The sequence below is a fragment of the Adelges cooleyi genome, unplaced genomic scaffold (assembly GCF_023614345.1).
Source record: "Adelges cooleyi isolate 19-005CV unplaced genomic scaffold, UGA_ACOO_1.1 ACOO_flye_CR_arks_rails_tigmint_CR_PRNA_192, whole genome shotgun sequence".
NCBI classification, from domain to species: domain Eukaryota; kingdom Metazoa; phylum Arthropoda; class Insecta; order Hemiptera; family Adelgidae; genus Adelges; species Adelges cooleyi.
The window spans coordinates 18,728-90,816 of NW_026095852.1; the positions used below are offsets into that span (position 1 = coordinate 18,728).

At 31.4% G+C, this 72,089-nt stretch overlaps 4 protein-coding genes and 2 long non-coding RNA genes across 6 annotated transcripts; 4 read left to right on the top strand and 2 right to left on the bottom strand.

Moving 5' to 3' along the window:
• Positions 1-3,482: 3,482 nt before the first annotated feature.
• Positions 3,483-10,257, top strand: LOC126833164 (uncharacterized). Its single transcript, XM_050564309.1, has 6 exons — positions 3,483-3,684; positions 7,839-8,122; positions 8,691-8,899; positions 9,370-9,562; positions 9,670-9,787; positions 10,111-10,257. Exons 1-5 carry the CDS (start codon positions 3,483-3,485, stop codon positions 9,745-9,747), a joined length of 966 nt encoding a protein of 321 aa, XP_050420266.1. The 3' UTR covers positions 9,748-9,787; positions 10,111-10,257.
• Positions 10,258-26,876: 16,619 nt separating this feature from the next.
• On the top strand, positions 26,877-33,309 carry LOC126833169 (uncharacterized). The gene is made up of 4 exons (XR_007684902.1): positions 26,877-26,924; positions 27,568-27,693; positions 28,330-28,538; positions 33,180-33,309. It is a non-coding gene; the product is annotated as an uncharacterized LOC126833169 (long non-coding RNA).
• Positions 33,310-35,247: 1,938 nt separating this feature from the next.
• LOC126833170 (uncharacterized) lies at positions 35,248-35,744 on the top strand. The gene is made up of 3 exons (XR_007684903.1): positions 35,248-35,380; positions 35,436-35,575; positions 35,632-35,744. It is a non-coding gene; the product is annotated as an uncharacterized LOC126833170 (long non-coding RNA).
• A 3,858-nt stretch (positions 35,745-39,602) lies between these two features.
• Positions 39,603-41,973, top strand: LOC126833168 (uncharacterized). The gene is made up of 4 exons (XM_050564313.1): positions 39,603-40,352; positions 40,914-41,122; positions 41,587-41,779; positions 41,884-41,973. Exons 1-4 carry the CDS (start codon positions 40,035-40,037, stop codon positions 41,959-41,961), a joined length of 798 nt encoding a protein of 265 aa, XP_050420270.1. The 5' UTR covers positions 39,603-40,034; the 3' UTR covers positions 41,962-41,973.
• A 1,685-nt stretch (positions 41,974-43,658) lies between these two features.
• Positions 43,659-44,900, bottom strand: LOC126833166 (uncharacterized). Its single transcript, XM_050564310.1, has one exon. The coding sequence runs from the start codon at positions 44,898-44,900 to the stop codon at positions 43,659-43,661; it is 1,242 nt and encodes a 413-aa protein (XP_050420267.1).
• A 6,822-nt stretch (positions 44,901-51,722) lies between these two features.
• LOC126833167 (MDS1 and EVI1 complex locus protein EVI1-B-like) lies at positions 51,723-54,050 on the bottom strand. The gene is made up of 6 exons (XM_050564311.1): positions 53,888-54,050; positions 53,727-53,789; positions 53,539-53,658; positions 52,613-52,831; positions 51,831-52,191; positions 51,723-51,759 (listed from the first exon to the last, which is right to left on the bottom strand). Exons 1-6 carry the CDS (start codon positions 54,042-54,044, stop codon positions 51,732-51,734), a joined length of 948 nt encoding a protein of 315 aa, XP_050420268.1. The 5' UTR covers positions 54,045-54,050; the 3' UTR covers positions 51,723-51,731.
• Positions 54,051-72,089: the final 18,039 nt, after the last annotated feature.

Consider the following 72,089-nt stretch of genomic DNA (forward strand, 5'->3'; position numbering starts at 1 on the left):
ATATACGTTACCATTTAAGTTTTATAAGTTGAAAGATCACTAAAAATGATAAAAATTTGAATATTGTCTAATAGTGTACTATAACATAAATAAAAATGATTCCAAAAAGTGACACTAGAAAATTGCAATTATTTTAAAAGTAACCTAGTGTAGGGAGTTAAAAGAATCACCCGGTTTATAACTACATAACTTAAGTATGGATTTAAACGGGCTACATTTCACTAGCACTAATAGTACTAAAAGTAAATGATTTTAAGTACAAGTCTCACGAGCAGTACTTATTTTGAATGTACGATAAATATTTAACATTCTGTCTCATAAAACTCCATAACTTTGTTGAGGTTTAGGCACTGTGTAACATTGGCTGAAACTAAAAAACCAATACACTTTATGTTAAACGTTTTTATTTGCCGTCAATTTAATAATATAACAAAATATAATATAATAATCGGTTTTCTCTAGCACACGCCCCAAATACATATACGGGTAACTTGAGTGGAACTAGTAATGAAGTAGTTCCGGTCTTTAGTGTAATATTTGATTAAACTTATTCATGTGGTACTTATGAGCCCGTATTATACTCCGATGTAATTGAATGCTTACTGGGCGATTTGTTATTTATATTTATATTTGTTATCTGAAACCGTCATAATAAATTTCCGTTTATATTCACATTATTACCAGCACCGCAGGTGTCATAAAGCGAGAAGAGGTCGCTTTCCCATAGCTTTTATAAATTTAAATTTAAGTGCTAAAAACAATAGGGTTACAACTTAAAAATATTTAAACAAGGTTTACTGGATACCATTTTTTTAATTCATAGAGAATCGTAAGAAATGTTTGTTTTAGGTTTTCGTTACTTGCAATAGAATAATATTAACTTAACTTCATGTTTGTTTATGTCAGAACTTTCCGTATGATCCCTAAAAACAATGTTATTAACTTGGACTATTAACTTAAAATACCGAAACGAAAATCTCTGATGATTCTTATAGGTCTTCAATACGGGCGTTTTTTCATAAAAGGAAATCACATGAACACATAGTTAATAATTAAGCATATCTATAATAATAGTAGCATAATATTCATAGTAGGTATCCAAAACTTGGTTATTAAAACCAACATTCGTGATTTCAAAAAATGACATAGATCACTGTTTTTACAAAAACTTATTAATCAAATTTGATATTTAGGTGGTATGTACTTTTTAATTATTTTTAAACTATTTTATTTTTTTACCTAAATTTAAAAAAAATTAGTTGCTTTATTTCCCAACAAAATAACATAATTCGAATATGTTTTATATTGCTTTAGACAAAGGTAAAACTATGATTTATGAATGACAGATCATAAAAAATAAATTTAATTTTAATTGTTAGATTTATGGAAAAATTAAGTCATTTGTGTTTAGTTTATATTATTATATTAACCACTTTGTTATCGCCCTTGAATAATTGTGTTTAGAGTAGATAACCAATTATATTTTATATTTTTTTCTGGTGACGGGTAGTAGTGATGAGAATAATATAATGTCACGTTCTCTCTCCTTTCTTTGATTTTTTTTTATGTTAAACAATTGTGTGGAAAATACATACACATATAATAGAGTTTTTAAAATGTTTACCGTATTAATAAAATTATCACGCAATAGATTTTATTAAAATAAAAGATAACACGCTCTAATTTTGTACTTAAAAATTATAAATAAACATGAGAAAAACAAATATTTGGGGAAAAAGGACCTCTTGTCACAAAAATCAAATTTTAAGTTATTATATAGTTGTTTTTAATTCTAATTTTAAAAATGTTGAGACCAAAATCATTCTCCTATCTTGTTAATTGGCCAAAATATATATAAACTTTTTTTCGGAAAAAATGGTTGTTTTAAGAAAAAAACTCTTTAAGTTTTGTAATGTTGCCAACTTTTAATTTCCATACTAAAGGAATGAAACTTAATCAAAAATTAAAATAAAGTGCCCTTAAGCAGATAATTTAATTTTTTTTCATAAAAATGTTTCCAACCCGGATAGATGTTTTAGCCTCTCCTGCTATTCTCGCTGGAACATGTCACTTTTCCCTTTCCGCCTCACAAATGCTTGTGTATTTTTTTATGTATATAAGTTATTAGACATACAGAAAGGTAGTTATAACGTAGCATGGTGTAATCAATCATTATATTTTCAGGCGTACTGTGGTCGTTGAAATTAACAATGAACAATAAAATAGACATGGAACCCAATTTGGACGATACACAAAAGTATGTTTACCGTTGTAATCAGTGGAATAAGTGCAGATAACTCAAGTTGTGAACTAATTTTATTATTTTTTTTTCATAGAGAGAATAAAAATAATACTGCTTGTGTCAGCGATTCAAACTTCGAAGTAGTTGAAAATGTCGAAGGAGATATTCAGCCATCTCATTCCAACGCCGACGGGCCTTCTGTGACAACCGGTGTAAACGGTGAATCGACATCAGCGACTGTATCCGTCGGGCCGATAAAAAAGCAGTCGTCCAAAGAGAGAAGAAAAATAAAGAAAACAAATCTTAACAAATTGAAAAGGAAAAGTAGAAGACTACGCCAAAGGTTGAGGGATTTATTTAACCTTAGGGCGGTGGCAAGAAACAATATACAAACATCCAAGTCTCGTGCTGCATGCCGTCGACCTGTGCCAAAACAACATCGACAAAAATGGGAAAAAAAAACCGAAATCGGTAAAAACAAAGGGCGAAGGACTGTTGTCGCGACAGCACCCGACCAGGAGCCGAACAGGCTTTGTACGATAGAAGACTGTGAAGTAATAATCATATCGGAAAACGAAGACGACGAATACCAACAGCCGACCTGTTCTACAGCAGCAGGACCAGAGATGAGCCCCGAAACGATTCCAACCTCGGCCATCATTGATTTGACTACTTCTGACGACGAGGACGCGGGCTACGTTTTAGCCGACTGTTCGCCGGTCGCCGACCAGCATGGAAACGATGACGATGACGATGAACTGATGATTGAAATCGATGTAGGCCGTCCTTCGGAACACGCGGAACCTTGGTTAGTCAGTCATGCCGACGTGGAACTTCCTCTGCCGCCGGACATCGTGGAGCTCAGAGAGTTCTTTGGCATAGGCATGACGGTCAGAAGTTCGCGGCCCAGGGTGCCGTCGACTGTACAGCCGCAGGCTACACGACCACCGCGGCCAGCGCCGACCGGTGTTATCGCACAGTCGCCGAACGCGACTTCACTGGAAAGCCAAGTGGTTAAGTTGAAGAATAAAATCCGGGGGACCGTGGTCGAATACGCGTACTTGTACGAACCGAACTGCATCGTAGACATGCTGGTGGCGCGATTGCGGAACGGCGATTTTGGAGAACGTGGATGACCACCGAACACTTTCTGTACGGGTGTTGCTACGTCGACCACGTGCTGTACAGCAGAGCGGCCCAATACCGATCTATGGAACGTCGGATCAAATGGAACAAGGTAATGGCGTTCAAGTGGTATTTCCGGATAGCGTCGTACCACGTCCCGTTGCCGTCACCGTCCACCGAAAATCAAGCCAGCATCCACAGGATAACATTTAGAAGCCTCACACCTCCATTGACTGAGCAGCCAGGAAAAATAAATATGGTTGACCAAGCCGTCCAAGTGAACATAGGATCTGAACCAAACCTAGCTTCTATATTAGGTAAACATTTACTTTACGAGTATACTTAGGGAAAAGTCTTAAACGATGACCAATAGACGTAGAAAAAAACATTTTTTTTTTTTTATACAAACTTAAGCTAATATAAGCTAAAAACAAACTATTCTGTAAATAGTATTCTTTGCCTTGCTAATATTAGTTTAAATTCAATTCCCAAATTTCCCCAACATAGTTTATCTTTTATATTTTAGTTTTATTAATTTTACATATTTTATAAATATTTTCGTACTTCATTCTATTTATATATTAAATAATACCTATGTCTATGTGTCTGTTTAACTCTATAAATCGCAAATTTCATCTAGTTGGTACTTTAGGGGGGTAAAAGTTGAAAAAGTTTAATTCTTCACAGACGAAAGTTGAAAAAACAAAAAAAAAAAACCGTACGAGTTTTTAAGTTAGAACTTTTACTGGCTATAATTTCGAGAAAAATAGTCGGATCGAGTTGAAATGTATAAGAAATAATTATTTGGTATGTCCGCACAACGTCAGTTGTGTCAAACTTAAACTATACCCATTTCCCACCCCCCTAGGGGTGGTACAATTTTTTTTGTTTTTTCGGGGTTTTTAGCGGTAATTTTGAAACTTTTTGGGTTGAAATTTGCCAAAAGTTGGAACTCATATGTACCCATAACATATTAAACGGGAAAAAAATTCGGCACTACAGTTTTTTTTTAATTGTATGGGGAACTGTGTTTTCGCAGATTTCGTATATTTTAACAAAACACCTAAAATCTTTAAAAAAATTGATCAAATCATTAAAACAATTTATTTATATTATGCAGAATGATACTATTAGTTTTGTGCTCAAAATACCACTTTGACTTAAAGTTTACACAAATTCAATTTTTTTTTTTTTTTTACTTAAGTTCTTTCCGGATGATTAAAATTGAGAACTGATAACATTTCGTAATCACCGACCCCAAAAACATATAATTTAACCACTTTTGATGTCTTTTACACAAAAATCCAGAAAAATTTTTTAGCTTCGATGCAAAGCGAGAAGGTATTGGTTTTACTCTGATGTGTGTTTTTTTTTTATCAGTATACACTGTAACTTTTTTAATACTGGACCAATTCCTTCGAATAGCAACTCTATAAATCGCAAATTTCATCTAGTTGGTACTTTGGGGGGGTAAAAGTTGAAAAAGTTTAATTCTTCACAGACGAAAGTTGAAAAAACAAAAAAAAAACCGTACGAGTTTTTAAGTTAGAACTTTTACTGGCTATAATTTCGAGAAAAAGAGTCGGATCGAGTTGAAATGTATAAGAAATATTATTTGGTATGCCCGCGCACGTCAGTTATGTCAAATTTGAACTATACCCATTTCCCACCCCCCTAGGGGGGTACAATTTTTTTTGTTTTTCGGGTTTTTAGCGGTAATTTTAAAATTTTGGTTGAAAATTTGGCAGTAGTTGGAACTCATATGTACCCATAACATATTAACGGGAAAAAAATTCGGCACTACAGTTTTTTTTTAATTGCCGGGAAACTGTGTTTTCGCAGATTTCGTATATTTTAACAAAAACACCTAAAATCTTTAAAAAAATTGATCAAATCATTAAAACAATTTTATTTATATCTATGCAGAATGATACTATTAGGTTTTGTGCTCAAGTACCACTCTTGACTTAAAGTTTACACAAAGTTCATTTTTTTTTTTTTACTAAAAACCCGGTGTACCAGATGTGAGAAACGAACAGACACTAAAATCTATCAGTTGGTAACGTCTATCCGTGTTAGATTAGTTTAGGGCCCAATGATCGGTATCATAATATTGTGTTTATTACATGATATCACAGGCGACTAAATCGTGTAACTGACTATAGTAGAAACTCGATTTATTGGGAAAAAAACCTATCCGTGTACTTATTAAGACACTTAATGATTCTGATACGACAAAACCACTGTCGTTATCTCGTTATTTATAGCCTGCGTTATATAACCTTACCGAAGTGTAACTATGAGTATATTATGTCCAACTACCTGCAAATAATGAAGAGGACTGTTGTTTTTTGGATTCAGATTAAGTGTTGTTTTTTATGCAGTATACCGCCTCAAAATGTTTTTTTTATTATACAATTTTTTTAAAGGAAAACTAATGTTTTGTATATTGTTATACTGTTATTCATTTAAAGTAGATAAATTCACGCTTGATTGTTTAAATTGTCTAATATTAGATAATCTGCTTCGTGCTAATTTTAATTTTTTAGTTTATCAACTTGTAGCTCTAATTTTGTATAAAATATTTCATTATTTTATTACTATGTACTATTACTATTAAGATAAATTTTAATAATAATTAAGTCATAAATGATAATACTTTATTTTATGACTAGATCAAATCTCGTGAACATTTAACATCATGATTCTGCTCCTATGCTATTATTAAAAAAACACAATTTTTAAAATCTCCATAAAAGGTTATTGTTAAATAACAGGCAACAGCCGATTGCTAGTGGCTATACACGTTAGTAATATTTAACTAATAAGTAATATATGTAGGTAAAATTTGTTGTTTTCCTCCATCACAGTACCAGTATACGATTTATTTTAATTTAAATGTAAGAAAATCGATTTTTCTTTAGAAAATAACAAGAAATTAATATACAGGATGAGGCAGTAAAACGGCGATTTTCTAATGTATTTAAATGGTAAAACCCGTTTCACTATCCCACCCTTTACATTTTAAGGATCTATGAAAAGGTTTTTTTAGTTGCATTTTATTTTGTACATTGTCAATCTAGTAAAATAGAAGTATAATATAGCTTTGAAATAATATAATCTGTGAAGTATAAATAGTTTGTGTGAGATTGCTTTAATGGAAGTATATAATACATAAATATTAATTTTATTGAGAATAAGCGATTATAATTTAAACTATGGAGTACAAACGATTGAAACATGAATCGTCGACCATTCCAACAAAATATAACAAGACATTGTGTATGTGTTATTTGGTCCACTAAGTTTTTGCAAAAAAAAAAAAAAACCAGTACAGTGGGGTCGGTGCATAGTGGGGACGGAGCATAGTTGGGTCGGGGCATAGTGGTGACGGGGAGGTCACAGGTTTACAGGAATTTTTAAATCTGAAAGTGATAAAATCACTTTCGAAAAAAACGCTTCGATGCAAATCGGTAGTTAGTATTTTCAAGCCAGTACAGTCCAAACCAAGCACAGTATAAACCAGCAAAGTTAGAAAGTTTTAAATGAAGATTCTGTATTTACAAATGAGCATCAAAGCGTTTATTTGAAAGCGATTTTATTCAATTTTATCACTTTTATTTATAATAATTCTTGTAGACCTGTGACCACTCCGTTTCCTCATTGCTTTGATTACTTATGCCCAAAACTAAACTGTGACTAGACCACTCGAATAAAAATCGCTTTCAAATTAACGCTTTGATGCTCATTTGTAAATACAGAACCTTCATTTAAAACTTTCTAACTTTGCTGGTTTATACTGTGCTGGGTTTGGACTGTACTGGCTTGAAAATACTAACTAACCGATTTGCATCGAAGCGTTTTTTTCGAAAGTGATTTTATCACTTTCAGATTTAAAAATTCCTGTAAACCTGTGACCTCCCCGTCACCACTATGCCCCGACCCAACTATGCTCCGTCCCCACTATGCACCGACCCCACTTTACTGGTTTTTTTTTTTTTCAAAACGCCGAAAATTTTTAATAATGCTAATTATGCCTGTACTCGAATTGCATCCAAATTTAGTTGTTTGAGAGGGTACCCTCAAGACACACATATCACTTACAGTTTTTTAGAAATTATATTCACTATTAGACTACATGCACAAGTATTCTACTCATTCTAAAAATCAATTGTGTTATTATATTTATCAACGGAACCCGTTGATAAATTGGAGGGTCGATGAATACTAGCGTTTATCGCAGGATGGATTAATAAACGGCAATAAGTGTCAGGACGACTTTACCTGCCAAACAGTTATTACTAGAGGGGTCGGCTGAGGTTTGTGTCACACACCAGCTCTGGCAATCGTCATTCGATCACAAAGACTTTACTCGTTCGGTCGCGAATTTCTTTTGCCCATTTTTAGTGAATTTCCTACCAAAAAAAACAATTCATCATGTTCAAAATCTATATTGTCATATCGGTTGCAGTGCTATCGCTTTGGTTGGACATTGGTACCGCCACGGGTGGATCTCGGCTTCAACACGAATATACTCACGACGACTATGTTTATGCCGTGCTATCAGCAAACGTTGTCAACTTTACCATCGTCGATAAAAACCAATACGTCGAAATTACATTGTTAGTAGAAGGCGTAGGTCTCACGAAAGATGTAATGGTGCGTACGACTTCAGCTTTTAAGGGGCGTGGATCATTATGCTTCACAGATCAACAATATAAGTATGCCGACTCCGAGAGAAACTCGTTTGAAATAGTAAGTCCGACATTTATGTTTTTAATACTTCGAATATGAATAATATCGGCTTGTACATTTTTTAAATACCATCGTACCCGTGGAGCATTACTTTTAACAAAACAATTCCAGTTAGTTTAATACTGATATATTCTGTTCGTTCATATAGTATAAGATATAAAAATGTGTCAAAATTGTTTTTAGTCAGTAGTTTCGTTAGGTCTAGTTTAGATGACAATTGTATTGATAAAATACGTTGGTATAAGCTTTAAACACTTGGTCGTACTGTTAAACGTAAAAATGCTATGCTTGTGCGTTACGTTTTTTTTATTATTTTGAAAAAAAAAAACCAAAAATTAATTCTAAAAAGTCGCTAAAGGTTAAAAACATTTTTTATAATTCATATTCTATTGAATATGAATCATTATAGTTGACGTCTTATTGTAACAAAAGAAAATATAACATTTGTATAAGATATTAGGCCCTCATATCTCGTCAGTTGCCTTCGCCCTATCCTTTATAAATAAATAAATATATAAAAATATATATATATATGAATATTAATTGTAATACCCTTAATGATTTTTAGTTGCAAGCAAATGGTACACGAATGTATTTAACCAACAAGTTGAAGATCGATGAAAATGTCGTGGAAGGAAAGTTGTTCCTGTGCCTTAACAGACCACGGTTATCGACCAGAAATTCGTCACATGGTCGTTGGGTACATCAGGGTGATTTTGGTTGGATCGTCTGGCCTGTACCACCGATGTATCTGTTTCGTAGATATGCATACGAAGTGTGAGTATGTTATAGATAAACTTTACATATCGTTAGTAGTATTTCACTAATGAGTGAAATAGTAACGCATTAAGTTACTTAAGGAATATTAAATAATTACCAAGTTCAAATAATATCTTCCTGTTTTGGTGATAATTATTTGTTGATCAAGAAAAATTTAACTTCCCGTAAAGATAATTGCGCAAAATCCGTGACTTCGATTCTACAATGCTGGCTATTTTATTATTTCAATTTATATTGAAAATAGACGATTATTATTTAAGACAATTTTTTATTTTAATTTTCATTTCCATACCTGTTATTCAGCTTAATCCCCTAGGACTGAACCTGGGCAATTTTTATTTAAATAACAAGTTGTTTGAAATTATTACTTGAACATTGTATTTGTTAATATAATGCTCAGGTTCGATTGCAATATTCGTGCACCGATGGTAATCATTAATCTTGATTAAATAATTGTCGGTTTACAGCACCGAACCTGCAAGTGAATCTAACTCATTTGAGACAACAACAAGCGACTATGGAAAAAAATACAAACATCGCGGTAACAAGTTACATTTTTTAAATGACACGGCTTGGTCCTATACAAAAACGAACCGGACGAACACTTTAGTCACCGGTAATGGCCTCAGGTGCAAATTCCTCGTCAAAGCCGTTAAAAAGGTAGACTTTTTTTACGCTCGAGTCTCGTTCTGTCAAACATCAGAAAACTATCAGATTCTATACATTATATAAACTCATATATGTTTTTTACAATCACCTTTTTTCAGCCAAACTTATTGGACGACTACAGCAAGACGGAACCCTCAAACCTTCAGCGTGAAACAGTTTATTTATGTGAGCACTAGTCGGCCGTAGCGGATAAATACAGAAAAAGCGATAATAGATGTAAGTAAAGGTTTTAGGTTTTCTTTTCGTTTTAGCTGTAACTGTCCATTTTATTTGACGTTTTACAATTATTTCCCTAGCCTTAAGTGTTCTTCAGGCGGTTAACTACTTCAAAATCATTTGTGAATTTAAAAAAAAAATTAACGAATTTTAGTAATTATTTAAAAGTGTAAACAATTTAAAAATCAAAATAGAAGAAGAAAAGGGGGTTTAAAAATACCGTTTATGCACCTTTATTTTATACAGCTGATTAATAATATAGCTTCGTGATGACACTTCATCTTTCGACTATTCACTGAACAATTTTTGTTTTTTTTTTTCAGAACGCCGAAAAAATTGAGTAATGCTAATTATGCCTGTACTCGAATTGCACCCAAATTCAGTTGTTTGAGAGGGTACCTGAAGTCGCACATATCACCTAAATTTTTTTTAGAAATTATATTCACTATTAAACTATATGCACGACTATTTTGCACTCATTCTAAAAATCGATTTTATTATAATTTTATCGAATTATAAATATAAAGTTATTATACTCATTCGGTGTGTTATGTCAAAAATATATATTGAGTAAAAATAATATGTCTTATACTTGTATTTAATTAACTAATCTAATTAAAATAGAAAATTATAAAACAGATTCACATTAAATATTTTTAAAGATTGCAACATTCACAAGGATACTATAACAATTGAGACAAATTGTTTGTAAAGACGATCCAGGTGATTAAACCAAATATTTACTTCTTTTACATGTTTATTAAAGAATAGATAACATTAAGTAGGTGTTATTGTTTTTAAATTAATCAGGTAAGGATAACCAGAACATGTTTCGAAACAATCGTCATTAAATATTTCAAACAGGTTCTGTATTTTAAATAAAAGTATTCGGTATTCGGTTTCTAAAATAATATTCACAAACGATATTGAAATTTACTCAATCAATGTTAGCTTTACAAGTAGATCAATGTACAATACAATGTTTTGCATACAATCAAATTGTAAACATCAATTTAGTATTTACGAAAAAAAAAATTGTTAAAAGATGAAGTGGCATACTTACAATTTTTTTTTTCAGAACGCCGAAAAATTTGAGTAATACTAATTATGTCTGGACTCAAATTGCATCCAACTTTAGTTGTTTGAGAAGGTACCTCAAGTCATACATATCACTTACAGCTTTGTAAATAAATTAGCCCTAAATTTTACTTATGGTATATATAAATACAGATTGTAAATATTTAAAAAAAAAAAATGTATAAAGCAAATTATTTAAAAAATGCAAAAAATACAATAGGTCAAACCAAATTATTTTTTAACCATTTTTTTTAAAATTACTTTTTTGATTTTTTTTCTTGTACTAGTTTTCTAGCATTCTTTAATTGATAATAGCTAAAATTAAAGATATAAAATTGCAATGATTTAACTTATTAAAAAACTGTTTGTCCACTGGACACCGGCCTGTCACCGTTGTGCCTACATCCCCACAATAAATTTCAAGTGGTTTATTTGTAGAATTCAGTAATAATTATAGTCTGTAATAACCGTTAAAACTAAAATACTCATTAACTGGAACCTTGCATAGTTTATGTCATACATATTGGCAGCTTGCAACAGTTTTTAAAAAATAATGAGTAATTAAGTATGAATAATAATAAATGTTACTGAATGTGTTGTATCTACAATTGATACTAGTTACCTTGAACCCAACTTTTGCAAGTTAAAACACCGATAATATAAGTATACATATATCATTAAGGAACCCTAAATTGTGAACTCAATGAAGAGTAGAGACTGTGTACACATTATGACTTCCAGTTTTTTAGAAATTATATTCACTTACAGACTTCATGCACAAATTAAACTCATTCTAAAAATCAATTGTGTTATAATTTTATATAATTCTAAATATAATGTTATTTTACCGATTAGTTGCAGAATAGCAGTCCAAATACTGTTTAGGCTAAAAATACTGTCCTAACAGTCTGGAACCAATTTTTAAATTAAATGTTAAAAACTTCTAAAAGCTGAACTTTGACATTGCTTAATCAAGGAATAATTTTTTAATTGTTAACTCCTAACATCATTCTGAGCTAGTTACTCCATCCATTAATTACAATTACTTAGTCGATCTTCTTGAACACACAAATCTTGTAACCCTATGCTATAGGTTACAATAAAATTGGTCCTGGTTCATTGTTAACTTAAGCTTGTTTGTTTAATAACAAACAGTGAGTAAAAATGTACATTTTTAGTATAATAATAGTCAATACCTATATTATAATATTTTAGCAATATGCAGTGTGTCGAAGAGGTTTGCCATTATATTTTATATTAAAGCAATTACTTTTTTTAACGACAAACATAACTGTCATAGGGTACCAAAATTTTGGAAATACCTTCAAGCTATTCCAAAAAGATCCTAAGCGTGACACCAAAGGCATATATATTTAGCTAACGATAAGCAGTGTGTCAAAGCGTGTTAACATCGCAACCGTCTTGGTTGCATTAGTACATACGAATCAAGAAAAAAGTGTAACATTTCATACGTTGTTTATTCAAGTCTGTAGTAAAGACAATGGGTAAACTAAATTTCAATTTACTGTTCAGCATATCACAACTGATTAACACAAGAAAAGTTAAATCAAATATGTGTAATCCAGTATAATTATCGTTTACAACAGCGAATGGTGAAATATACGGTTTACTAAATTACAAAGCCCACAATAGTTTTTAAATCTTGGCTACCGACAACCTTTATGAATGCTCGTTTTTTTACAATTAAGGTTTATTATACACATCGTATTTGACCAAAAAACGTATATCGTATTTGTTATACATTATAAAACGTGACATTTGGTGATGTCATATTTCTTATTACCTTTAACACGGACAAGACTATACGAGTACACCATTTCATGTCCGGTATGTTAAAAATGTACAAGTCATAATATAAGGTTTTTTATTATATTCGTACGAATAGTATACCGTATTTACACCACAAACGCATCGGTTTAACGAAAAAGATGTAATAGCATAAAAGCTTTCTTTTCGACAAAGACCAGTGTTTTTTTGTTTTTATTAAGTAAACGAATCGTGTCAACAACAAAGTCACCGGTCTATCGGGACTCAAAAAACGTACAATACGAAATACTAGCCGGCGTCTGCACTCGCAACCAATCGATACGTACGATTGAATTGAAGGAAAAATATTGAGTACAAATTTGTAATACCTAGTTTTTTAATTATACAAAATTATTAACTACGAGGCACGAGCAGCAAAATATCCGAAATGCGAAATGAAAGAAAATAGTGATAAACGACTGGGATAGGGACGCCGATTGTTATCTAGCATGGTTAGGTCGAACTCGGTTATAAATGATAACGCGGTAACTGATAAGCCGTACACACTTCGTATGGCGGTAAACACATAGTTTATTCAAATATTATAGGATTTTCTTGTGAACAAAATATTAGAGCTCATTACAAAAAACAAATTAATAAACACATTCAATCGAATAGTATGTAGTTTACTCATTTCCTTCGATAAAATACATTTTTAAATAGTTAGAGTATTACAAAATGCGATGCTGTAAATATTTTATACAGCAATTAAATAAAAGTTAGCTATAAAATTACTTTTAACGAAACAATATAACATAGTTTATTAATAGTATCTGACGATTTTTTACGAAAACATAACTACGATAGTTAAAAAAAAACGAAAATTCACAACTCAATCTTAACGTGTGACACTAATAGTGTAGGTATCTATTTTTATATTAGCATACAACTAAAACAGTGTTACTGTAAAGTCCTTAAATTCATATATAAGATTAAATTAATAATAAATCATAACCAATTTTTTATATTGACCATATATTCTTTAATGTTCTTCTACTTCACAGAATTCTCTCTTAAAGTTCTATATTCTCTAAATATTTTGTTTAATATTCAATCTATACTCTCTTCCAAAAAAACTGTTAATAGTATTGTCCGCAAATGATATTAGGTATCAAATTTACATTATTTTATTAAGCTTGATTTGTCATGCAATATCATGTTCTCAGCAGTAGCGTATCTAGAATTTTTCAACGGTTAGGGAGGGGGAATACAGATTATAACATCCATACCTATTCAATATAAACATATATTCATATTATTATATATATGTTGCATGTAAACAAAAGTTTGGATTCTTAATTACAAAACAAAGTCTAATTTTCTCGAGGACAGTGAAAGAATATTGAGTACTTCATTAGGTGTGACTGTTATATTTTTGTGTACTGTTAGGGCCCTAGGGGGGATACAACCCACGTATACCCCCCTCCCGTAAGTCTGCCACTGGTTCTCAGTTATATGACCATTAAGACAATTACAATTTTAGTCTAAATAAAAATCAAATTAAAAAAAACATACTCCAGTGTACCCTTTAAATGAATAATTTCCAATCGGTCACGCAATGTTTGCGGAATAAATGTCACTTTTAAATAAATATATATAGTTTTATTAATCGTTTGATGTCCAGTCTTCTTATAAAATATTTACTGTTGATAATTTTTAAAAATAATCTACACTTTATTCCACCTAAGTAAAACAACTATACTGTCTCTCTAAACTAATAATAATCAATTAATTTTTCTTACAGCGATAGTGTAGTATTCTTTGTTTCAAATTGCACATGCCATAATTGGTAATCCTGCAGAATCTCTATAAAATTGTATTTATTTAAATTACTAATATACAAAACCAATAATTAATTAAAATACTTATAAATTTTTCTTGTTTTTGTCAAGTCAAGTGTCTCATCAATAAATTTTCCCCATGGAAATTCAAATTAAAACTTCATGTGATTTCTGTACCGTTTCAGATGGGCACGCATTAAGGTCAGTACCGCTAGGCCGAAACCCGGGAAGAGCGGGAACGGCGGCCAAATGGAAGAAGCCCTTGGGCTTATTCAGGGTCCCCAAGGTCTACCAAGAGGTGACTACGGCCTGTATCGGTATGGTCGTATGTCAGGACCAAACGGACATTCCGGATATAGACGCTATCCGGGAGCTGGAGGAGTTACCGGGACCAGAGTGGCCGGTGGACTGGGAAGCGGTACATGCCTCACGCCACCAGATGCGGAACGTCCAGCGAATGGTATAAATCACCACCCGATGGGCTGACCGACCGTCATTTCCGCAACGTGTGTCATAGTGTTCTATGTTCTATACTGTCTCATTGAATACAGCCGTTGGTGACTTTAAGAGTTGTGTTTATCTTTATTTAATTTAAGAAGTTCCTCCGCTCGGTCGAGCACTGTATCAGCCTTTTTAAAAAGGAGATAATTCAATAATTGTATATACAATACATTTGTATAATTAGTTATCCGGAATTAAATAGCATGCAGTTAGACAAGACCGACAGAGAAAAATATCAATCTAATAATAAAGGTGTCAGTGTAGTTTTTTATTTTTAGATTTTGAGCTAAGCGAGAAACACATTAACAGTATAATGCAACCAATAATATTTTTATGGTTTAATGTTTATTTGTTTACAATAATATTGACTATATTTTTTATGCTATCAGGTGTAAAAATTATTTTTTTAAATTTAACTAGGTTATTTATATTTTATTCATCAAATCAATCGCTATGCCAATATTTAAGGAAACTACAACAGAACCTACTGTTTTAAATAATAAATATCGACCACTGACGCTGACTAAAATTACATTAGTTATAAGAGTTATAAATAGTCGTTTTGTTTAAAACGTAATGGATATCGTTCAATTGACTATTTATTTTAGTTCAATTTTCGGGAAAATATTTCAGAAATGTACTTATCATATGTAAAAAATTATTAATCTAAAAATTTGTTCTCTATTATTTTTGTCGTAAATTCAACCATTTTAGCGTAATAATAAAAAAATTATAATGTGCCTATTGCTCTATAGGTAATATTATGGCCAGTGACCACTAGCGCTATTAGTTCTAGTCAACACCGCTCATTACCGCGAAATTCTATTAGACACATTGCGCGAGCCCCAACCTGAGTAGACAACCGTGGCCGCTAGTATCTCACGTTATGTTGTTGTGTTCACAACATACACACACACATACATAACATAATACGAATAGCGCATGTGCAATTCTCTGCGAGAGGCGACACAAAAAAATATTGCCTTTGTGGGCAATTGACCGATGATCGTTCTTGTCTTGGGGCAGAAAGGGGGCATAGATATTCAGCATGTTCATCAGCACCGACACTGCCAACAACAAAACGCCATTTCCCATTCTCACTAAATCATTTATCAGCATTCCTAATTTGATATCACTATATTTTTTACTTGATTCTGATACCGGCATCCTATTTGGCGTTTTATTTAGTTTTCATAAGTTATTAGTTAATATATTTTTATACATATTAGTTTCATTATTTTTGTTCAAAATTTATCTGTATATGAGAGTATAGTAGTTATTAAGCAACATCCATACAGGCGTTGGAGTAATAATGACAAAAACGATTTGATTAAGCAAGGTAAACCAACTCCTCCTCTGACATGTTTGTCTGCAGACAAAAAAGGTTCTAAAGTGTTTTGTAGCTCTTTTAATTCAAATTTGTATAATAAACATGCGTGGTTGTGTGGAAGTTTTTAATTACAAAAATTATTCTGTTGGCCATGCATTTTATTGAGCCAAACAAATTCTATTTGGACCTCATCAGGTTACTGTGACTTTAAAAATATCTCAAGAAGTATTCAAAGACACGAAGCTTCTAAAGATCATGTTCATAACTATTTAAATCTAAAAAATTTAGAAAAAAACACCGTTAGTGTTGTAGATGTTATTAGTGAACACGATAAAGTATTTAATTTAATCAATTCCCTTTTAAAAGAGTTCAGTATTGAAAACAAATTGGTTGGTCAGTGCTATGATGGTGCTAGTGTGATGGCTGGAAATTTATACGGCTTACAAGCCCGGATAAAAGAAATTGCCCCTAATGCTTTATTTACCCATTGTTTAGCACATAGATTAAATTTAGTACTACAACATGGATGTAGTAATAACCAAAAATGTCGCATATTTTTCGCTAATATGACAAGTATATCTACATTCTTTCATAATTCAACATCTCGCACTAATGTAGTTGACAGTATTATAGGGAAACGCATTCCCCAGTTTGTTCAAACTAGATGGGCATCGCGTTCAAAGATTTTACATTTAGTATTTAAAGAGTGGAACAACTTAAAAACAGTTTTTGAAACCATTATAAACAATCCTAAATCACCATCTAAAACTATTAGTGGATCAGTTGGTCATTTAAAACAATTGAATACTTTTGAATTTGCATTTTTATCACATATTTTTAGTGACATATTTTTAATTACAGATAACCTATTTAACACTCTTCAAAATAAATATTTTGATATAGAATATTGTTTGAGAAAAATAAACTCTACATGTGATCTTATAAAACAAAAAAGAAACGAGACAGAATTTTTGAGTTTATATAACAAAGCAGTGGCCTTAACTAGACTTCCCAAAGCTTCAAGAACTAATTCAAATAGTGAATTAAGTTTTAAAATTGTATTTTATGAAATTATTGATAATATTTTAATGCAGTTAAGTATTAGATTTAATGATACTGATAAATTAATTTATTTACAGTTAGCTGATGTTACAAAATTTAAAGATTATCTTGTAATTTTCCCACTAGTGCTTTAGAAAATCTTAAAAAAACATATTCTAATATTTTTCAAGATATGGACAACTTAAAAGTAGAACTAGAAGTCTTATACAATGATGTCAAATATCATAATCTATCACACATTTATGACATGGTTAAGATTTTTGAAAATGATTATTTAAAAGAAGTTATGCCTGAAGTTTATAAGCTATTTTCTCTAATATTAACAATTCCTTCTACTAGTGTTTCTGTCGAAAGAAGTTTCTCTTGCCTGGAACGAATTAAAACATATTTAAGGAATAGTACATCCCAACAACGTTTAAGTTCTCTGTCTACAATAAGTATAGAAAAATTATTAATCCAACAGCTGAAAGAAAATGAACCATTTTATGAAGATATCATTAATATATATGCTGATAAAAAAGATAGAAATATTGAGATAAAATATAAAACATAGTTTATACATTTATAATTTAACATATATGTTTAAAATTTTATCTTTTTTAAATTTGTTCTTTTATTTTTTTGTTACAAGAAAGATACTAGTTCATACACCCAAATTTGAATTCAACATATTTTATTATTTAACTTCTACCCTACTAAAATTTGTACTTTTCATTTTTTGTTAGGTACTAGAAAGATACTAGTCCAAAAAAAATGTTATTATTACAATTTGTTTTATTTAAAATTATAAATTGATTTCTTTATTAAATTTGTTTTAAATATTTTAATATTTTGTTAAACTTTAATAAGAATTATTTTTTACTAGAAAGATACTAGTCACTTCAAAACCCAAAAACTTTTACGATTACAATTTCATCTTTTGTAAATTGTATTTACGTATGTTTTTACGACTTTACATTTATCTTAAGTTAGTACATTTTAATGATAATTATTTTAATAGATGACGGGTAATGCGATTATAACTAATAACTAGGAAAATAAGCAAAAGCCTTCTGTTACAGTTAAAAAAAAGGAAGTACGCTAAAAAAACTAGTATGAAGAAATTTTAGGTCTGGGGGTTTTGCGCTTTTTTTTATCAATAAGGGTACAAAGTTTTGCCTCCTCAACAATTTAATGCCAGAACCGCCACTGATTTCAACAACTCTGTTATTTCTTTGTACCCAGCAGTTTCTTGTTGAAGTTTATCTTTGTCAATAGTAACTCGCTTTAAGTAAGCCTTAAGAGATTCTGTTCTCTACAGAAAAAATATACATAAAGATATAAAAAAAAAATTAGAAAGGTTTAGATATTATAAATGGAATTAAATATTTACACTTAAAGCATATCTTGTACGTTTATGTGTTCCAAAAATATCTTCATGAAATAAAACTATATGTTATTATACTATACCTGATGTGTGTGTGTGTGTAATTATTATTAGTATAAGCGAACATTAAATATATTTCCCGTGATCGTTACCTCCTTTTTTCGGCCGGTGAAGCCTTTTAGAGTTTCTTAGTTGGGCATAAATACCGTTCGATTAGCGTACATTTATCAGTTGCAAATGTTCTGCTCGACTAAAGTAATATTTTTACGTCATTGACCGGACATTTCACTTTTGTAAAATGCAACCTAAACAACAATTTATTAACAAGTGTTCAACCGCGATTGAAAATGAGGATCTGGAGGTAACGTTGTCGTCTCGTGGAGAGTTTGTCGAAGCGTTCGGTTTGCCCGACGGTGGCTTTGGTCCAGACGGCATACTGCACGATCCGTTTACTTACCTGGACTATGGAACTGAGTATGCCGAGGATGAAACCGATGAAGAAACCAGCGAGGAGTAGGAGGAAGAGGAGTACGACACCGATGAGTCTGAAGGTATTTATTTAAATTATATTTTACACCGTATACCTAAAAATCGAATTTTATCACCAAACTGATGGCTACTCGTTTCCTGTATTTCTTACTAAACTACAAAATCAAATTTATAATTTGTATTTATTATTTTTAGCGCTCATTACCGATGGAGATATGGAAAGGAGAATTCGTTCGTCTGAAATATCGTTAGAAGACTTTCCGTGGCCGGGTAGCTCTTACAACCCTAAGGACACTCTACTCAGATACCTGGCCATTGGACGCAAGTCGCTCACTAGCGTGCGGTGACCCCGTCTTTTATTACCGCCGAATACGCGCTACAGGACGCTTAGGTACATTTTCTATGATCCAATGGGTTCGGTTGGGTTTAACACGGGGGACCTAGTGCGGGCTAATTTTTTTTTGTTGAGGAGATTCTGTTTTTCCTCAATCGTTGGCAAACAAATTTTGTATGAGATAATTACCGGGTGGCGACCATGCGCATAATCTACCTTCGGGGAGGGTAACGCGTCGTTTTCAGTTTGTATGTAATACGGAGAGATATCGACGTACCTCAATCCTGAGGCTACCTTTGTGCGTGTGGTTTCAGCTACCCGGGAAATACCCAATCAAGTAAGATTATCTCAATTTAAGACGTGTGAGGGACGCGGCACTAGACTTACACCTCTGGCTAAGCCAGTCAGATGTTTTTGCCGTGGAAGAGCATTTTAACGATGTCCCCTCACACACTAATATTATATTCAACCAATTTAATAGACTTATTAATTAGTCAATTAGTTTATGTTGATTTCCTGTGTATGTATTTTTTTTATTAATCTATTAATTTTTTCTATGTACATATTAAAACCCAATTTTATACTAAAATTTGTATGTTTTTTGTTTTATTTTTATTTATATATATTTTTTTTTTCTCCTGTTAGTGTTAATATTAAAACTCAATTTTTATAATGAAATAATGCAAACTATTTTTTTTTTTATTATAATGATAATGACATAATTATTAACGAAATTACTGGTTTTCTTTACATTTATTTTAGTTTTACTTTTTTTTTACTACTTCATCTACTAATACTAAAAATAACAATAATGACTTAGAGTATGGTTAACTACAATATCGTATAATTAATAACCATTAAACATAATAGCAATAATATTTTTGTTTAGTGAGAACGGTTATAATACATTATTATTTTTTGGAACATTAATGATTTGTATATTTACAAGACATTTTACATGTTGATAGGTAATAAACACCAAAAATAATTACAATAATAATACAAGTATTAGTATTATGAAAGGTACGTCATTGTTTATTTAAATGGTATTATTCCGTTCGTTAAATTGTTAATGAAAACGGAGTAGGTAGACGATCACTTCGTCTCATTCATTTCTTCATCATCGCTACCGGGTTGTTGCTGTTGTAATACTATACATAAATATAGTATCAGAGTGCGAGTAGTAGTAGATGATAATCAAGTATTCAACACAAATAATGTTATTACAATAATAGATATATTATACATAGAATATATACAACACAGTGAAACAATAATACACTAGTAATATGTATAAACTGAATAGAAATACTGAGCCCGAGCCCTTAGATCAAATGCTATTTATATTAACCCACAAGGTTGCACGCGTCTACACATACACGTGTGCTTACAAAAACAACTTTGTTTTTCTATAACATTTCCTGGTTAACAACTACGTATTTTTATTATACAGATAAACAACATATTTATATATTGTGAAATACTTCTTGATATATAGAATATTAATTATTATTCCAACACACCCCTTAATTAATATTTTCTTAACACTATATTAATCTTCTGTGATCCTCTTCACGCCTATGATTGACCGTAACTTTTCAAGTCTGTCCTTGGCTAATGGCTTCGTGAAGATATCAGCTAGTTGGTTTTCTGTTTCTTTGTACTGCAGTTCAAATACACCTTCTTCAAACTTCTCCCGAATGAAATGATAACGAACATCAATATGTTTTGACCTCTTGTGAAAAACTGCATTCCTAATCAAACGAATAGTACTTTGATTATCTATATACAAAATAGGTTTATACAATCCCTTTTCATTAGTTAATTCAGTTAACAATCTTTTAAACCAAATTAAACTTCTTATTGATTCGCAGCTGGCGACGAACTCAGCTTCAGTTTAACTCAGAGTAACTGATGCTTGACGTTGTGAATTCCACCCTATTGTACAAGGTCCCGCAACAAATAAATGTCCCGAAGTAGATCTTCGTGTTTGAATGTCGCCGGCATAATCCGAATCGCTGTAGACACTCAACAATAAATTATCATCTGATTTATAACGCAAACCATAATCTAATGTATGTTTAACATAACGCATTATACGCTTGACCATTTGCCAGTGTGCATTTGTAGGTTTTGCAAGAAAACGACTTGCATAATTAACTGCAAACGCTAAATCCGGTCTTGTTACTTGTGACAGAAATAACAGTGACCCTACTGCTTGTCTATAAAAGTTATTACCTGGCTGTAATACCTGCGTATCTGTGTTATCGAATGACGTGTCTGTTCGAGATATGGGGACAGAAACTTCTTTAGCATTATTCATATTAAATCTTTCAATAATATTATTTGCATACTTGGCCTGATGAATGAATAATGAGCCATCATTTTGTTTCTCTATTGACATACCTAGGAAATTATCTAAATCTCCTTGTGTGATTTGAAACTCTTGTTGTAAACTTGAAATGAGTTCTTGTGATTTTGCAATACTGTTTGAAGCAATTAAACCATCATCGACGAATATAGCTAAAATAACTATTTTCATTATTATCATTATTTATATACACACATGGATCTGAATCAGTTGGATTAAGATTATATTTTTCTAGAAAACGTCTAAATCTAAAGTTCCAATTTCTTGGTGATTGTTTTAATCCGCACAAAGACTTACGTAATCTACATACTCTACCCGAGTTGTCATTAAAACCCAATGGTTGAGCCATGTAAATTTCTTCATCTAATTCTCCATGAAGAAATGACGTTTTCACGTCGAATTGTTTGAGTTCAAGTTTCTTAGCCGCAGAAACTGCTAATATTGTACGTATGCTTTCATATCGGCATACTGGACTAAAAACTTCTCCAAAATCCACGCCTGGTTTTTGTCTTGACCCGTTAACCACCAAACGCGCCTTAAATCTCTCGACTTGACCATTTACATTGTACTTAATTTTAAATACCCACATATTGTTTAAAACACTTTTATTTATCGGTCTGTCGACAAGTTCCCACGTTTTATTTTCAATTAATGACTTAAGCTCGTCATTCTTTGCTTTCTTCCCACTTATTTGCATACTCACTGTTTATCGCTTCATAATAGTTAACTGGTTCTGATATACTTAGCATGCACCGATACCTTACCGGTTTTTGTAATTGGCTGCGGTCTCGTAAACTGTACCCATGAGTGTCCGTGACTATAGGTATGGTTACTGTTTCCTCGTTTTGAACTGGTTTTTCATTCACGACTTGTTCCTTCTCGTCGTCAACCTGTGTAACACTTTCGCTTATGCTAACTTCATTTGTATTTATTATTTCCTTAGTGAATATAACGTCCGGCAATCATTTACCGTTTTCGTATCATTAAAATAAACCCTGTACCCGCGCTTGTCAATAGAATATCCAACGAAAATACCGCTTCTAGACTTGGCATCTAACTTTTGACGTTTTTCCTTGGGTACATGTACATACACTTTATTTCCAAAAACTCTTAAGTGATTTATGTCAGGCAATTTATTATAATACAACTCATTTGGATTTTTATTATTAATTGAGCTTTTACCTGTGAGATTCAAAGTATAATTAGCGTATGATATACTTTCTGCCCATAATGATAAATCCATATTTCTGGAATATAAAATTGATCGACCAGCCTCCACCAACGTACGATTTTCGCGTTCTGAAGAATTCTGTTGTGGTGTGTAGGCTATTGTTTTCTGATGACGGATTCCATACTTGTTTAATATTCCTAAAACCTGTTTATTAACAAACTCTCCGCCGTTGTCCGAACGTATTGCTATTATTTTATTACCTGTCTCATTTTTAAAACATTTAATAAACAATTCAAGTTTGTCTTTAACTTCATTTTTATGTTTTAAGAAATATACAGTTCTAAAGTGTGAAAAATCATCTTTAAAAACAAGATAATATTTTGACCCGCCTAGAGAATCTGTCTGGAAAGGTCCACAAAGATCAGTAAATATTAATTCTCCCACTTTTTGTGATTTGTCCGTACGACTTTGAAATGATTTTCTACTATGTTTACCCATAATACATGCCTCGCATGTGAAGTTATTGTCACTCTCCACCTTAATATTATGTTTAAGTAAACAACTTCTTACGTAACCAATGTTTTGATGTGCCATACGTTCGTGCCACAGTGTTAATGAACCCGCTACTACGGCCGTTGCTTCTGGCTGCACATCGTTGACGAAACCCGTTTTGTTAATTGGCTGGTTCTGTATTCTAATATTAACATTATACAAGCCATTTTTGCGTACCGCTTCACAAACGATCTTGTTGTTTAGTAAAAATACACATTTTTTATTATCTGACTTCATTTTTATGCCCTTGTCCAACGTAGAACCAACACTGAATAAATTATATTTTAGTTCAGGTACATAATAAACATTAGTCATAAAATTATTATACTGATTATTTCTAACATAACATATAATATTGATTTGACCAGAACCTTGCGCATATAAAATAGTGCCATCGCCTATTTTCACTTTAATTGGTGATTTAAATTGATTATAATGAACATACCAATTTTTATGTCCCGTCATATGATTAGTAGCACCAGAGTCTAGATACCAGTTATCCGATTCTTGTTCTGTGAATAACAGTTCACTGTAAAAAGCTTGTCCTATTTCACTTGATTGTGACGAATTTCCCTTGGCATCGTCTTGGTCTTTTTTATACTTCCTGCAGTCCTTTTTGAAATGACCGCCCTTTTTGCAATAAAAACAGGGTCCTATCTTTTTAGTACCCACATTTGGATTCCCAACTTTCCGTTAACCAAATTTTTCACTGCCTGTCTTTTTAGAAAATTTCTTCTGGAACTTTCTAACAGTTAAAGCATTATTTTCTTCTACAGATTCAACTACCGAACTACCTTGATACATTCTCGACTCCTCAATAAGTAACCGAGATGTTAGTTCATTTAAATTCTTACTTTCTAGCTGCATTGAGTCCCATGCACTGTAAAAATGTTTATACTCCGATGGCAAAGTCATTAGAATTTTCGTCATAAGCATAGATTCTGTGACTGGTTGTCCCATCAAACTAAGTTGATTCTGTAGGTTTTGCAATTTGGTAATATGCGTCGACATATCGTCAGCCGAGTCCTTTACGTAACTGAAAAATTTATGTTGTATTAAATGTATACTCGCCTCGTTTTTCTGCTCATAGACAGCGAGTAATTTTGTCCACATTTCATACGATGTTTTACAGTTAATCAGGTATTGCATTGGACCGTTGTCAACCGATGTTACTATCAGTTTTTGGCATTTAGAGTCAGCCCGTTGCCAATATAATAGATCCTCTTTATATCTTTTCTGGGCGTCAGCTTCTTTGCTTGTTAGCACTGGTTTTGTATACTCTCCTGTAATTAAACTACCCAACTCATATGAAGTTAGTATTACCTTCATCTGAAATTTCCAAAGTGTCCAACCTTCAATATTGCATAGCTTGGCAATCTTTATTGATTCTTCCATATCAATAGATGACGTACTTGTATAGTACTCTTGAACGACTTTGATAAATGTATATCCAATATACACTTCGTCAGGTGCTGCTTAATTACTATAATTCACTTACTTGGTGATCTTAAAAAAAAATTGTGTTCTTCAAATACTTGACTCTCGATGTCCGGTGTGCCTTTGACTGTTTGTCTGAGTGTCTGGGCGCATAACCTGTTGTAATACTATACATAAATATAGTATCAGAGTGCGAGTAGTAGTAGATGATAATCAAGTATTCAACACAAATAATGTTATTACAATAATAGATATATTATACATATAATATATACAACACAGTGAAACAATAATACACTAGTAATATGTATAAACTGAATAGAAATACTGAGCCCCGAGCCCTTAGATCAAATGCTATTTATATTAACCCACAAGGTTGCACGCGTCTACATATACACGTGTGCTTACAAAAACAACTTTGTTTTTCTATAACATTTCCTGGTTAACAACTACGTATTTTTATTATACAGATAAACAACATATTTATATATTGTGAAATACTTCTTGATATATAGAATATTAATTATTATTCCAACAGTTGCTCACTGTGAGTATAAATAAACAAATCATTAAGTATCTATAGTATTATGTATATATATATATATATATATATAGCGGTCGTGTAAAAGGTTACTTAAGGTCACGTTAATTTGTAATAGTACAAAAAAGTTTTATTCCATTTACTCGACATAACAATTTGGAACACGTTTTACTTTTATAAAAAAACATTTTAAATGTTATAATATGCATTTCAAAGAATTTAGAGATTTAATTTTAAACAACTTTTTGCAAATATCGCCTACCGTAACAGCGACTGAAGTAGACTCTTATCACCCACGCTTAGAATTATTTTATCTACTTAACTCATTTAGTTTACTAAATGACCAATCAAACCCCGTTGTTTATAATTTCAATGCATGCAATTTCAATGATATTATTAGTTTCTTGGCCAATATCGATATAGTCCTTAATCTTATTAGTTTGCATTTAGATGCAGCGATCTCCAAATTTTACGAAATTTTAAACCATTTTGTGAGTTTTTAATTTTTACAATGACTTCGTGTTCGGTACAATTTTGCGAAACAAAAATGTCAAAAACATAAAATAGCATTAGCTATTTTATTTTTCCAACTGATCCGCAAAGGTAAGCATTTATAATTATTTTATTTTATAATAGATCTTATAATTTTCAACTTATATATATATATATATGTATACAGTAATTTACTGTGTAAGGTGTAAAAAATGGTTAGAGAGTTGTCAAGCGACACACCTCTACCATAAAGATCCTATGATTTTGTCAAAAAGTTATCGGGTATGTGGATATGAATTATTATTTATTAATGATATTTTGTTATTGAAATTAAAATTATTGCCCTTGGATACGTCGTACTATATAGTGTGTAAGATAATATAAAACAACTGTAATAGTAAGAATAATATTATTATCGTTATGGTTAATTATATTTATAAAATGTTTAGTAAATACAAGAGAAACATTCTGTTTAACTCAATTATTTAACAAATGCGAAAGCCCGCGAACACGTTTAAAAACAAATTCCCCTCAGACGGTCACACTGATTTTGGCGGGCCAATCATAGAGCCTTATTTGCAATCCTATTGTTAAAGGCCCGAGTGAACAATCTGTTTTCATATAATCTGTGATTATACCATCAATTGAAATTTTACAAGAAATGTAAAGAATGATGTTAGGAACAACTAGTTTACCGATAAGAAACAATCCTGATAAAGCCCATGTGTTTTTATTTGCGATTTTCTGTTAACACCATACACACTTTTATTTACCGTGTTTTGAAATAACTTTTTTTTCGAAATAAGGTAAGTATAATCTTTTATATTTTGTTTTAAATCAACAGAGTATAGTGTAAGCTTTATTTTCATGTATACTTACTGTCTATTACTTAAGTTTAAATAGTAACATATTAGGTTGGAATATTAAATAATTACCAAGTTCAATATTATCTTTCTATTTTGGTGATAATTATTTGTTGATCAAGAAAAATTTAACTTTCAGTAAAGATAACTACTAAAAATTCGTGATTCTCCGATCCCACAATGTTAGCTATATTATTATTTTAATTTACATTAAAAATGTACGATTATTCGTTAAAATAATATTTTAATTTAATTATTATTTCCATACCTATTATTCAACATAATCTCCCAGGATTGAACCTGGGCATTTTTATTAAAATAACAAGTTGTTTGAAATTATTTCTTGGACACCTATCTGTTAATATTCTCAGCGATCTGTCCTACAAAATATAGTAGCCTAATAGCTAACCTAACCAACCAGTTGACTAAAAACAACAACGGTTAGGTTAGTTAGGTTAGGATTATAGATTTTTCTATGTTTGTTTAACTAATTGTAAAATAAGCTTACCTAAAAATATAATGATCAGGTATGATTACAATATTCGTGCACCGATGGTAATCTTAATTAAATAATTGTCGGTTACAGCAGCGAACAAAGTCAATCTAACTCATTTGTGACAAGAACATGCGACTATGGCAAAAAACACAAACAGTTTACTTATGTGCGCTCTAATCGGCCGGACCGGATAAATACAGAAAAAGCGATAACAGCGTAAGTAATGGTTTTAGGTTTTCTTTTCGTTTTAGCTGTAACTGTCCATTTTATTTGACGTTTTACAATTATTGCTCTATCCTTAAATGTTCTTTAGGCGGATAACTACTTCAAAAACATTTGTGAATTTAACAAATTTTAGTAATTATTTAAAAGTGAAAACATTTATAAATATAAATAGAAGAAGAAAAGGGGGTTTAAAAATAATGTTAATGGACCTTTATTTTATACAGCCGACTAAATAAAATATCTCCATGATGCCACTTCATCTTTCAATTATTCACTGAACAATTTTTGTTTTTTTTTTCAAAACGCCGAAAATTTTTAATAATGCTATTATGCCTGTACTCGAATTGCATCCAAATTTAGTTGTTTGAGACGGTACCCTCAAGACACACATATCACTTACAGTTTTTTAGAAATTATATTCACTATTAGACTACATGCACAAGTATTCTACTCATTCAAAAATCAATTGTGTTATTATATTTATCAACGGAACCCGTTGATAAATTGGAGGGTCGATGAATACTAGCGTTTTATTTTCGTCAGTTGCCTTCACCCTATCCTTTATAAATATATATATATATATATATATATATGAATATTAATTGTAATACCCTTAATGATTTTTAGTTGCAAGCAAATGGTACACGAATGTATTTAACCAACAAGTTGAAGATCGATGAAAATGTCGTGGAAGGAAAGTTGTTCCTGTGCCTTAACAGACCACGGTTATCGACCAGAAATTCGTCACATGGTCGTTGGGTACATCAGGGTGATTTTGGTTGGATCGTCTGGCCTGTACCACCGATGTATCTGTTTCGTAGATATGCATACAAAGTGTGAGTATATTATAGATAAACTTTACATATCGTTAGTGGTATTTAACTAATGAGTGAAATAGTAACGCATTAAGTTACTTAAGTAATATTAAATAATTTCCAAGTTAAAATAATATCTTCCTGTTTTGGTGATAATTATTTGTTGATCAAGAAAAATTTAACTTTCCGTAAAGATAATTGCGAAAAATCCGTGACTCTCCGATTCCACAATGCCGGCCATATTATTACTTCAATTTATATTGCAAATTGACGATTATTTATTAAAACAATTTTTTATTTAATTTTTCATTTCCATACCTGTTATTCAACCTAATCTAGGGGATTCAAAAAATATATGTGAATTAAAAAAAAAAATTAACGAATTTTAGTAATTATTTAAAAGTGTAAACATTTTAAAATCAAAAGAGAAGAAGAAAAGGGGGGTTTAAAAATACCGTTTATGCACCTTTATTTTATACAGCTGACTAAATAATATAGCTTCATGATGACACTTCATCTTTCGACTAATCACTGAATTTTTTTTTTTTTTTTTTACGCCGAAAAAATTGAGTAATGCTAATTATACCTGTACTCGAATTGCACCTAAATATAGTTGTTTGGGAGGGTACCTCAGGTCGCACATATCACCTACAGTTTTTTTAGAAATTATATTCACTATTAAACTATATGCACGACTATTTTGCACTCATTCTAAAAATCGATTTTATTATAATTTTATCGAGTTATAAATATAAAGTTATTATACTTATTCGGTGTGTTATGTCAAGAATATAAATTGAGTTAAATAACATTTCTTATACTTGTATTTGATTAACTAATCTTATTATGATAGAGAATATAAAATAGATTTACATTAAATATTTTTAAATATTGCAACATTTACAAGGATACTATAACAATTGAGACAAATTGTTTGTAAAGACGATCCAGGTGATTAAACCAAATATGTACTTCTTTTACATGTTTATTAAAGAATAGATAACATTTAGTAGGTGTTATTGTTTTTAAATTAATCAGGTAAGGAAAACCAAAACATGTTTCGAAACAATCGTCATTAAATATTTCAAACAGGTTCTGTATTTTAAATAAAAGTATTCGGTATTCGGTTTCTAAAATAATATTCACAAACGATATTGAAATTTACTCAATGTTAGCTTTACAAGTAGATCAATGTACAATACAATGATTTGCATACAATCAAATTGTAAACATCAATTTAGTATTTACGAAAAAAAAAAAATTGTTAAAAGATGAAGTGGCATACTTACAATTTTTTTTTTTTCAGAACGCCGAAACATTTGAGTAATACTAATTATGTCTGGACTCAAATTGCATCCAACTTTAGTTGTTTGAGAAGGTATCTCAAGTCATACATATCACTTACAGCTTTGTAAATAAATTAGCCCTAAATTTTACTTATGGTATATATAAATACAGATTGTAAATATTTAAAAAAAAAAATGTATAAAGAAAATTATTTAAAAAATGCAAAAAATACAATAGGTCAAACCAAAATTATTTTTTTAAAAATTACTTTTTTGATTTTTTTTCTTGTACTAGTTTTCTAGCATTCTTTAATTGATAATAGCTAAAATTAAAGATATAAAATTGCAATAATTTAACTTATTAAAAAACTGTTAGTCCACTGGACACCGGCCTGTCACCGTTGTGCCTACATCCCCACAATAAATTACAAGTGGTTTATTTGTAGAATTCAGTAATAATTATAGTCTGTAATAACCGTTAAAACTAAAATACTCATTAACTGGAACCTTGCATAGTTTATGTCATACATATTGGCAGCTTGCAACAGTTTTTAAAAAATAATGAGTAATTAAGTATGAATAATAATAAATGTTACTGAATGTGTTGTATCTACAATTGATACTAGTAACCTTGAACCCAATTTTTGCAAGTTAAAACACCGATAATATAAGTATACATATATCATTAAGGAACCCTTAATTGTGAACTCAATGAAGAGTAGAGACTGTGTACACATTATGACTTCCAGTTTTTTAGAAATTATATTCACTTACAGACTTCATGCACAAATTAAACTCATTTTAAAAATCAATTGTGTTTTAATTTTATATAATTATAAAAATAAAGTTAAATATTAAGTAAATATAAAATATAATTATAAAGTTAAATTAGGTGTGTTATGTCAAGAATATATCTTCGATGGTTGGTCAAAACGTGATAAGTCAAAATTATCAACTTTTCAGGAGGATTATCTAAACATTCACAAGTTCCATGTAGATCCAAGTTCCATTAAAAATTGCATAATAGATGCACACAAAATATTTGTAAAGAATGCATTATGAAACAAGGATACTATAACAAAAAGATTCATCTTATATATATTTTTAAAAATGACATGCAAACTTGCCCGATATAACTTGGTTTTATATGTTTAACTTTAAGGACCGAACCCTACACAACGACTTAAAACTTCCAACAATACCTGATCTAGCTACCCAATTCTATAAAAACTTTCACAACAACACTTTCAATCACTAAAATTACGATAGTTAAAAAAAAACAAAAATTTACAACCCAATCCCAACTGTGTGACACTAATAGTGTAGGTATCTCTATATTAGCATACATTATTTTATCAAGCTGGATTTGTCATGCAATATCATGCTAACTACATTCGTCACCGCTGGGTGGCGGACCGCATCTCTTACCTTAGTCCGTCAGGTCGCGGGTCGGCAACGCGAACCGGTCGCCGCCGCCGTTAGCTGACCACTACTTCCTATGTGGATACCGTTTCGACGATACATTTTGTTAAAAAAAACCATATGTTTATTTTGTTCAAATAAATTTATCCGTAATAACTGAACACCAGTGTACCCTTTATTTCAACCCCCATCTATCTCGACCACAACAAACTATACTGTTTCTCTAAACTAATAATAATCAATTCATTTTTCTAACAGCGATAGAGTGTAATATTCTTTGTTTCAAATTGCACATACCGTAATGATTATCCTGCAGAATCTCAATAAAATTGTTTTATTTAAATTACGAATATACAAAACCAATAATTAATTTAATTTACTAATAAAAATAATTGGAACAAATCGACTTTACCACCCCAGACCCGAATTTCGATTTTTTTTTTTCAATCAATTTGTTTTTTAATGCTAAAAACGATGGCACAAAAAACAAATAAGGACAGGTAGTGTAGATAGTAGATAATCTCTTGTTTTGTTCAGAAAAATCACCTAAAATAGGTTTCGAACTAATTAGAATGTCATACGTAAGTATAGTCTCTACGTGTTAACACGTATTATTTTCACTTAGTTCTCTTTCTTTCTTTTATTTAAAAAAAAATGAGTTGAGTTAAATTTATTTAATATTTACAAATTGTTTGAATTTGAAACCAGAACTCAAACTAACGTAAATGTTTTAAATATGTGTCAAACTTGGACACTAATACATTAGGAAGGCGATTACAAATAAACAAGGAGTCATATTATGAACATTTGTGAACGTAACAATAATATTGATGGCTTTATTTGGAGGTAATTTTTTTCACAACAAACTTAATTTACCGGACACTTTTTTGTTTAGAAATTAATTTGATACAAAGCGTCATATTTAATTTTTTCTTTTCAATATTTCTATAAAACAAAATGCAATTTAATTCCATATTACAAATTTTGTTTTTATCAAATTATTAAAATAAAATATAGATTACCTTACATTTATTTATCTAATATTATATAACCGTATATAATTACATTTTTTGACAATTTGTCCAATACTTAAATGGTAAGGGGAACGAAAAATGTTAAATACTAAGTTGCAAATAATATACAATATTTGGCAAAAATTAATTTAAGTGCCATTTTTAGTATGCCAACTACTTCTAAGGTAAATAAATATTAAGTATTTCTAATTATGATACTTTTAAAGATTTATTTTCCAAGTTATGGTGGAAGTCTGATAAAAAATTACTTTTGTAGAAGTCATTTTATGGCATATCAATTGGATGGATTCCATTTTTGTTTTTATGTAAAACTTAATATTTTTTATTTAGCAATTAGAAAATCATCTGTCGTAATAGAAAACTACTTATAGACAAGTAAAAAAAATAAATGCTTATCAGTAAATGACTTGTCGTTTTAGTATTTATTTTTAAAAACTGATGCGTTCTATTATACTTTATAGTTAGAAGACATTTTTTATTATTAGAACATTAAAGTTAAATATTTTTAATTTTAACTTGAATATTGTGTTTTTACCTGGTGCGTTGATTGAAACGACATACACTTCTTGTACAGTTAACTAGTTTTGTATTGTGTTAAAAAAAAATATTTCACATCTAAGGCATTATCTGGTTTTTCAATTTTTTAGTTAACCGCTCTATGTTTTGATAATATTAAATAAATAGAAACATGTAATAGCAAAAAATTCAAATATTGAAAGACATTTTGACTAGTTCAAAACAAAACTAAGTAATTGGCTACCTAATATTTAAGCAAACACTTGGAACGACTATAATGGTTTTTTAATTAAAATAAATTTGATAATCAACCATAAAGCTTTAGTTTATCAGTTAATTTTTTTTGCTTTGGTGTATATTTTATTTATACATTTTTTTTATAATAAACTAACTGGTTATTATAGGAACCCTCAAAATTGAACGAGGGAGGAAGTAGGGATTGTCTGGTCCCTGGCAGCGACGGCGGTGGTGCCATTAGACGTGATCGAGGACGTAGGCATTACAGTCGGCCTAACCCGTGCACAGCCGCCTTTAATGGAGCCACATTGAACGACCAGGTGGTTGTGTACTCTGGGCCGGTGATAAGGCCTTCGTCCTCGTCGCGGCGCAACCGTCGAGGTATCTGGAAAACCCCACGTAGTAAACATAAGTGACATTTATAAATATTAGAAACATTTTCTTTTCTACATTTAATTTGATTGATGTTTTAGGCTGTTACCAGTAGTGTGGGGTCGCTGGCCACCTCGCCAGGAACTGCTCGGCATCAGGTCCGTTGGCAACTCATTCTGGCAGTCCTACACTAAGTCCTGCTGGGGTGTCTCAGGTATTGATGTCACCATGGCCGTCACTGAACGATCAGTCGGAGTGGACGAGTGATTGTTTCAGAGCGACGACGGAGACAGCAACATCTGGGACACCGAATGGGTCGACAACGGACTTGACGACCATTGTGACCCATTTGGATATTAACAATCAGACGAGACAATCCACAACAGGAAGTCTAGACGGAGGACAGTGATCAAAATTATTTGTCTATAAGGTAAGATAAATTTATGTGCAGGATAATTTAATAATACAATTTCTTTTAAAAACCATTGAAACTTCATTATTTTTCTATTATAAAATAATAAAAAATTAACTATAACTTTAGAGAACATTCATTTATTTTCCAAAGAAAAATAGTGTTTTTTCCATAACCCTCTCATATTTATATATATATATATATATATACTTTCTTGTGTTAACATTTACAATAATACTTTATAAGTAATAAGTATTGTATTTGAATTTTTTTTGTTTTTTAGTGCTCTGTCCTCCGGCTAGACTTCCTGTTTTTTTATATATATATAAAAAAAAAAATACAAAAAAATTATATTTTGTGATTTGTTAACTTATAAGACTGAGATGTTGAATACTGTTAGGAATTTGTTTTATTTGTTTAAATTGTTTTAAAACACAATGATTTCCATTGTTTTCATGTGTGTTTATACAAAGCAGAATGTTAAATACTGTTCTGTTAGATCTCGTACCTATTTTGATTTTATTTACTTGTTATTTTTCTTATATTGATATTTTTTAAACTTATATAAGAATTTGTAAGTAAAATACAATGATTTTTATGTGTCATAATGTTTCCATATTTTCATAAATAGATTAAAAATAGTAGGAATGTAGTTTTTAGACGGGCCAAAAAACCATTTTGTAGAAAATTATCCAAAGTTTTAGATTAAATAATTAATTGATGAGTACTGGTGATACTCAGTAGCTATTTCATAAAATAATTGAGTGCATTTTTGATACTCAAGTCGAGCGTGGCAAGTGTATGTGAGAAGCATATTTGATACACAAAGCGCTTGTAGCAGGTTCAAAAAAAAAATTAAAGTCCGTCTAAACACAATAAACTGTGCATCATATAAGATACTCAAGACGAGTTTGGCAATTCTACTGAAATTGATAAGGCAGTTAACTTGTTAAAAAAATACAATTTTTAAAATCTCCTTATTAGGTTATAGTATTATTAAAAGTTTAAATCTAACAGCCGAACAGCTAGTGGCTATAAGCACTACTAAGGATGAACACTTTAAGGAAAGAGTATCTTATACATATTAAATGACTTATAAATCAAGATATACTTTTTTAACAACAAATTATTTATTTAGGAAAATCACACGCTAGCAAACAAATTTAAAATTTGGACATTAGTGATCAAAATGATAAGCTCAGAGAGTTAACGGAAAAAAATAAGCAAAAAGATGAACGAATCGTAAGACAAATTTAAGCTAAATTATACAATACAAATTAACTATTTACATATTTTTTATTCATACAAATAGACATCACTTAAGGAACAAATTAAGGCACTGGCTCTAAAAGTATTAAACTTACAATTAGTAAGGCATTTCTTCATTAATTGTTTTGTAAATATTTATTAATAGTTACAAAAATAATATTACAATTTTTTTTTAGGAAAACCCTGTTTTGAGCCTTAACTACGAAGAGTTTTAAGTGATTCATTGGGTCTAACAAATTGGATTCTATTATTGACCAATTAAGTTTGTTAAAATTAGGCAATAATGAGAAAAAAAACGTGAATATAGCAACAAACGTAAGTCAAAATATTAACTTATAATTAAATTATTATTAAACAATATTACAATTAGTGCGATGAATGGTGGTGCCCCTGCCCCCGAGCTTCAGCGAGGTGTTACATGATTTAGATTTAAAAAGATTAACTGATTCAGATGCTCGAACAATCAAACTAGCGAAAAGTGGTTTTCGCTATTGGTCAAGTGGATTAGAGGTAAATAGAAAACTAATAATTCCACATAGAATTTACAATTTTTTTTTTTTTTTTAGATGAGATACTGCAAAGAGGACCGCAAGAGTGGTAATGTTAAATGTTTTCCCAAACCATCTAGCTGGCCAGATTCAGTTAATGCCAGCACAACTTAGTTTTCTTTAAAAAATAAAATAAATTAATAAATATAATTAAAAACATTTAACAAGTTTAATATGTACTTACTAATGTTTCACTCCTTTCTTACTCAAATACAAAATTAAGGTATTAAGATGGGTAAATCATAACTATATTAATGTTCAATAATTTTCGAAAAATGATGAAAATATGGATTTTAAACTGTAAATACTTAATTGATAAATGATAATATTTTTTCAATTGACATTGTAGCTATTGAAGATAATCTTTCTTCTGTCATAGAATTTCTAAGATAACTTTTGATGCGTTTCAAACATGAAAAATGTATTTCAACAGGTACACTTGTGGATGGTATAGTCAACTGTAGCTACATTTTGATATAACTAAATGATAATAAGTAATAACATAATTTAAGTAGTTCACTAAACGACTAGATATTATCGTGGAAACCTTAAATATTAAATTGCGATAAAAAGCCGGTTTGGTCACCGGTGGTAAAAGTTTGGTTAAGTTAGTAGCGGACTCAAGTCGTTTCTTCTTTTAGTATTGTGCAAAAGGTGCAGCAGCAAATTGGACGGCTCAAAAAGTAAGTTATCTAAAATACATACTTTGAATTAGTCTTTCGATAAAATAAGTTTCAAATAGCGGTGAGAACAAATGTTAAATTCTGTTCAGCTCGTATTATTAATAAACTATGTAGCATAATATTATTCTAAAAGACTTACACTAATTTTACATAATACAATTTATTATGAAACTGAAAATTATTTTCACACGTAATTATTTGAACTAATTTCATTACTTTGGTAATTTTTCCCAGTTTTTTTTTTTTCAAATTTTCCCACTCAATTTGAAACTACTATGCATATGTACAATTTTCTCAGGTTTTAAAAAAAAAATTTTTTATTTTTTATGTTTTGGGCAACGCGAATAATTGTTATGAAAATTTAATAATACAGTGACTTATCTGATGTAACTCCATAAATATGTAGACGAACATTTTTTAAATATTTTAATTATGAATTATTAATTTGTTTCTTTTTGATATGACTGTAAAGATCCACACTGTCGCTCAAAAGTTTTTTTGATTTATCGTTACAATATAAAATTCAATATTTTTTTTATGTTGACAAATGGCTAAGTTTATATTCCACGCCTATGAAGGTCGGCGTGGCGGTGGTGGCGGTAGGGGAGGTCGAGGTAGAAGAAGGGGCGGCGGTGGCACCGGTGAGCCGAAGGCACCATTTCGAGGGCGTAAGTTGTTACTATATCGGTTAACCGATTTTCTCATATTATGTATAACCTCAACTAACCATATAATATATTTCAGGATGTAATCTGTGCACCGCCCGGGGCCACCGGCCAGCAGACTGTCTCAAGAAGAAGGGGCAGGACGGGGGTAATCAAAAAACCCCTTCTGCCTCTGCTGAAGGGGCAAATTACGCTGCTGCCTACGCCATCAATATAGACGACCCATAGACTTCACCTCCCCTAACCGCCCAGGAAGAAGAAACCACCGCCACCGATCTGGAGGAGGAGCCGTCCAATTAATAAAGTAAGATATTTTACTTAAGTACTTGAATAATATTCAAACCTGGGTTCTTTTTAATTAGGTACTTGAAACATTTACAATAAAAAATTCAAAAAATTTTTTTTTTTTATTCTGATACATTATACTATACTTTTGATTCATTAATTTTCCATTTTTTTTGGTTTTGTGTTTTCTTAGAATCTATAAACTTGATTTTTTCAAATTTCGATTTGATTTCTAATAATCGCTTTATCTTTTTTTTTTTTTATTATTACTACTTTACCCAAACATTTTAGTCGTCAATTAAAAGTTTGGAAGTCGACATTTTTTTTGTTTTTGACACCCCATTATGAATATTTTACGAGTATTCTTATAAATTGTATTTGTGTATGACATTTATTTAATAAATTTGCGACCCCCAAGCCCTCAATTACGGTCCTGTCTATGATTTAACTCTAAAAAGTCTGCATTTTCTACTTTTCTTCCAAGATAGAAATGAAAATTTTAATTTTAAAATTTCTTGCATAGAATTTATATTGATATATAATAATCTTATATTTAAATAGTACTTAATATTTAATAATATTATTACATGAATAATACATTAATTAATTATAATAAAGATTTCATAAACAACATCTGTTGAAAATTAAAAACGTTTAAAAATTTGGATTCGTTTCACATGTTCCATATTTTGGAAATTAAAATCTCATGATAGAATCAGAAATGTTTTTAGTTTTATTTTTTTTAAATAAGCAAGATATTTTTCACTGCTTTTTAAATTAGAAATAGCTGCATTTAGCAGAATATATGTTTAAAAAATATTGCAAGTTACCATAACTAGCCCAAGATTATAAAGAACAAAATTCAACACATTTGATTGAACAAAATGAGTGAAATTCCAACCCTAGTCCCTTTTAAAATAATATTTGTGAATTAAATATAAATTTTAATGTAGAAACAAGAATATAAATTTTTAATTCTAGGGGGCATTGTTTTAATATATTTTATATATATATATATTTAGACATAATTTCGATTCTAATTACCTGTGATTAACCAGTCAAAGTTGAAAGAGTAGACAATGTTTTATGTCCGGTCTTTGCATTACCCTATGTCAACAATAGAGTAATTACGTTTATTCATAATGGCGAGGTTCCGCTTTTGTTCTTACAGTTTAGTTGGCCTGCGGTTTGACAACGATATAGCGTAGTGTTTAGAAGAGCGGCTTCTAAATACTGAATAAATATTTACCTAAAAATATAATATCAGATATGATTACAATATTCGTGCACCGATGGTAATCTTAATTAAATAATTGTCGGTTACAGCAGCGAACAAAGTGAATCTAACTCATTTGCGACAACAATATGCGACTATGGCAAAGAATACCAACAGTTAAAACAGTTTACTAATGTGCGCTCTAATCGGCCGGACCGGATAAATACAGAAAAAGCGATAACAGCGTAATTAATCGTTTTAGGTTTTCTTTTCGTTTTAGCTCTAACTGTCCATTTTATTTGACGTTTTACAATTATTGCTCTATCCTTAAAAGTTCTTTAGGCGGATAACTACTTCAAAAACATTTGTGAATTTAACAAAACTTAACGAATTTTAGTTATTTTTAAAAGTGTAAACATTTCATCTTTCGACTATTCACTGAACAATTTTTGTTTTGTTTTTTTCAGAACGCCGAAAAAATTGAGTAATGCTAATTATGCCTGTACTCGAATTGCACCCAAATTTAGTTGTTTGAGAGGGTACTTCAAGTCGCACATATCACCTAAATTTTTTTTAGAAAATATATTCACTATTTAACTATATGCACGAGTATTTTGCACCCATTCTAAAAATCTATTTTATTATAATTTTGTCGAATTATAAGTATAAAGTTATTATACTCATTCGGAGTGTTATGTCAAAAATATATATTGAGTAAAAATAATATGTCCATAATAACCAGAACGTGTTATGAAACAATCGTCAATGGACCTTTATTTTATACAGCCGACTAAATAAAATTTCTCCCTGATGCCACTTCATCTTTCAATTATTCACTGAACAATTGTTGTTTTTTTTTCAGAACGCCGAAAATTTTTAGTAATGCTAATTATGCCTGTACTTGAATTGCATCCAAATTTAGTTGTTTAGAGGGTACCTCAAGTCACACATATCACTCACAGTATTTTAGAAATTTGTATTAATTGTCCCGCTCTGGAAACGAGATCGAACCAAGGATATACAAATAAAGTTGATCAATTTAGATAAATAAATGTTTTTATTTTTACTTTTTTTAAAGTGACTTATAAAAATAGTTTTTTAAAGACCTATGTGATTTAGTACTTGTTTTGCGATGACTCGTTCTGGGCCGGATTGCACTGCACCGACGGGGCGTCCGGTGTTCAGACAATGGGAAATACGACGCTATAGAAATCACAATAAAGATTATTATAGCTTATGCACACTGCTCAATTTGTATTAATTGTCCCGGTCTGGAATCGAGGTCAAACGGATATACCAACAAAGGGAACCCGTTGATAAATTGAAGGGTCGATGAATACTAGCGTTTCTCGCAGGATGGATTAATAAACGGCAATAATAGCCGGGACGACTTCGCCTGTCAAACAATTATTACTAGAGGGGTCGACTGAGGTTTGTATCACACGCCAGTTATGGTAATCGTCATTCGATCACGAAGGCTTTACTCGTTCGGTCGCGAATTTCTTTTGCCCATTTTTAGTGAATTTCCCATCATAAAAACAGTTTCGTTTGTGTGTATTCGACAACGTCATCATGTTCAAAATCTATATTGTCTTATCGGTTGCACTGCTATTGCTTTCGTTGGACATTGGTACCGCCACGGGTGGATCTGGGCTTCAACACGAATATACTCACGACGACCATGTTTATGCCGTGCTATCAGCAAACGTTGTCAACTTTACCATCGTCGATAACAACCAATACGTCGAAATTACATTGTTAGTAGAAGGCGTAGGTCTCACGAAAGATGTAATGGTGCGTACGACTTCAGCTTTTAAGGGGCGTGGATCATTATGCTTCACAGATCAACAATATAAGTATGCCGACTCCGAGAGAAACTCGTTTGAAATAGTAAGTCTGACATTTATGTTTTCAATACTTCGAATATGATTAATATCGGCTTGTACATTTTTTAAATACCATCGTACCCGTGGAGCATTACTTTTAACAAAACAATTCCAGTTAGTTTAATACTAATATACTGTTCGTTCATAAGATATAAAAACGTATAATAATATTTTTTAGTCAGTAGTTTCGTTAGGTCTAGTTTAGATGACAGTTGTATTGATAAAATACGTTGGTATACGCTTTAAACACTTGGTCGTACTGTTAAACGTAAAAATGCTGTGCTTGTGCGTTACGTTTTATTTTTCATTATGAATTTCGATAGATTTAGTTATTTCAATATGTAGTTAAAAAAAAATCAAAAATTAATTCTAAAAAGTCAAAAACATTTTTATAATTCAAATTATATTATGTAGCATTATAATTGACGTCTTATTGTAATAAAAGAAAATATAACATTTGTATATGATATTAGGCCCTCAGATCTCGTCAGTTGCCTTCGCCCTATCCTTTATATATATATATATATATATGAATATTAATTGTAATACACTTGATGATTTTTAGTTGCAAGCTAATGGTACACAAATGTATTTAACCAACAAGTTGAAGATCGATGAAAATGTCGTGGAAGGAAAGTTGTTCCTGTGCCTTAACAGACCACGGTTATCGACCAGAAATTCGTCACATGGTCGTTGGGTACATCAGGGTGATTTTGGTTGGATCGTCTGGCCTGTACCACCGATGTATCTGTTTAGTAGATATGCATACGAAGTGTGAGTATGTTATAGATAAACTTTACAGTAGTAGTATTTCACTAATGAGTGAAATAGTAACGCATTAAGTTACTTAAGGAATATTAAATAATTACCAAGTTCAAATAATATCTTCCTGTTTTGGTGATAATTATTTGTTGATCAAGAAAAGTTTAACTTTCCGTAAAGGTAATTGCGAAAAATCCGTGACTCCGATTCCACAAAGCTGGCTATTTTAATATTTCAATTTATATTGAAAATTGACGATTATTATTTAAGACAATTTTTTATTTAAATTGTCATTTCCATACCTGTTATTCAACCTAATCGCATAGGATTGAACCTGGGCAATTTTTATTTAAATAACAAGTTGTTTGAAATTATTAATTGAACATCTTTTTGTTAATATAATGCTCAGGTTCGATTACAATATTCGTGCACCGATGGTAATCATTAATCTTGATTAAATAATTGTCGGTTTACAGCACTGAACCTGCAAGTGAATCTAACTCATTTGAGACAACAACAAGCGACTATGGAAAAAAATACAAACATCGCGGTAACAAGTTACATTTTTTAAATGACACGGCTTGGTCCTATACAAAAATGAACCGGACGAACACTTTAGTCACCGGTAATGGCCTCAGGTGCAAATTCCTCGTCAAAGCCGTTAAAAAGGTATACTTTTTTTTACGCTCGAGTCTCGTTCAGTCAAACATCAGAAAACTATCAGATTCTATAAATTAACTCATATATGTTTTTTACAATCACCTTTTTTTCAGCCAAACGTATTGGACGACTACAGCAAGTCGGAACCCTCAAACCTTCAGCGTGAAACAGTTTATTTATGTGAGCACTAGTCGGCCGTAGCGGAGAAATACAGAAAAAGCGATAATAGATGTAAGTAAAGGTTTTAGGTTTTCTTTTCGTTTTAGCTGTAACTGTCCATTTTATTTGACGTTTTACAATTATTTCCCTAGCCTTAAGTGTTCTTCAGGCGGTTAACTACTTTTGTGAATTTAAAAAAAAAATTAACGAATTTTAGTAATTATTTAAAAGTGTAAACATTTAAAAATCATAATAGAAGAAGAAAAGGGGGTTTAAAAATACCGTTTTTGCACCTTTATTTTATACAGCTGACTAAAAATATAGCTTCATGATGCCACTTCATCATTCGACTATTCACTGAACAATTTTTGTTTTTTTTTTCAGAACGCCGAAAAAATTGAGTAATGCTAATTATATGCCTGTACTGGAATTGCACCCAAATTTAGTTGTTTGAGAGGGTACCTCAAGTCGCACATATCACCTAAATTTTTTTTAGAAATTATATTCACTATTAAACTATATGCACGACTATTTTGCACTCATTCTAAAAATCGATTTTATTATAATTTTATGGAATTATAAATATAAAATTATTATACTTATTCGGTGTGTTATGTCAAAAATATATATTGAGTAAAAATAATATGTCTTATACTTGTATTTGATTACCTAATTTAGTTATAATAGAAAATTATAAAATAGATTAACATTAAATATTTTTAAAGATTGCAACATTCACAAGGACACTATAACAATTGAGACAAATTGTTTGTAAAGACGATCCAGGTGATTTAAACGCAATATTTACTTCTTTTACATGTTTATTAAAGAATAGATAACATTAAGTAGGTGTTATTGTATTTAAATTAATTAATGTTTAATTAATTAATGTTTTGAAACAATCGTCATTAAATATTTCAAAAAAGGTTCTGTATTTTATATAAAAGTATTCGGTATTCGGTTTCTAAAATAATATTCACAAACGATATTGAAATTTACTCAATCAGTGTTAGCTTTACAAGTAGATCAATGTACAATACAAATGTTTTGCATACAATCAAATTGTAAACATCACAGTTAGTTTAGTTTTTATGACTTTGTATTAGTCTATAGAAATGCATAATGTATTATGCATTCATGTAGTAAACATCAGTTGAGTATTTACGAAAAAAAAAATTATTGGAAGATGAAGTGGCATACTTTATCTTACATTTTTTTTTTCAGAACGCCGAAAAATTTGAGTTATACTAATTATGTCTGGACTCAAATTGCATCCAACTTTAGTTATTTGAGAAGGTACCTCAAGTCAGTAGAGTATAATGGTTCGTTGAAAATACATTAAAGTCCTCACTTTCACTTCCCCTCTACCTCTCCCGGTCTATATCTAGTCCTCCGTAGTCCTCACTATCACTCGTCTCCTCCCCCGGTCCTATAGCTAGTCCTCAGTGGTTCCCCCAGCCGCTATTGGTCTCGTGAAAAAGTAAAAGTAATCGAAACTCTATGTCGAGTGAAAGTTTTACCGGTCTCACACGATGGTTTTGCTTTTAACCAGCCTGTACATTTATAGTTTTTACTAAAAAATATAAATAAAAACGCAGATATTTTTGTAAAAAAACTTTTATTTTAGAGCATATATTTAAAACATAAGATTTTAATGAATAATACAATAATACAAATTATTAAGTTAAAATCTTCTAAAAAAATTAATAAATATAAGTAATACAAGCATTTATAATTTACGTACATCCCCCGTAAACGGATTATAATTAGCAATTTGATCATGTAAGATAAGACAATATGCTGATGTTTTTTCTGGAATGGCAGACGTTGTTTCAAATTCAATACGGATATCAACGTTTGATAATTTAATATTATCATCTTGTCTGCTCATATCGATCACCACAACAGGAGTCTTATTCATAAAGTCATGTTTGCTCATTAGTGGAGATGACCAATCTCTTTCATAGTAAGATTTTTGAAAACTACAATATGCATTGTATAGTAAAGCAACCTTACTATTTGTGAAATCTGCTTGAAAATCTTCATATGGGTACGCTTCAGTATTGAGGTATACTTTAAGATTTTTCAGATTACAGTGATCGAACATAGATAACGATTTACTATAGCTGTTCTTACGATCAGTCTGGAACCCGATAATAGCATATCGTGGACGTTCAATGTTTGAACAGCTACGGACGCTCCACGAATGTGAGGTGTTAGTCGGTAAAACAGGATATTCACATAGTTGCCAATTGCGGTAAGCCAGAGATAATGGCTTTTGGCTATCTACTACTTTTAAAAGTTTCAGTTTTTCCTCATCCGATACTTTAACCAATGGCATTTTCCATACAATTTTGGTAATTTCCAATTTAGAACCTTCATGTTTTTTCAACTGTTCTTCATTACCACCTCCATGTGCTACTAAACTGTCGAAATCAATAGATGCTCGGTTTAAGATCAGTTGTTGTGATGTGTTTATTAAGATTTTTTTATAGTCTTCGCAGAAGCCGAATAAATGTTTCAGTGGGATACATCCAGAAAAAAATCCTTTTTCTACAAACTCATCACAATTATCCCCCGTTATATCCCATGCAGCATTGAAGAGAGCATTTTTATCAGATTCTGTATATGAACATAACCCCTTTAGTGTAGATGTTATTCCAGGGTTTCGAACTGATTGAATTTCTGTGTTGTTTATCTCATAACGACATTCTGAAAACAGATGCGCCAGACCGTTGTTGATGAATCGTATCTCACCTAAAGACCCTGATCCTTTGGTTATTTTCCCTTCAATGTTCAAAAAAGAATGAGAAGGGAGGGTATACGATCCAGACTCGGAAATAGAAAAGCGAATTTCATCATTTCTTGACAATGCCGTTGTTGAGAATGGTAAAAACGAATGATATTCTATTTGAGTAATTTTCGACTCATCTACATAACGTTCCGTTACATCCAAAAACAAGTTGTCCATTATTATTATTATTATTGTATAAGTAGAAGTATTATTATTTTTATAGTTATTCAAATAGCCTTTAATGAACGAAGAAAGTCCAAACTACTTTTTGAGAGATTATCTGATTTTCTTTTTAGCACAGAAGTCGACTTTTTTTCCCTTGATTTTTTATTCTTTTTTTTAGTTTTATTTTGTCCTGCGAACGGGTTTTTAGTTATCGTAGTGGTACTTCTGCTGCTGCTAGCGGTGTTGGTTGGTTCACTAAGACTTTTCGAACGACTGCCGATAATTTTCCTATACGCAGCACTATTTATATCAACAAACTTGAGCCCCATGATTTACGGACGTTTACGGATATGTAATCGTATTGTGATAGGTTCTTGACGAAGATTTATCAAATTACCGTCTTGATCTCTCAGATCGATTCGCAAATGACTTAATGAATACGTGTTGAGTGGATAGTATACTGGATATTTAGGTACTTGAATTAGTTTATATCCACTCGGTACATCTGGGTAAAATTCATAAATTGAATGCGTGGGGTGACCATCTGTAAATGACCCTAAAATATGTGAGCAACTTATATTTATAGAATTTATTTTCATGATTTGCACTACATTATCAGACACGTGCCACTTATTGGCAAGGTATTTATTTTTTTTATCAAAACCCAATATACTCGATATACTATCATCCATACTCAAATCGATTTCTAAACTACATTTCATTTCGCACTTTAACGTGTTGCTGTTTCCAACGATACTGAAGCTAACCTGGACATCTGAAAATAGGTTCCTAATTGCGGCTTCCAAATTTGTCAATTCATACGCGCCCGTAGGTATTTGTCGCACGATTAAACCATTAGGACTGTATATACCGAATTTGTTACATCCTTCATCTATGTTGGGCAATGAATTATATGTATGTAAACTCAGGAGACATATTTCAGATCCGTGTTCCAGCTCTAAAGCTGGGAAAAAATCACATTCCAACACCGATGAGTTACCGTTTAAAGTTATTGTACTTGGTTTTGTCACAGCACTCATCACGCTTTCCATAAAAACTTTAAACAAAGCTGTCCGCAAATTGAAGTATTAAATTTTTGATATTTATCGTAATTATATTTTACATTATATCCGTTGAAATATTTTTGTAGCTCATTAGGTGGAGGTAAATTTCCGAAACTGTCAAAATATTTTACTTGTGATCCGTTTTTCTTATAACCAACCCAGTGTGTACCATTAGAGTGCGATGAGCCAAGGTTGACTATGGCAGATTCTTTAAGTTTACAACGAACAGGCATGCGATCTTTACTGAACACACCACGAAAGTGAGGTATTTTCAACAATTTTGCATACTTTATTAGTTCATAGTCATACAATGGACGACTTCTGGGCAGTTCTGCTATTAGTTTTTTGACTTTTTACATCGAGTTTTCTTATTTTTTAATTTTCTCCGAGTAGTGATTTTTCTAGATTTCGGGTAGAGTCCTTTTTCTATTTTATACCTTCCACCTTTGTACGGATGTAAATAAAGACCCTTACCTATATGAACAGGTGAGTTTCTACTCGTTTTAAAGTCATTAATAGTCTTGACCACATTAGCAGCCCCTCCAGCTAAAGCTCCTAAAGCTGAAAGTCCAGCAAACAGAGGTACAAGCGGTATAATACCTCCAGATTGTTTAGGTATCGGTAATATTCTAGGCGTTTTGTTCTTTAACGACCCCAATTTACTTTTAGATTTTCTCTTCGACACCACCTTTTTTGCTGCAGCCTAAGCTGTTTTTACCAACTGCATTAGGTTTTTCTTTCCACTACAGTCAGTGTTCATATTTTGAATCGACTTTTTGGCTGCGCTTACTACTCCACCTAGTCCACAACCCATCCCCATTTTTCGTTTACCACGCATAGCTGTCACCGTTGTCCAAGCAGCTAACTTTTCTTTAAGCCCCGTATCTTTCGACTTGAAAATCGCCCACGCCTTTTCCTGTAATATTCTGTCGGCCTCGTGACGATCACTGAACACGTCACTTTTATCGTAAGCAATATCGTGTTCTCTACAAGCGTTATCCAATCGATTGATACCCCGTTGACCGGCGGCCAGCCTTTGACGTAGACGAGTCCCGGGTCCACAAAACTGATAACCAGGATAATGCAACTCTACCGGTAATCTATTTATAATAGAGTTTAAAAGACCCGAACCTTTGTTGCTCTTTAGCTTTCGAGACGAAGACATCATATGTTCATTTCTTTCAATCGACAGTCATATTTATACCATGCGATTTGTTGAACAAGATCATTAACTCCCTATTGTCAATGCAGATACAATAGACGTCAATAGTGTGGTATCAAAACACGGTCCTCTTCTATCAAACACTATTCGCGCCCTAATAGCTGGACCATCGTCCTGTGGTAAAACCCAATTGATCTTTACACTGTTGACTGCAGACAATGGATTAAAATTCGAAAACGTATACATTTATTCTAAGACTTTGGGTCAGGAAAAATATATATTACTCGAGCAAATTATTCGTCAAGTCGATGGTGTAAACTTGTACACGTTTTATGAAAATGAAACAATAATGGTTCCGGAGAAAGCAAAGGAAAATAGTATTTTTATTTTTGATGACGTAATTTCTCAAAACCAACATATTATCCGTGAATACTTCTCACGTGGGAGACACAATAAAATAGATGTTTTCTATTTAGGTCAAAGTTATTCGAAAATTCCAAAGCTTTTAATTCGTGATAATTCAAATCTAATTGTACTTTTCAAGCAGGATGAATTAAATTTAAAACATGCTTACGACGACCACTGTAGTTCAGATATGACTTTTTCCGAGTTTAAAGACTTTTGTAGAGCATGTTGGAATCGAGATAAATATGGATTTGCAGTGATATGTAAGGATTTTATTAGAGATCAAGGAAGATATCGAAGCAAATTTGATACATTTGCTTTAATATAAAAGACCATGCTCGCAATTTATAGTTATCATTTGCACTGCAGTTACCATGACGGAAAAAAACAAAAATTTGTTATCAGCGTTAACGCAGGCCAAGGAAAGTATTAAGAGAAAGTATATAGCTCTGAAACAAGGTGAAGCAGATACAGAATCGTTAGTTACACAGAGTTTTAAACCAATTATTGATCCACTGACGAAAATAGCAAATAAAAACACGAACAATGGTGGTGATGACTACCAAAGTTTTGAAAATCGCGATCAGGTGTTTGATGACCCTGTATTTCAGTCACAACAAGCATCGAAAGAAGTATCAACCGCCATAACGTCGAAAAAAACGGATCATACTGTGAGCGTTGGTATGATATTAGATAACTGGTTAATTTCACCACAAAGAGATAAAATATATGGACCCAAACCGGTTGATAATAAAGGTAAAATAAATTTCGGTCATTCTGAAATGGAATTCGATAGAAATTCATTACAAATTTCACTTGATGGTAGACCATATCCCATGACCGTGGGAATACTACAATTATTGTTTTCTAAAACCCAAATAAGTATACAAAAATCGATACGAGAAATTATAAAAAAATGCTAGAACAATCATCAGCTCACTTAACTGTAGATGGTAGTCGGCTTAAAAGAACCGGTTCCAAGTATAATAAGATCATTTCAAAGATATTCCCCTCAGGCAGTGGTCTTTCCATGTCGCTGAATAATAAGAAAACAAATTACGTATATTGGAATCAGCCTGAAGAATTAATTACCAGATTACGTTTATTACATGCAGCGAGAACTGCAGGCAACTCAGGGGTCAATAATGAAATAGTTTCTATTTATGAAGAACTTTATGAGCAGGGTATTATAAAAACGATTCCACACGATGATACCGATAACTACTACTAAAGAAAGTATTGCTTCAGAACTGCATCGACCAGCTCGTAAAAATTTCACTAGGCGGAGAGTTATTTTGAAGGGGAAAGGTGATCTTTTGCAAGCCGATATTGTTGAAATGACCAGTCATTCAGTGAAAAATCGGAAATTCAAATATATTCTTACCGTCATTGACTGTTTTACGAAAAAAGCTTGGTGTTTTCCTCTGAAGACAAAAACTGGAGTCGAAGTCACTGCAGCCATGGAGAAAGTACTCATCCCCCACCCAACAACTCACCTTATGACTGATTCCGGGAAAGAGTTCTATAATAAGCATTTCATGGCTTTGATGAAAAAATACAATGTTAACTTATACTCGACATATTCCGCTCTCAAAGCTAGTATAATTGAGAGATTTAATCGCACAATTAAATCAAAAATGTACAAACAATTTACAGCTCAAGGTTCATATGAATGGGTTTCTATCTTGGATAGCCTCGTAGATACGTATAATAATACAAAACATAGCACTATTAGAATGACACCGAATCAGGCCGAGGCTAACCCGTCTTCGGTTGTAATACATGGTCGTAAGATACCTGAGCAGAAATTTCGCTTTAAAGTTGGCGACAGAGTAAGAATTTCTATGTACAAAACCATCTTTACTAAGGGTTATCTTCCTAGCTGGAGTAGTGAAATTTTCAAAGTAGTAAAAGCTAATCCTACATCTCCTCCTACTTACTACATAGAAGACTATACCGGTAAACCCATAGCAGGTAGTTTCTACAATGAAGAATTAAGCAAAACTCTATATCCTGATGACTATCTGGTGGAAAAGGTCTTACAAAAAAAAGGATCAAAAGTTCTAGTAAAATGGTTAGGATTTGATTCAACACATAACTCATGGATAGATAAAAACGATCTCAAACTATGATGAATTAATTATTCATAATGAAAAATAATTTCAATGATGAAATTAATCGATATTGTTAAAAATCGCATTATATAAAATATATTAAATAATGTATTAGTACATAATGTTCTCACTAGTTGAAAGTCTGTCGACTATATTTCCAAACAGTCATCATTTAGACCAATATGATGCAGTATCGCTCTCACGGTGGACTGACGATGTCTACATCCTATTCCAACGACTCCGGACCCAATTAAATATTAAATATATATGAATGTTTGAACATCGTTTGGATCGATACGAATTGGAGTCAGTACATCGCATGTCGCAGACGCAACCAGATGAACTAGAATGGGTAATTACCAATCGTTGATCTATTTTTACCGGGACGTTCAACCGCATTTGTGCAAAGCGTGTAAGTTTGAAGATGCTGAATGTTTTGTCAGTAAGTCCACATTGCCGTGTTACGGTTTGTATTTGACCGACCTGGATGATGATGTTGAACCGGACAGTCAATCGATGTTCGAAGTGATAAAATATAAGAGACAAGTATGCACAGCTTTGAACGCGCCGTCGAGAAATCGTATCTGTCACTCGTGCCATGGCGTCCATGTCAGTTGCCGAGCCACATGCTGGGCAAAATTGTATATTCTAAAAAAATAGTCGGGTACGTGTCAATGAAAGCTACCGATTTTAACGATATTTTACATAAAGTTAAAATGACAAAGGATATTTTCTTGTCAACGTGTGAAAATTCATACGGTGTAAATTTTAAACCACTGAAAGAATATTCACCGTTTGCCCGGCTGTTCACTGCGTACGATGATGACGACTGGAATATCTTTTTCGTGGACAATACCGGACCGATGTCGTGGAAAAGAAGATATAATACAAACGGACGGGAATATATTTTGGATGCTCTTACATAGTCAAGATGGTAATCATCGATGAGTTAGGATAATTTTAATATTAACACAGTGTATTAGTATAAAATAGTGATTAGTATATCGACAACCATGGACGTGTTTGGTGGTTCATTAGAAGGCAAAAAGAATAAATCAATCGGAAATCTCCAAGTTGGATTGCAGATGCTTCAAAATGAGGTAGACGTACACAATATTCTTTTCCGTACTCATCGAGCGGATATAACAAAATGTAGTGATACAATTACTGATATTCGAACTGCCGTACAAAAAATCGAATCTTACATTCAACTAATGGCAGCAAATATAAAATTTGATTCACCTATTTTAGTATATGATCAATACAGACTACAAACTGAAATAACTATTAGCGTTGAGGACAGGTCAGACGATTTAGTAGATAAGATTCAGGAATAAGAAGAGTTAGTAATATATTGTATTTAATCATGAAAAGTCGTGTTCTGTGTTGCTTGCTTATATAATATAACAACATAATTTATAATACAAGAATGGGTCGCTTGATACTTGATATGCAGTGTGTACTAGGATCTGATGGAAAATATCTAATAAAGGAATTATCGGCTATCGATACCGAGAGCTGTGCAGTCCAACACTGGATATTCAAATACTCAACAACCATGTTTCAAAATGCCAAGTCTCGTTCTATTAATAATTGGTTAGAGCGTCATTTCCATAAAATGAGTCTCACATACGGTGATGTAGAATGCGAGGAAATTGGAAGAATATTAAATTCATTACAAGCTCGAAACATTTACGTGAAGGGGGAACAAAAGAAACAACTTCTTTTGGAATATTTACCTGGTATAACTATTATAAATATGGAATTAATGGGCTGTCCAAGAATAGATGAACTCTATCCTAATGAAGAATTCGCTTGTTGTCTCTTTCATAAAGAACTGAATCCCAAGCTATGTACATTTTACAAAGTTTTTACTTTGAGAAAATGGTTTTTGGAAAATGTGTAAATAATATACTTTTTTAGTTTTTGTAAAAGATAATATTAAAATATTTATATATATATATATATTGTAGAAAAATAATTGTTTACATTGTAATATATATTATATGATGTATACTTATATAATAAGAAATCTTTTTTATATGTATAAATAATAAATCGAATATTTTTTTTCTTTTAAAAAATTGTTGTTGCATTCTTATAATCCGCCTGCCTCTTGAAGTTCTCTAGAATAATAATAATAATATGAATGAACATTTTTTTTTTTTTAACTATCATTATTATATATTTTATTTACTTGATTTTATAATGACCAATCGCTAAAGTGTGAATTCTGTCATGAAGTATGATCCTCTTATCATCATTTCGGTTTAGTGCTAATTTCATTGTTTTGATGGTACAAATTTGATGTTTGAATGATCGTATAGATATATTCTCTCTGTATGGAGTATAATCGTAGCGATAGGATGTACTACCCGCTGTATTTAAGTCATGGTGAGCATACTCTACGGTCTTAAGAGCACAATTATGAGCAATCATTTTGGCTTCTGCTTTATTTAAACCGTAAATGTCCAAATCATCATCACTGTCATCATCGAAAAGACATCTTTTAAAGTCGTCAAGAACCATGTGTTTTTGAGTTACATAAGTTCTTATACCTACAAAAGAAAATAATTGTTTTCCATATAACCGGTATTTTATACATAGATATTATACTAATACAACAAGGTCAGAAAATAAAGAAAGTGGTCCTCAAACAGTATACGCACGTGTATACCATAGGTTATGTAACGCATGAAAGTTTTTAATTTTTAATGAGATATTATAAAAAAATGTTGTGAATCTTAACAGCTTTAGTAAACCAAAGCAATCAGCATAGGAATTATTTCGATTAAATCATATATTATTAGAAATCGTTTATATTATATTATTATATTTAAACACTATCATATACTTATCTACCTGTTTTGAAAACTGACGCCTTAACCCACTAAGCCATTAAGATTCACAAATTGTATAATGTATTTTATACCATTTAAATAGTAAACTTTTTATTTTATTTTTAATAATTTATAATACCTTTAGCTTTTATTTTTTCTTCTGTATTCCATTCTGTTTCCAGAGACTTATAAATGTTTTCTTTGCTGAACCCGTACAATTTTGATCGCAATGCAATTATCTCATGCATCGTAAGACCGGCTAATTCATCAGTGAATGTCCCCGGAACTTTTTTGCGTTCTACTGAGTAACATGGATGATCAGGTGGTAAATTTGACGTATCCATCCGATTTAAAAGTTCTAGTTCATAGGATTAATGACCGCCTTTTTTCTTATAATATCTTCGGATAGATATATATGGGATGATGCCCGTAACGGTGTAAATACATACACTCCCAGAAGTATTCCATCAATTGTTTGAAGGGAATAACCAGAGCCCTTGGCAACATACTCATCTTCTTCTTCGAGGAGCTTTGTAAAGTCATCAAGAACTGCAGCATTCAAATCACTCGCCGAATAAAGCTCTCTAGCAGACGTTTTAAAAGCCCGATTTTCTGTTGTGTTTTCCTGCTGCGGTATACTATAAGTTGCTTCTAGTTTTAAATTGTATTTAATTGGATGAATTGACGCCATTGAACTTAAAAGACTAGATATTTGTGGTTTGCAGTTGTTTAAAAATTCATTATAATCTAATGTATTGTTTATATTTTTTTTATAAAACCATTTAATTTTCCCTTGAACGATGACTCGATATGAATAAAATTATCCTGACCCGCGGTCGCCGCCATAGACATACGAGCGGTTTTTTTACGTTTATTACACATCGTATTCTCATTATAATAGCCGGGTTCAATCGTAGTATTATTCAACAATTCCCCATCAGCCGTTTTTATTTTTTTAACCGACTGTGTTGTTGGTAGTGGGTCAGACGTACAATCTACACCTGTTAAATATTTACTTATTTATATATATTTATATATATATATATTGTTAAAAACAAGTCTTACCGTTACGAGGGTCAACAGTTTCACTTGGTGTCGTAAAAAGGGTGTCATTAGCCTGCGCGTTTGACGGAATATATGTTATTAAATTCGATTGTTCTTGTTGTTGCTGTCGCTGATTAAAATCTACGATAAAAATACGAAATTACGAATAGAATATTATGTTTTTTATTTTTTTTTTTATTTCTACTCACTGTTAAACACTTGTCCTATACCGTCAATAGCGTCATTAAAATCAACCCCATTTTTAGCAAGATCTATAATAGTATAAATTGTTTTTATGTCCATCGATTTTAATGCTTATTTTTAATAACTACTGTTTAAATAAATGTAATATATTTAATGCTTTACTTACGATGTACGGTTCTCACATGACGCAACAAATTTGATTTTTGACTAAAAACTCTATTGCAAGCGTGACAAGGAAATTGAACGTCAGTGTGTTTTATGCCATGTCTGTTTAAATTAGATTTGTTTGCAAACGATTTACCACATTGTATACACGTAAACATGATGACTTTTAGATAGTACAATTAATATAAATTAAAATAACACGGTTGTACAAAAATAATAAAAGTTTTTTTAAAAATATTAAAAACAGCTATGAACGTAAAAGCGTAACATCGACTGACACACGACTAAACCATATTCTTGAATAAAACATTAGTGCGGGGCACTAGTTTTCTTTTCTTTATTTTAGAAAGTTGTTTCTTTTACATATTTTTTTAAAAGTAGGAGGAGAGAATATAGAAGGATAGTTGTTAGAATAATTTCTTAATAAATAAATGGGGTTATCTCTCAATGTAATAAAAATAAATGTTTTATTTTTTTTCATACAATAATTTCTATACAATAAATAGCTATTTACTTATTTAAATACATAATATTTCCCATTGTCTGTAATGTTATCACATACATTATTTATGTTTGTGAAAATACATAAATCACACTTGCAACAGTCATCTACATCTTGCATGGTTTTAGGTGATGAATTAGTTTTAATTTCAAAATCTGCAAGTTGTTCAATCACGTTTTCATCTTCACGCTTAGGAGCCTGTTCATAATAATAATAATAACACTTATAATGATTGTTTAGTTAAAGTATTATATAATAATGTAAAATCTATAATAACCTCTATTTCAGAATGTTTAAGTTCAACCCAAGCGTCAGCAACAGATTTCGCTGCGATTGATATAAGTTGGTTGATATAGTCAGGTTTATCGTTTGAGATTAAGCTAGAAATCGTTTCTTGACTCATTTTTTGTATGTAGCATACCATTTCATCGCTGTGGAAACTGTTTTTTTCTTTCCACTGAGAGTCTAAATATTTTACAAATATTTCGAGTTGTTCTAACACGATAAGACGGGTTACATACGATTTGTGGTAATATACTGCATTAACAACGTGTTGAAGTTCTTGAATTTTCAATAATTCCTCACGACAAAGTAAAATTTTGGAGTGTGTATCACTTTTAGCCTGTACAACTAATAAATGCTGCCCACGTGAAACTAATTTTGAAATTATGAAGGATTCATCTGTTAACAGTTTTTTCATAACATTTTTTTGAAACTTTTTTTCGTAGTTTTCTAAAGCGGTTTGCTCAATCGACAAATTGGTCAATATTGTACTCATAGCAGATATTAATCTGCTAAATAAGATTATACCGACTGTCACATAACTTGTAGAAGTCAAAATATGTATTTTAACATTATATGTCTCCTTCGGGTCTAAGCCGATTTGAATATATTTTCTACTACTATAGTCAATTGTAAACACCGTACAGTCTATTAACTCATGTGGCGGACGTAACGTACTATATTTTCTTTTTTTGTAAGTTAATTCATTTTTTTTTATTAAACCGGTCATTTTAAAATACTGAAATGTTGAACCGAAATAACACACAACGAACAGCACAGCACTCTATTAGACATTAAATATCATGAGCTACGGAATTTCCACTTAACCGTATCGAACAAGTTTTTTAGTACCCCACCATATGTAAATTATTAGAAAATAAAAAACATTCTTGTCGAGAAAGTTTGTTTAACCGATGCATATGTATTTTTATTTTTATAATAACACAAGATTTAGCCTTGACCTCTCCTGTACCTAAAGATTTTAGTAAAAGAGTGGGGGATATATAACTTTTCTTTTAGAACATCATACTACAGTTAGTTGAAACGGTTTAATACGTTTTTCAAGTTCTACAAGAACAGACGACTTTATTTATTTACTCCGTACATAACAAAAAATAAGGTAATAATATATCTTCTTATAAAATATAAAAATATTTATATTACATATATATATATATATATACATATATATTTGTTTTTAGCATGGCTAGTTTCGCCAATTTACTCAAGTCAAAAGTTGAAGAGTCCGAAAAAACATATGCCAAATCAATCAGTATAGGCGAGCTGGAAGTGAACGCCAAATATCAGATAGAAAATGTCAAATTAATCGCCAGTAAATTCGGACCTAACTTCACGGTAGTACGCATGACGATAAAAAAGATAGTCTAACATATGGAGTTTTTCTACCACAATCGTTCAAACTCACGGAACAGGAATGCGCCGAGTTTGAAAACAAAACAGGTCCGGTGTTTTTAATTTTTAGAGGCCGTAGACAGAATAAGTCATTCATTATAGACTTTGAGACATAATTTTTTTTAACAGTGTGAAAACAAAATATCTAAAAAAATAATAAAACGTATATACTATCTTATTTTTTGTGCTAATATTTGAAAATAAATACTTATAAAAACTATAAATTAATATGATTCTTGGAATCTTATGTTTTTTATGTTGATAACTTATTACTGTTAATACAATAATAATAATATTATAATGTTGAACCATAATATAAAATAAGTGTATTGAAATATTTTTAAACCTGTAAAACAAATGTATGTTTCTTTCTCATATTCATTTATTTGTAATAGTTTACGAGTTTTTGACAATAATATATTATTTTCTTTTTCTAAATGAGTGATTATGTTTTGTTTGTAATAATTTAAAAGAAAACTGGTTTACCTCACAGCGTATCAATAACATTATATTATCTAAGTTGTTATTTAGTCTCTGAGTTTTTACGACCGTTAAGTGGTGTGATTTTTATCACACACACACACACACATACACATATACACAGACACGCATGAATGCATACATGCTGTGTTTTCAAGTTACGTATGGTTTAAACACATATATGGTAATTAATATTAGGCTATGAGTAAAAACAAAATGTTACAGTATTTTTTCTTTGTACAGAATATATTTAAGAAAAATATAATACATAAACAGAAATACTATCAATTATAATAATAATAATATAATAAACAATAACAATAATAATAATGCTGTTAACAATAATATGGTATATTTACATTTGTATATATAAAGAAAATCTACACCGGGGGTGCATGACATTGAAATCTAGACACCTAATATTGGATATGATTCAGAAATTGGAATAAAGTAATTAAAATAAGCCCTGACTATTTCCGATTTTAGGATCAAGTCAGGGTTTGCGGCACGTATCAAATTAATATCTGTTAAGTTTACCCAGACCTCCAGTCTGGCTCCGCAAACTTCACATTTTTTAAAGTTTGTTAAGTCCAATATTAAGTGTCCTGGTTGGAAAGTTTGTTTCCATGTGACAACCCTTTCAAGATCCCCCTCCGAAGTGATAGCTCCATAACTGCAAACATGTCGCAAACATAGTACTTTCTTCTCGTGGTCCTCCCTTCTAAATTTATACTGCGAACAGTCCCACATTTGTAATTACTTAAGATAAAATTGGTGCCCCACATCTCCAAACATAATAATATTTCCCGAATTGAGAAACACCAAAAATTTGCCCGAACCATTCCCCCAAAAGATATTGGTGTTCTCGGAAGATTTAATAGGGATTCTACCGATTTATATTGGAAGTATCTATAGTATAATTTTGGGTGCTCACAAGCGATTTCCCTGAAGTTATCAACGTTGTACGCCCCGGCATAAATTCTCTCCATATTTCTGTAGCTGTTAGCCAAACCTGGGAATGACATTCGCCAACGTAGATCGCCCATTGCACTACTATCCTCTAAAGACCATTCGTCCAAGTAAGTTTCCTCTTCTCTCGAACATGGAAGTATGTTGGACGGGTGGATCGGTGTATAATCAGCGGTGTATTCACCAAATACGCGGGTTTCCACTATATTTAAAAACAGATATAATTAAATAACTAATATTAATCAGAAAATAGCGATAAAGTTTTATAAGTTTCATTGAAAAAAAATAAAATTACGTACGTTCTGATTCGCTTTCATCTTGAGAATCTAACGCTGAAGACGAACTATCAGTAGATTCTTGTTCTTGTGCTTCTTCTTCTTCTTCTTCATCTTCACTATCGTCAAATATATCACGCATATACCCCTCATTATCCATGACTCCTTCCGGCTCGCCAAATTGTTCAATAAATGTCTCCCGATCAGTTTGTTCGACTTCGATGTCCAATAACTCGTACTCGCCTGCAGTAGTTTTGTTAATAAAATAATTTGGCTGCATCTTTGAATTTGTAGATTTGAACTGCTAACAGAATTCAATAAACTTGATATAAATAAACTTGTGGGGGTGAAAGAATAGAAGGTGTTAAACACTTACTTTTTTAAAAGTATTATTGTCGTTGACTTGCCGGGGTACGTCAGTTAAAGAGGTCTTGAGGGGTACTGTCGCGTTATACGTGCATTGATCGTTCGTTTGAAAATCCATAAAAACCATAATATGTTCTAGGGTGTGGGTAGTTTTAAGAACTGGTTAATAATACTTGTTTTATATACACTTATAGCCATATACAAGAATAATACAGTAAACACGGTAAGAGGGTTCGTTAACCTAACACGTATGTGATAGGGTTATAGATGTTAATTTAAATACTATACACTAAAAAAAAAAAAAAATATATATATATATATGATCTTTTCCACAAGATATTATAGAATAATTTACAATTGTATATATAGGTAAACAGGACCACTTTCCACAAGATTACAACAACATTCAGGATCATTCATTATTATACAGTCGTTTACACGACGGGTGTAGGGTATCTATATAATACCTATGTACCTATTACCCCTATGGGTAATAACTGTATTATATTACTTTACCTGACAATCGGAGTAGAACGGGGATTTGTTTTTTTTCCTATATGTTTGGTGTAGATGCTCTGTCGGTCGCCGGTAACGTTATATTATATTATAATATTAACGTTATTATATTATATTATTCTTAACTTTTTTTCGTATGTGGATGATCTTTATCGGAGCTCGACTTTCCATCAAACGATATGACAATTTGCATTACTATTTCACCATCACCATCGCCGTCAATTACAGCAAGTTGACGGGGATGCATTATATAGATCACATATTTTTAAAAAATAAAACTATTATGTGAGACCGGTAAAACTTTCACTCGACATAGAGTTTCGATTACTTTTACTTTTTCACGAGACCAATAGCGGCTGGGGGAACCACTGAGGACTAGCTATAGGACCGGGGGGAGGAGACGAGTGATAGTGAGGACTACGGAGGACTAGATATAGACCGGGAGAGGTAGAGGGGAAGTGAAAGTGAGGACTTTAATGTATTTTCAACGAACCATTATACTCTACTCAAGTCACACATATCACTTACAGTTTTTTAGAAATTTTATTCACTATTAGACTTCATGCACAAATTCTACTCATTCTAAAAATCAATTGTTATAATTTTATAAAATTATAAATATAAAGTTAAATATTAAGTATATATAAAATATAATTATAAAGTTAAATCAGGTGTGTTATGTCAAGAATATATCTTCGATGGTTGGTCAAAACGTGATAAGTCAAAATTTTCATCTTTTCAGAAGGATTATCTAAACATTCACAAGTTCCATGTAAATCCAAGTTCCATTATAAATTGCATAATAGATGCACACAAAATATGTGTAAAGAATGCATTATGCAATAATCAACAAGGATACTATAACAATAATATTCATCTTATATATATTTTTAAAAATGACATGCAAACTTGCCCGATATATTTTGGTTTTATATATTTAACTTTAAGGACCGAACCCCACACGACTTAAAATTTCTTGATCAAGCTACCCAATTCTACAAAAACTTCCACAACAACACTTTTAATCACCAAAATCCACTAATATCTAAATTATCTTTCCTCTCTCTCCCTGACAACCCCCGATGCCGCCTTAAGCGTAAATGGCTCAGAGATCTTCTCAACCCAAAAGTAAATATATAAATTAAAAATAAAAACCACACCACACACTAGTTAAAAAGAACATTAACTTACACATCTGAAGTAGTGTAAATGGACGCCCCCTTCGATCAAGTCGACCAGCTTTGTAAATAAATTAGCCCTAATATTTCACTTATGGTATTTATAAATATAGATTGTAAATATTTTCAAATAAAAAAAAAAATGTAAACAAATTATTTAAAAAATGCAAAAAATTCAGGTCAAACCAAAATTATTTTTTCAACCATTTTTTAAAAAAATTACTTTTTTGTTTTTTTTTTCTTGTACTAGTTTTCTATCATTCTTTAATTGATAATCGTTACAATTAAAGATATACAATTGCAATGATTTAAAGTGATTGCAAGTGTTTGTCCACTGGACACTGGACTCTGTCGATCTTCTTGAACACACAAATCTTGCAAACCAATGCTAGAGGTTACAAATGAAATTGGTCCTGGCAACAAACAACTTTTAAATATTACATAATGATTTCTACAATATTCGCATAAACTACTATATAAGGTTATACTATATTTATTACTTATAACATACTTATATTCTCAGACCCAAATACACAATATTAATTATATTCAATATAACGACTTAAGTTAAATTGCTTCTATGTTAACTTAAGCTTGTTTGTTTAATAACAAATAGTGAGTAACAAATGTAAATTTATAGTATATTAAAAGTCAATACCTATATTATAATATTTTAACAATATGCAGTGTGTTAAAGAGGTCAGCCGTTATATTTTATTTAAAAAAAATTACTTTTTTTATAAAGTGTAACAATTCATATGTTGTTTATTCAAGACTGTAGTAAAGACAATGGGTAAACTAAATTTCAATTTACTGTTCAGCAGATCACAATTGATTAAGAGAAGTTTAATCAAATATGTGTAATCCGGAATAATTATCGTTTACAACAGCGAATGGTGAAATATACGGTTAACTAAAATACAAAGCCGACAATAACTAACGACGTTTTTAACTCTTGGCTACCAACAACCTTGATAAAGCCTCGTTTTTTTACATTTAAGGTTTAATATACATATAAATTTATTTCCATTTCAACATTATGCAAGTCGGCTCGGGTTGACAAGCATTGTATTTGACCAAAAAATGTGTATCGCATTTGTTATACATTATAATACGTGACATTTGGTAATGTCATATTTCTTATTACCTTTAACACGGACAAGACTATACGAGTACACCATTTCATGTCCGGTATGTTAAAAATGTACAAGTCATAATATAAGGTTTTTTTATTATATTTGTACGAACAGTATACCGTATTTACACCACATGCACATTGGCTTTAACAAAAAAGATGTAATAGCATAAAAGCTTTCTTTTCGACAAAGACCAGTGTTTTTTTGTTTTTATTAAGTACTGAATCATGTCAACAACAAAGTCACCGGTCTATCGGGACTCAAAAAACGTACAATACGAAATACTAGCCGGCATCTGCACTAACTAAAATCCGTAAGTTACTTTGTTCGTTGTATTTTTGTGTACTGTTAGGGCGGCCCTAGGGGGATACAACCCACGTATACCCACCTCCCCGTAAGTCCGCCACTGGTTCTCAGTTATATGACCATGAAGACAATTACAATTTCAGTCTAAATAAAAATCAAATTAAAAAAAACATACTCCCGTGTACCCTTTTAAATGAATAATTTCCAATCGGTCACGCAATGTTTGCGGAATAAATGTCACTTTTAAATAAATATATATAGTTTTATTAATCGTTTAATGTCCAGTCTTCTTATAAAATATTTACTGTTGATAGTTTTTAAAACAATCTACACTTTTTTCCACCTAAGTAAAACAACTATACTGTCTCTCTAAACTAATAATAATCAATTAATTTTTCTAACAGCGATAGAGTGAAATATTCTTTGTTTCAAATTGCACATACCATAATTGGTAAACCTGCACAATCTCTATAAAATTGTTTTATTTAAGTTACGAATATACAAAACCAATAATTAATTAAATTTATTAATTTAAATAATTATAAATAATTCTTGTTTTTGTCAAGTCAAGTGTCTCATCACTAAATTTTCACATGGAAATTCAAATTAAAACCATGTGACTTCTGTACCGTTTCAGATGGCACGCATTAAGGTCAGTACCGCTAGGCCGGAAACCCGGGAAGAGCGGGAACGGCGCACAGTGACCAATTTCCCCGATCTAGTTGGACAAAACTCATCTTCCGCTATTGAGAATTTCGATAGCAATTATCATTAATAGGAAGGTACTAAACAGTAATACGTGTATATTTATCAAATCTGGTCGTTAATAAGGTCAGGAGCACGGCACAAAGACAGGTTTGAATAAACGATCCAGCTATCGTAGGATGCAGTCTTTGCTAGTCTGATTCTGATTGTAATCGGACACTACTGCTGTAACAGTACTAAAACATTGATTTATTTAGGCATGTTTTATATAATTATTGATAATCCTCACTGTACGTCAATGTGTTAACATGAATTTTCAAAATTTGTACAACACTTTTACAGCATGTCTATTAAGATATGTAATTTTAATATCTTAAACAATTTTTAAAAAAATAAAATTAAAATACTTAAGAAAAAACATGTTTTTGTTTAAGACCTCTTAAAAAAATAGTTTAAAATAAAAAATGAGAAGTTTCAAAAAATTTTATAATTTATAATAAAAGCTATATTTAATTTTAAAAAAATTACCAGGAGTCGATTTGGATTTTGGCAAATTAATTTCTTCTGAGCTAAAAGTATAAAAAAAATTGTTTCTTAGTAACATTTGTGTAATTGTATGTTACTAAAATAAATATTGAACAACAGAATGAAATTTAATCACAATTTAAATGTTTGCATTTACAACAAATACAATTCATCATAATTATTACTAAATTGTTGGATTCTACCAACTATAGTGTACAGATAATACTACTACTTAAAAAAAATGTTGAGCAGACTTGCTGAAAGATCAACATGGGTAGAAAAAGAAGTTTATCAACAACACCTGAATAATGTTTGTGTAGTTTGTTAAATAATCATTAACAAAGGTAAATAATGTTATTTTTGTTTATTAGGTCGAAAACGCAACCCCTAAGGTGGACAACAAAGCACCTATACTTAATGTCGGAGCTTATTATCAAATAGGGAAAATGGAACGAAATGCAATGCAATTAGCACGCTTAGAAGAAGATAATTTTAAACTAATTAAGAGTATTAACATTATTAATCGCACAAAGGTGTATTTATCAACATAGTACATACATACACCATAAAATAAAACATTAAACATAATTCCTTTAAAATTTTAAACATTAATCTTTGTTCTTTAGGGGAAAGTTGATTGTTATAAACCAGTTTCAATGGACAAAAAGAAAAATAACTTTGAAGCTCAAATTATAAGAAATCGTAAACTGTATAAGGACAATATAGAGATTCTGACAAAAATAGTTTATGCAGTATGTACATCATACATGGAAATCGGGTTTTATTTCTTAACAGATATTTATATAATCAATTATTTTCTACAAAGAAGCCACAACTGAATTTTAGTGAACTTAAAAAGTTTCAAGAAGAACATAAGAAAAGACTACTGTTTATGACTAAATATCCAGAGTATTATGAAAAAAAAAATAGCATGAATGCTAATAACGATAAAATAATTCCAAAAGTGGCATTACCTAAAGATATTGAAATAATAAAATCAAAGTAATTACAGCAGACGACATTATTTATATAGTTTTTAAAAATAATTATTAAGATATGTTAAAACATAATATTTTATTAGGTGTTTTTTTGATATCAAAGATGCAACTATTAACAAGTATTTGGGTCGTCTCAAAATTGAAATATACGATAGTGTTGTACCAAAAACCGCCCAAAACTTTAAAGCTCTATGTAGTAATGAAAATAAATACTCATATCAAAATACACAGTTTTTTCGCATAGTCCCAGGATTATTTTGCTTAGGAGGCGATGTTGAATTTTCTATTGGATTAGGTGGAGTGTCAATTTATAATGAAAATTTTAGTGATGAAAACTACATTCTTAGTCATAATGCACCTGGTAATATAAATATACTATTTTTAAAAATTCAAATGTGTAAATTTGAATTACTGATGTGTCACAATGTTTTGTCAGGTGTTTTATCAATGTATAATTTTGAGAAAGATAAGAATAATTCTCAATTTCTTATAACATTTAAACCATTGAACACATTAAATGGGAGATATGTTGTTTTTGGAAAGGTTGTTGATGGACTGAGAATTTTAAAAACAGTAAGTATATAAAATATATAAGGTACAATAATACACTGGAAGTGTATAATTGACTATAAATAAATAATATAAAAATAATCATATTTTTAGATAGAAAATTTTGGGCTTCCTACTGGTAAACCGAAGCGGAAAATTATTATTAGCAAATGTGGAATCCAATAGAATAACAGGAATTAAGAATCAATCGCTTATTCCGACAGAAATTTAAGAAAAATTACCAAATAACAACAAAATAAAACTTACTCGCTGTCATCAGATTTACTGTTATTTCTTATTACTGTATCCAGTTGTACAATTTTATCACGTCTTTTATATAGGCTATACCAGTAATGGGGGCCTTTATCCTCAGAAGTTTCACTATCTTTAACTTCCAATTGTATTTCATCGTGAACTTTGGGCATTCTCGTGATAACAAAAGACTTCTTTTGGAACGTAAACTGTCATCACTTTGACTATCTGAATCTTTCTGCTGGTTTTCTAAAACCTCATTAGTATTAAGTAATCTAGCTAATGACGGATTAAACAAACTTAGTTATTTATCTTCTACAAAAATGCAATGTTATTAATTACAGTAAGACTCTGAAGAAGATATTTTATTCTATATCATACAATAACTACACACATGTTTAATCACGAGTGTGAAACTAGCAATTCCATTCTAGCAATTTTTGATAACAATTTCCCGCGTGGACCGCGGTGGTTACCGGCTGGTGACCTACACAATATCGTGATATCTACCGCTAGAGGCCGCACCATATACCGTCCGGTCACGGCTGCCAGGCCCGGGCGACGGATCCATCGCCGCGCTTTATGCCGCAACCCCGGCCGGGCAAATACATCACCACCGCGGACCGCCGCGCGGCGGCTACGGTCGCGCCGCCAACAACAATCTACGACTCTCTACCGCTCGCGGTAGCCGAGCCCCCGGAAACCGCACAGACCGCCGCGGCCTGGCCTGGCGGCGACGGTTCCATCGCCGCTACCCCAGCAAACACGACACCACCGCCCGCGCGGCCGACCCCGATCAACGCCTCTCCCTACCGTCCCGCGATAGCTGAGCACGCAGCGACGGCTCCATCGCCGCAGCCCCGGCAAACACGATACCACCGCCGCGCGACGGCTACGGTTGGACGTTCGCGCGGCCGACATCGAGCAACGACTCTCCCTACCGTTCTGCGGCTAGCCATGAGGCCGAACAACTACGGCCGGGTCGCTCGACCACATACGCCCCGTGCAGCACTGCTGTCGCATTCAATAATTTATTAAAAATATAACCCAAGTCGAGTGCATCTCCAAACTATTTTTCCTGTATAGGAAATTTTATAAGCTTTTCAAATATAATATTTTCATACCTGGACTCGGCCCGGAATATTTTTTTTCAGACGAAAAACCACGGCCGGGTCACACTACGATTGTCGGCCCGGACAGCACTGCTGTCGCATTCAATAATTTATTAAAAATATAACCCAAGTCGAGTGCATCTCCAAACTATTTTTCCTAAATAGGAAATTTTATAAGCTTATCATATATAAACAACCACAACTTATCAATTTTGTTAACTTAAATAATTTTTAGCAAAAATGTTACACTGATATATTTTATATAAAATATTACGTCTACAGTTAAGGTTTTATACAATTTTATAATGGTTAATTAAAAAAAATTTTTATCAAAATATCTACAGTATTTGGAAAAAATGCATTCATTTAGTTTTATTCCAATTTAGAATAATGAATTTATGAATGATTATTAATTTTTTGTATAATATAATTTTAAAATAAATAAAAATGTTAATTATTGTTGACTTGCGTTTAATCATATTTGGGGATTCAGGGGAACTAATCTTCAATCATAGGTGTCCCAGGCTGTAATGGGTCCTGGGGTCCCCACAACCCTGATTTCGGCCCTGACTGTATCATTTGAAATACCAACCTATTATAATTGATACAAAAATACGGTGCGGCTACATGATTATGTTAAATATTATATATATTATGTATTTTATCTTAGATGTCTTGTTTGCACTAGTTAAATAATATGAGACGATATTTTATTCTCGTATAAAACAGTATTCTGTATTAGCAGTAACCGAAAAAAAACTGATTTCTTTCAAGATAAAGAATATCCCAAAAAATAATATTACTTATAACACATAATTATTTCGTAGAAAAAGAATGTCTGCTCGTGCGCTCGTCCTAGGTAATATTTTTTGTTTTTTTGCGATAAGAATGGTGACGACTACACACACACGTGCCATATTACTAATAATATTTATTTAGAGCTCCGATTTGTAAGTATTAAACAATACAAATTTGATACTAATCAAACACTACGTATTGATAAAACACTGAGTAACTCGAATGTTATTCCTGAATAATTTTTTTTCATGTTAAAAATATTTCAACTTACGGATAATACCGAAACTTAACTACATAGATACTTTATACTTTCCACATATTATAAATATCATTAAATAATATCATAAATAATTTGTTATTAACATACTATTCAATGTGTTTTAGCGATGAAGTTTAAAGTAACCAGGTTACTAATTTAGCAAACCAACTGCTTTTACGATATTGTTTGTTTCATTTGTTTGGCAACTGAATGCACTTTTTGACAACCTGGTTGGTGAAATTAGCAAACATATCGCTAACTGCATTACTAATATTTAAATATACTCATACTGGTGACCAGTAATAAAAAATAAGAAAAAAAGTACATCTTAAAACTGCGTTCCTCTTCTGTCATAATATTGGCCAATGTGAGTATTATTCTACCCATTTTGCCCATACCGTAGCCTATAGCTACCATACATAGGTCATCTCCATCGCTCTACATCAATTTTTTTTTATCTGACTACTCTATTATCAACTATAAAGACTAATTATTTAAAATTATAAATTCATAAATTATAAATTATTACGTAGGTATCATTATGATGAAAATACTTAGAAACTTAATACATTGAAAATATAAAAAATATTCTGTTTTGATTATTGAAAACTATAGATTTTTAAATTCATTTTTAAAGGTATAAATACCAAGTATAAAATAGAAAAAAAAATTGAATGGTGTTTAAATCTAAATGGTTTCAAAATTAGCAAAATATTACATACTTGTATTGTATAAATCGCATGAGGTCAAACCATAAAATATAAATGAATAATCAAATTTTAAAAATATACAGATAAGTATTAGTCCGTAATATTTTCAACAAAAGAGTACTTTTTCGTGTACACTATTGTTAAGGACACTAGGATAATAGATCAAAAAAAGAGTACTGTCCTACGAAAAAGAGTACGTCTTGTCATTATTTATACTAATATCGTAGGGATTGGTAACGCTATTTTTGTGACACTTTTACATACACACACATGCAAGACAGACTTTTGCACTAATCCCGTAAACAATATCAGCAACCATGTTTATTAGCACATCCCCAAACACGCCTAATTATTTATCTAATAAAAGCGACAAAGTGCATTTATGTACTATTATGCAATTATGATCCAGAATTAATTGTTCTAGCCTACGCATTTTTTTTATGATTATGATAAATATTATTGCGTTGTGATTCAGGTGTACTGTTTATTTAATACACCAAATAATTTGTGATGTAATTTCACAAAATTTCAGTGCAAAGTTTAAAACTTCACACTGCCCCCTTGACTATGCAGAATTCTCTACACTTCGAGCTTCTTACAAGGCTGAGTATAAGAAATGCCATACTGCCTTCTTGTCTCGTACTGAGTCTATGCTAAAATCTAATCCTAGGTCGTTTTGGGATTTTGTCCGAGTTCATAAGTCAAGCAATGAGATTCCCCACACTGTGCATTTTGAGAACATAAAAAGTTCGGGCAATGAGTCAGTTTCGAATTTATTTTCCCAATACTTTAATTCAGTCTATGTTCCACCATTATCTATTGACTCTCCATCTTCATTCCTGTGCCATGACCTGCCTAGCACTTGCTCATTCAGCATCGATGATATTGATGATGGCCTAGATGCCCTTAAAAATGTAAAGTCAGTAGGCCCAGATGGCTTATCAGGTATTTTCTTGTACAATATTAAATCTTCACTATGTTTTCCACTGTGGCTACTTTTTAGGCGTTCCATTGATTGTGGAGTTTTCCCATCTACCCTTAAGATTAGCTCTGTCACTCCTATATTTAAATCGGGTGATAAAAACGATGTCAAAAATTATAGACCAGTTTCAATTTTGTGCCACATATCCAAACTTTTCGAACAACTGGTATTGAGAAATATTCAATCTTCTGTTAATTCAATTCTAATCGACGAGCAGTATGGGTTCAGACCTGGTCGCTCGGCCACTATGAATTTAATGGTATTTAACAACTTTGTTATGGAGGCTGTTGAAAAGCACATCCAAGTAGACGTTATTTACACAGACTTTGCAAAAGCCTTTGATAGAGTTGACCATGGCTACCTAATTGATGCTCTATACAAGTCCGGGTTTGGCGAACCACTGCTGTCGTGGTTCAAGTCCTATCTATCCGACCGAGTTCAATGGGTTAAAGTATTCGGCTGTAAATCTTCCATCTCTAAAGTCTCTTCTGGAGTTCCTCAGGGAGGACATCTATCCCCGATCTTGTTTTCACTGTATGTAAATGGCATCAAAGGGGTTATCAAAAATTGTAAATTTCTCATGTTTGCTGATGACTTAAAACTTTTTAGGAAAATTGAAAACTCATCTGACTGCTCTGCGCTCCAGGAGGACCTAAACAACATGGTTGCATGGTTTAATACTATTGGTTTGCAGTTTAATGTGAATAAATGTCATTCCATGTCATTTTTTAAACACCGCTCCTCTATCAGTTATACGTATGCAATCAACGGTTCTAATGTGACATCTGTCAGTAGCAAGAAAGATTTAGGTATTATTTTTAATACTGACCTGAATTTTCACTCTCATATTGAAATGTTATGTTGCAAAGCTATAAAAACGCTTGGGTTCGTAATACGTATTTCGAAAGAGTTTAATTTATATTCTTCTCTGAAAACAATCTATTGCTCCTTGGTCCGTTCCTTATTAGATTATGCATCTGTCCTATGGGACCCTTATACGTTAGCGGACTCCTGTCAATTAGAACGTGTTCAGAGACGATTCCTATCTTGTGCAGCTTTTACATTAAAAATAAAACATCCTCCCCACGACTACTCTATAGTTATGCAGGAATTAGGTCTCGTCTCATTAGCAGACAGGAGAGTTAACACCAACGTAGAGTTTTTGAAAAAACTTGTGGATGGTCGCTTTGATGCTCCCTCACTTCTTGTATTGGTCAATTTCAAGGTCCCTTCCCGCACTATTCGACACCATGTCCCATTCTTAGTTTCTACGCACACTACAAATTATGGCAAAAATAATCCTATTGATCGCATGATGCGGCAGGTCAATGAGAGTACCATTTACCATAATATATTATTTTAATATTATTTTTTTTTGTCCACTTTACTATTACTAATTTATATTACCTGTTATTATTATTATTACTATTATTGAATTATTATCATGTTTAAACTTATATAGTATCTGAATTTGTATTGTCCTGTGTTAAATTGTTGTAAAGGGCTTTGCCCGTAAATATATATAAATAAATAAATATTATTGCGTTGTGATTCAGGTGTACTGTTTATTTAATACACCAAATAATTTGTGACGTAATTTCATTTGCGGGTAAATTATTATTTCCACCGGTAATAAAAAACTCTTCTTGATAAAAGTATCCCAAACGATAATAATATTATACGATCATACAACGCACAATTATTTCGGAGAAAAATAAATAAAGACTACTCGTAAACAATACATACATGAATGAATGGTACATATAGTTTATTGTGTGCTATTATTTTTAGACAATTAGGTGGTGACGGCTATACACACACACACATGGTAAAGTTATTTGTCATTAATAATACTTACTTCCTAGGCATTTCATAATATAAATACTGTTGGGAGTTTGATATTATGTTGTGTAATGTACGATGTATTATTTAGATTTTAAGCGATATATTATAAGATATAATATATTATAGATCATTTTTTTTTTTTCGATTTTGTTTTTTTTACTTTTAGGGTTTAAAAATACAATACTAATATGCACTGACTAAACACCCTTACATGACATATAATAATATTTTAACTTAAGGATAATACCGAGTTATAACTAGATACTTTCTACCAGTGGCGGCTTTAGGGGGGGGGGGCATAAGGACCATGGCCCCCGAAGACATTTTACTCATTATTCTGTTAAATTTTTTCATTGATTTGACAAAGGACTACAAAATTCCCGTCTATAATCTATATGTTGATAATATTAATACAAAATATAATATTATTATGTTTTATCTGTCATCATCATCATCAGCTTCTAAAGGCCAGTATGTTTATATTCAAAAATATATTGCCACCCCCTCCCCCCCAGGCAAAGAACTAAAGCCGCCCCTGCTTTCTACATATAAATATCATAAATAGTTTGTTATTGATCTAATATTATTATTCAATAAAAGCGATTACCTAATGCTTACTTTTTTAAATTAAGCATAGTGTACTTATACTATTCTGAAACATGGCTTACACATTAATCATGTACTTCCCACACAGATTTTTCAGAAAATTTGATTCAAAAAGTGTGCACTATTATGCTATTGTAATGCTAAAATAAATTGTTTCGTATCAAACAAAATATACTATAATATTTGTTTTATCTTCTTATATATATATATATAAAATGAATGTATGTGTGTTTGTTCTTTATGCATTACAACACCATTTTGCTATGAAACTTTGGGAAGCACTCCCGCAAAGGTTACTGGCATAGTACTTTTTGAAAATTCCACCCTTAGGGATGGCCTCACACACGAATTTTACTGAAAATAATCAATAATTGGTCTGTAACCATATTAACCAATTTTTAATTAGGTATATGTTCTGGCCAAAAGGTTTTTAGTAATCTAGCCTAAATATATTTTTTTGGACGAACCTATCAAATTCAGAGTTAATTCCTGAGTTAATGAATAGAATTATTACAATACATTTTTTTGTACAGAAAATTAAACATTTAAAAATAATCTGTCGTAATCCAGATATTTTTTGCGTCGTATTAGGAAGGTATCCGTTTTAATAATGTCTAAGGGACGTGTGTCGTTTTAATATTAAGTTGGTTATTAATAACAACACTGAAACGCTGTAAATAAACGTTGACAATAGTTAATCACGAAATATCCCAACCATGTTCATAACTGCAGCTGTACTTCCGAGAAAAAAATAACTTTATTTTTAATTTTTTAGGTAACATGGATAATACACAAATAAAACTACGTCTTAAATATAAATAACGTAAACCAGTGTGCTATTGTTAAATTTAATATTTAATATATTACTTTATTTTGGTATATGGTTTACAATAGTGTCGTGTTTAGCCAGTTAACACAATAATAACGTACTTAATTTGTTGAATATAAATTATACAATTTATTTAGCAAAATTGTTTTTAAGCCTTTAGCATCAAGTAAAATACTATATTGTAATTGATACCGTTTATGTTACTATATATAGAAAAATGCAATTTTTAGCAAATTAAAGTCAATTTAATAATGAAGAAATTAAAAATGAAATAAGCAAAAATAAATATATTAAAACCTAGATTCAAAAGAAATCGGATAAAAAAACCAATTATGTACCTCTAATTATAGTAATAAACCTGGGTTGGAATACAATTTATGTTTTTATCATACAGGTGCCCACAAAAACTTAACAATTGAAATAACTTTTGTTCTGGTGAATATTTTTAAGAATTTTTTTTAAAATTAATATTAATTTATACAATTTTGGCCTACATGCACCACGTTTTTATTGCTATTTTACAGGAGGGTTAAGTGCGGTTGAGTAATGAGTGCAAATAAAAATAATACTTCACTTGAAAATACTAATTAAAAGGAAAAGAAAAAATTGT

Bases quoted from the DNA above. Each gene is read 5' to 3' on its own strand.
- LOC126833164 (XM_050564309.1), top strand. From the start codon at position 3,483: ATGGCGTTCAAGTGGTATTTCCGGATAGCGTCGTACCACGTCCCGTTG. The intron at 8,123-8,690 runs GTAAGTCCGACA...AATGATTTTTAG, and splicing joins AGAGAAACTCGTTTGAAATA to TTGCAAGCAAATGGTACACG. The intron at 8,900-9,369 runs GTGAGTATGTTA...GTCGGTTTACAG, and splicing joins CGTAGATATGCATACGAAGT to CACCGAACCTGCAAGTGAAT.
- LOC126833168 (XM_050564313.1), top strand. From the start codon at position 40,035: ATGTTCAAAATCTATATTGTCTTATCGGTTGCACTGCTATTGCTTTCG. The intron at 40,353-40,913 runs GTAAGTCTGACA...GATGATTTTTAG, and splicing joins AGAGAAACTCGTTTGAAATA to TTGCAAGCTAATGGTACACA. The intron at 41,780-41,883 runs GTATACTTTTTT...CCTTTTTTTCAG, and splicing joins TCGTCAAAGCCGTTAAAAAG to CCAAACGTATTGGACGACTA.
- LOC126833166 (XM_050564310.1), bottom strand. From the start codon at position 44,900: ATGGACAACTTGTTTTTGGATGTAACGGAACGTTATGTAGATGAGTCG.
- LOC126833167 (XM_050564311.1), bottom strand. From the start codon at position 54,044: ATGTTTACGTGTATACAATGTGGTAAATCGTTTGCAAACAAATCTAAT. The intron at 52,832-53,538 runs GTAAGACTTGTT...CCTATGAACTAG, and splicing joins AACTGTTGACCCTCGTAACG to AACTTTTAAATCGGATGGAT. The intron at 51,760-51,830 runs GTAAATAAAATA...TTATTATTCTAG, and splicing joins ATTGGTCATTATAAAATCAA to AGAACTTCAAGAGGCAGGCG.